Below are 72,089 nucleotides of genomic sequence, written 5' to 3' on the forward strand. Positions count from 1 at the left end.
CACTAGTGGAATATCTGGCACACCTTTGAAGCCACATTAATATCTCCACAGTTTATTTGTTCTTTATAGTAAAGCCTGGCGTAGCTATGACTCTACCCCACTAGGTCCTTATTTTTAATCTACACTTGTATATATATATTTTTTCTTTTCCTCAAGAGGGATCATTAAAGAGTTTTTTGTTTTCTGGCTACCTGCATGCAAGACTCCCCCTAGTGGGTACCTGCAGTACAAGCCTTTTGTATAATATAAGGATATAAGGTCTATTTGGAGGGCAATTCGTTTTCGAGTTGCCAACCAGTAGCCCTATTTTTCTCTATATCTCCAGGGGTTATGCCCCATTGTATCCTATAACCACCACAACACTGGCGAATGGATTTAATCCATTTCCTTCCAGGGTTGTTCTTTATCGATGTTTTAAACAGGGTTACAATATTGCAGAGCACAATGTCAGAAACAAATTGGTAATACAATAGAAGACAATCCAGTTGGACCAGAGTATTTGTAGTTAGTCATGTTGGATATAGTTTGTGTAAGCTCCATGAATTATGTCAAATGGCTTTGTAATGTTTGCAACTTAATCAGAGTCCAACCTAGAAATCTAAAAAAGCATGGATGGCGGAGACATTTGTGATTTGACAATTTGGGCCCCTTTGAAATTGCGCAATGTCAACATAGTACTGTGCATCTATACGTTTCCCTTGTGTGGATAAATGGGTAGTAGCAATCATGGTAGCAACAAACCAACTCTCTGAAGTGCACCTGCATTTTTGCCTTGTGCAAACAATTTGTGCTTCAGGTGCTGCTGTTCTGGAGAACTTTAAAACCTGCAAAATGGACTGAATGGAGATAATTTGGGAGCAAGTGAAATAGTAGGGTTGAGCTGATTCTTGTGAGCTCCTCTAGTGCAGTGTTTCCCAAACCATTCCTCAAGACCCACCAACAGTCCAGGCTATGTCAGTATCTCCATTGTAATAAAACAGGGAAATATATAAATCCTGGATTGTTGGTGGGCCATTAAGCACTAGTTTGGGAACCACTGCTCTAGTGAGTTCCTGCAAAAGTATATTTCTGTTGATGCTGTATTTTGTGCCAAATTTTATAAAAAATACTTCTTACAAATACTTTCTGTGCCAGCCATTTTAAATCTATAGGGGGTTTCTGGATTTGTGCTAGTGGAAAAGTAAGATGTAAGCTCATCACATAATGCAGAAGTTATTTGCAGGTCTAAACACAACTGTTAATTGAATCTCCAAGAATCCATCCCTTAAGAGAGGTAAATCTCAAACTGCGAGTAAACCACACATGACAGCAAAACCAGGACATGCAAAATTACAATCTGGACAGAACTGACTGAGTAAAGCAGAGTTGGGAATAAGGAATCTATCCATTCATAAATACATTTTATACACTGCAGAATATAATTATCAACTTCGGTAGGAAATAGGAAATTGTGAGCCTCAAAACATCGCACATATTAGCTAGGACAGAGAGCTGGTTGGCAGCAGTATTAGGATAATGTAAAATATACAAAATGTGTATATATTGGTACCCAGAGGTGGACTGGTACAGCTATAAATCATTCAGGTGCAATTACTGTGAAACAAGAAGAGCCCAATTCTACATCTAATAAAAAATGGTGTCATTGACATTGATTACCTTCCCAAATTTATGTTTAGTCACTAAATCAAGCAATTCAAGAAACGTAGAATGGTCCTCATGTGGCCCATAAACAAATAAGGAACATTATTGCGATAGCATTGGAGGTCCAAATAAAATTTTTGTCAAGCATTTTATATAACAGAGAAAAAAAAGATAGCCCTCTTAATATCTATGGAGATCCACTCTTTGTTTATCCCTGTAACATGCATGAAACTTAAGAGATTTAGAGAATTAAAGTGAGGATGATTTCCCCATTTAAAATGGGTTTCATGGGCATGTTGCTTTTTGCTCACTAAAAGTGTTGAACTCTGCTTGCTCAATTGTACATAAGCAATCCTTTAGATCTGTAGATTATTTAATTATCTTCAATTTTATAGGTGCAAGAGGGATTCGTATATATGATTGAGTGCCCACCATTTTGTTGGTGACAACTCAGAGATATGTATGTTCTGAGATCTTTTGGCCTCTAGATGATCCATTGACATGTCCAGTGCATGGCATTTTGCTGGTGGGTTACAAGCTGCTCATAGAAGAAAGCATCCTCCATTTTGATGAAGGCAAATAGGATGCTCATATTGGGAGCAAAAAAGTTATATACTTTTTATATATTTTTAAATATAGTTTACCTAGACTTCCTTGTGTTACCAAATGACATACAGTGTATTTACCAAACTTGTATTATTTTTATTTGTTAATTAATTGGATTCTATTGATGTTCTCTAAGGGGTGGACATGTTTGCATTAGATAACCAATTTAGTTAAAGTCTAGAATATTTATATCTAAGCAGGAAAAACTAATTTGAACACATTGCACTGAGGAAACCTGTTAGCTAGCATCAGCAGATCATTTATTCTGCATTATGCATTGTATCCACCTTGCAAACTCATAGTGTATTTTTAAATCCCAGCAGTGTTTTAGCCTGGTGAGATCTTCACCCTATCAAAGCTTGTCAGCAGTAGGAGTGCACTTTATTTGGAATTCAACTTGAAATCCGTGGAAGGAAAGGGAGACACTTACAGATGGGGACAGAAGTGGCCATAAACACATGTAGCACCTTTAGGATGGAGCAATTTTATTAGTAATTTTGCTGAAATCTTACAAAGTTGTACAACAGTGTTATACTATGATATACTATGATATGTTGTATCTCTTATTTTGCATGTAATGAATTGTTACTTCTGTACCTCTATAATTGAGGCCATAAAACTGGTTTGCCATATGTGGGGGTTTACAAATCACTTGGCTGTTTCCTTATCACTTTCTATTCCATGTGCATTTTCATTCGCCCCCTGTATGTTCTTGTATTGTAATTTAGCAGGTATTGAGTACTGACTTGGTTGTGGCTGCTAACTGCCTAATTAAAATTACATTAAAATTCAACTTACCATGTGTTTTGGGGTTTTGAATATTTCGGAAAAAAATAGATAACTTAATGGTTTCCCTATCTCAAGCAGCATAGAGGTACAACTCGCAAAATTAGACAACAGCAAGAGCAACCTCACAATTTCTCCAAGTAGAACCACTTGCAGTAGAATATGCCATATACGTAAAATAAAAGCAAAAGAATACAGAGCAAAAAGCAAAGCAATCTATATAAAGTTATCCAAACAGGAAGACAGAATATGTAAGTCTGGCTAAAGTATATATTTACCATAGCTTTTAAGAAGCCACAATGGGAAGGAGTTAGGGAGTACACAGAAAAACATTTTTCTGACATGTGATTCAAGCCGTTTGCATCACTATGAGATATAAAGTGAGGAGTGGTGTAATTAGATACTTGTGTTAACGGATATAGATAAAACATGGCAGTAGATACAAACAATAGCCAACTTGTAAAAATAGTGTCAATTCAATATACATGCAGGCTCTAATAGTCCAAGATAGACATCAATGAAATTAGTCACAGCAAAAAGTCACTTACCTGTTGCCACTTTTTGCCAATCATTGGCCACTCTTTTTGAAGAGTGTTGAGAAAGGAACCAAGTGATTCTTAGGACTTTAAAGGTATATTCCAATGGTGTAGAATCTAGTATCCCTCTTTGTTGGGAATAATGTTGTCCACACCATTCTACTTAATGATTCATTTTGCAGGGGATTTTATGTGTATCGTTCTAATGCCTTTGTGACTAGAGCAAATGGTTTCCACTTATTCATGGTGAAGATCAATAAACAAACAGACTCTTGTAATACAGCCACCTATAATATCCTAGAAATTAGAAGTTTGCATATTCTTTATATTTGTAGTATAGTAATGTTTCCTAGTGATAATATCTCTTGGTATACAGGCTGGTAGATGTTTGTGTTTCAGCAAGTGGTGGGTTTTGTCAAATCATTTTCTTGGTTTCAGAGGTCAGGGACCAAAGAGGGGAAGTATTGGCTAGCATAATCAGTCAATTGTGTGGCTTTACATATTCAGAAACTCACTGGAGAGAGATATTGCTCACAATCAGTTGCTGGAACCTGGCCTCCAAGTCAGTACAGGCATCAGTCAATGAATTATGAGTGTCAATAAGATCTATGGCCTTCTCCTCCTGGTGAGCTATGTGATATCCGATCAGATGGATGTCAGCCTTAATATTCTGTTTCAGTCTGAAAAGTCAGCCTTAAGTAAGGACTTTAACTCATTTAGCATCCGCTGAATCTAATAATCCGTTGCTGGAACTGATGAAAGCACTGAGATCAAAGTGATGCAGATATTACCAGAGACAGTTGCTTGTTGGCACCATATTGGGTCATCTTGGGCCTGCACCTGCAGAGAGGACAGAAAAAATATAAAGATGGATTTATTTGTTACTCGGTTATTTTTGGCCGACCAGTTAATCATTATGCAGGTAGGTATGACTGTGCCTTTTAGTCAACCAAATCAGGTAGCCATTGCTATAAAATCACACTTATGTACGCCACAACTCAGATGAGCTCACGAATCACACATCTGACTCCATGAACTGCTAAACCACATCCCCTTTGCTATTTTAAAGAATATATATTCTTACATTACCGTGTTTCTGAACATTTCACCCAATTCTACTAATCATATTACTTTGACTTGTTTCATCAATAATACACTTCTTCCTCCTACTTTTAGACATTTAGAGAGCTGAAATGTATCTATTTATTTTACTTGCATAAATCACTAATACATAATCTAATATTTTTAAATGTATATTGCCTCTATTTCTATAATTCTGAAATGCTAATATTTTGCAGAGATTGTATCTTGATATATTTACCTTCGCAAATGCAAATCAGTACTCTGTTTCCTTTAGAATGAAAGGAAAATGTACATGTTTAAAAAATGTTATTCTTATTTTGAAATTATACACTAGATAGATAGACAGACAAACACAGACAGAAAGACAGTTAGAAAGATAGATAGACATCAGGACTGCTATAGGAAGAGGATGTACATAATTGGTAGCAGCTGACAATGGTGGCTTCTACTAAATTGGAAAGACTGGGACATTTAGATTCAGGTAGTGCCCTATGTTTAAAGAAACTTTAACCTAAATTATTTGCATATCAGACAGATCCCACGCAAAGGGTCCTTGTGCATGAGAGAAACGATGAATGACGAATCTTAACTAGACTGAAATGATTGTCTGGGGTTGCTGTATCTCACCTGCACAGAGAACCTACTTTTTGGATGGGATCAGTCTGATATGCAAATAGTTTATTCTCTCTATGTAATGGCACACGATGAGCTAAAAGCAGATCGAGAAGCGTTATTAGAGCATTGTAGTATTAGGAATACATATATGAAATATTAAGTGTTCCTTTAATCAGAAAGCCCAAAACACAAATGCATGACACAGCCTCAGACATTAATGCACTGAATCGTGCATCAACATGAGTCATTTAGGGGTTAAATACAGTTTTTACATTTTGTAATTTCCCTAATAGATGTTATAATGTATGTTACAGTCTGATTCATTTCACGCATTCCCTCCCACATGACATAATCCTTTTACATGTGCTATAACTCCCCAAGAAATTATCTAAACAACTAACTGCTCAAATTATCTTACTATATATACATGGTTTCTTTGCAAAACAAAGTGTATCCTAATTGGTTCTGTTTCTTGAAAATAGTGACATCCAAAAATTGGACAAATTTAGACAAATGGAGGTCATTTAGTTGCTCCAATGGCTATTGGAGCGAATGCCCACCTGCCAACGTCAAGGCAGACCCCCCTAAGGGGGTTTTCATTAATTTTGAAACAAAAAATGGTTTGGAAATTGCAAAGTACTACTTAGCAACTAAATGACCTCCATTTGTCTAAATATACATAGGGATTAAGGAGAGAGCGCAGGTAACTTTTTATTTTCTTTGGTTTTTGCTATATCTTGGGGCTGATGTGTACTGTGGTCCTTGCTGCCTGCCCAGTAGTGATGGGAGTGAGCGCAGGACTTCTCTTTTTGTATTTGTAATAGATATTACTGCTCTACAACACTCCTATTTGTGTAGAGTAATGCCTCACGTGTACAACGGTACCCCTCAAGTACAGGTTTTATGGTGATTTGGAAAGTTACAGGATCAAACATAAGATTTGCCAATTTCTGTTTTTGTAAATTGTTATTTGCCAGATTGGCTTTGCCTTTGAGACGGTATGGCAGCCCATACTTTAAAAAAGTAGACAACCCAGGGTATTCAAAATGGGGTATGTCCAGTCTTTTGTAGTAGCCACTTAGTCACAAACGCTTGCCAAAATTAGCGTTCATATTTGTTTTTTGCATTTTTTTTTACACAAAAACTGCACTTTTACTGGTGATTTTATCGTAGTGATACGTTTTACTGTTTTTCATATTTGTGTTCAGCGAAGTCTCCCGAGTATAACAATACCCCCCATGTATAGGTTTTATGGCCATTTAGTCATAAACACTGGCCAAATCTAGCGTTTTTATTTGTTTTTTGCATTTTTTTAAAACAAAAACTGCACTTATACTGCTGATATCATCGTCGTGATAAGTTTTACTTTTTAAAACACTCATATTTGTGTTCAGTGAAGTCTCCTGAGTATAACAATACCCGGTTTTATGGTGTTTTGGAAAGTTACAGGGTTAAATACAGGGCTTTCCAATTACATTCTCTGGACTGTCTGCCTGGGTTGTCAGGCAGGTCCCTCAAATTATAATTAATAAAATCAAATAATTTTGTACAGTAATACTCCATTTGTGCTTCTGAATCTGCAGCTTCATGAATTTGCATATTTTTTTCCTTGGGTCCAGCAGATATAATCCTTTGGGGTTTTTTTGTGACTGCTGCGAGGAAGTAAGGCCACACACGGTGACGTCGCTTCCTCCCAGCGCTCTTTGCAGAGGAGAGGAGCTCCCAGGACCAAGTAAGTGCATGGAATGAGGCAGGGAGTGAAATCTTTATCATGGACTCCCTACTAGTGATTCTATAATAAAGATTTCACCCCCCTATTCAAGTAATTTTCTCTCCCGGACAGTAATATTATTGTCCTTCCAAAATTTGAGTATTTTCAAAATCCGTGGGGGGTTTTGAAACATATCCCCTACGAATTTCGGGGTATTACTGTAGTTAATAGTTAAATATATATGTAGAATGTGTGTGTATGTGTGTAAAGAATAAACATAAATATTGGCTGCACTCACGTTATGATAACTTGGTCCTGAGGAAAGTCCCTGAGAGGACTGAAATGTCGATTTATGGATTTACATGTTTAAATAAATGAACTCTTTCTATGGTATTGTTGGTGAGGCTGGACAGCCTGGCCAGCTGCACGTCCCATCCAATGCTTTTGCAAGGTTTTTGCTGGGCTGCACTGATAAGGAGATTTGATGGAAAAGTACAGACTTTCTATCCCATTGGTAAACTTATAAAAGACAAGAAAACTTGGCAATCATTGGAGTTCTCTCAGTCGAGTGCAGCAAGCTTCTCTTATGGTGATGTATACTTAAGCTGGAACGGAGCAACGAAGCTTGGAACGAAAACGTCACAGGAAATGACGCGACGGCCGGGCAAAGAGGACCCCCAGCTCCCTTACTTCTCTGGGACACCTACGAGCTAATCATCTCATAAGGGTTGTCTCGGATAGAAAAATAACTCTTTCGGTTCTATCTGCCTGTCTGTTTCTATCAACTTTTTATCTTTGTTTATTGTTATAGGTTGAGGATATTAATATACCATTAGATATGTCTGGACCAGATGTGTGGCCATATTGGAGGTGGCATTACACATCCGGTTCGGATAATATAAGGAAATGAGTGTAATTGTTTGCTGCATGTGTAGAGGATAATGTAATTAAGTATCCATGTTAACTCATATAAATAGGATACTAGTGTCATTGTTATGTTGAACAACCATATGTAAATGGTTGAAACACGTTGTGCATAATTTATTTTATATGTAATAAATCTTCAAACATTTTCTACTCCTGACTCCAAACTCTTATTGAAGGGCCACTACAACTACTGGACCTATTTGAAAGGAGGAGGGCTTGCTGAATGTCCTTGAAAGTGACATAAAAGGCGTTATAAGTTCCGAGCCAACTTCTAAACGGCTCAAAAAAGTGTGAGTGGTTTCAGCTCATAATCTTTTCTATTATTGAAAATTTTGTACAGATTACACTATGTTTTGTTATATATTTTTTGTATAGGTAATCTGTACCGTGTATATTTGAACATATCACTTTATACAAAAAGGGTGGAATATTTACTAAACAGTTACCGGTCACTATATTCAACTACAGGTAACCATCTTTCATTTTTTTGGTTGTGCGCTTTTACCTTTTTGAATTTATTTTGCTGTTTCTTTAAACTGTTTACTTAAGCTGAATGATTACTTATCGATTAAGTCTCTGTTAATCAATAAAGTTTGTATTGCTTATTTACAAGTACTTTGTGTCAGTGTCTTTACCCTTTCTCAAGTACTCAATTCACTCATCCCGAATAGGGTTTTGGTGCCCACCAATATCTTTAACCCCTTAAGGATGGCAGGCGTGCTATACCGTCCTTGGGGACGCCGGTGATCACGGTGTGGGGACTCACCTGGCAGCCCAGGGAGTCCCCCTCCATCCTTTTTGGCCTCCCTGGGCCATGTGATAGCCGTCCATAGCATTGCCAGCAGGGGGAGTGTCTGTAATGATTAATTGTTTAAAACAGTGTAAAAATAAATTATATATACTTAGACCATATATATTTATTATATATATGATCTAATTATATATATATATATATATATATATATATATATATATATATATATATACATACATACACATACATAAATACACATACACTGTCTACATGTATTTTAATATTAATATATAATTATATATATATTAATATAAAAAAACACGTAGAATGATATTGATTAAATATATGTAATTATCATTATATATATACATTTATACATAATATAAAATATATATGTAAATACGTTAAAAAATTAAAATTAAAATATAATTACAATATACAATTCATTCTAACTGTATTTTAAAATTAATATATATATATATATATATATATATTGATATCAAAATACATGTAGAACAAAATTATATGTATATATCACTATATACATATATATATACACATACATATATATACACATATATATACACATATATATACATATATATATACATATATACATATACACACACACACACACACACACACACACACATACATACATACATACATATATATATATATATATATATATATATGTAGTAAGGCCGTTTGGCCTGTATTTGTGGGAGGGGCTTAAGTTAACTCAACCCCCTATATAAGCTACACCCCTTACCTGACTCCTTACCGATCAAGGTCAGCGTCTGAATGCACTTCCGGTTCATCCAGTCGCCATTTTGGATTTCTTCTGTGTTCCCACGAGGTCTTCCACGCTGAAACTGTGTCCTGGAACCCAGCAACAGGTTTCCGTCCGACCAGCTTCTAAATCTCCTGTTCATCGCCGCAGATTACATCCCAGGCACTCGCATACCGTAAGTTGACCTACCCGTTCCGCCAGGCTACAGTCCCACGGCGTCGGTAACGGGCCAGGTCCACACTTTACGGCGGGATATGTTTTACAACCCCATCCCCGGTCCGGGCATACAACGGTTAATATATGCGTCCTTCAGACAAATTGAACTCCTGCAGCATACCTGCCCTCACACATATCTGTTCCATTTTGGGCTCACAGCATACACTGGGGTATTAAGCAAACTGATTGCCACATATCGGTTAAAACTACATCCTAGGTGTCCCCCGGGCAGTCACATATAACTAACCTCGTCCTGGCAAAATCTGTTGCCCGACCGGGCAGTATCAAACGCCAGATCACATCATATGTACATACACATGTCCAACTGTTACTGTTACCACACATGGCAGTCTGTTTTACAACAGACGGGGGCCGCCATTAGTATCCTCACCGGTAGTATTATCTTATCACTAACCAATTGTAAAACAGCTGTGTAATACCTAAAACCAAGCACATAGATTTTTCCCCCATACCTGGTCACCGGGATAACTCACTTCCACGCCGGTACTACATTCCCTATGAATGCTCCCACAACCCCTTCCATTTGCCCAATCACATGCCCCCTTGCATTTACATTCAAATCGCACGCCGGAACACGCAATTACAGGCACCAATTACCATAACACATGGATTTAATTCTTACACCCAAACTCACACTAAAGGTCACATAACGGTTTATAAATTTTCTCCCAGACATATATTCCACGCCGGAACTACATTTCCCATAATCCCTCCATACAGACGCCCGATCACATCCCCCCCCCTGTTATTTTCAAATTAAATTTACGCTGACAGTGCAATCATAGCGCCAATCACGTGATTCCCTTGTTCCGACCACATTTTTAAACTCAATTTTCGTGGGGATACATAACACAGCTTCATATTGGTTATCATTAAACTTCTTTTTAAATCCATTTTTCACGTTACAATTGCACCACTGATTAAATCACTACCACACTTTTACCACTCCACACATCGTTCTGTAAAATCAAATACATGCTGCACATAACCACAGCGCCACCTTCAGGTTGCTATTACAGTACAGCATTTTATTCACATAATGATGACATAATTACTCACAGACATTCATATACACATCCTGACACTAAAGTATGTTACATACGTCAGGAACAATCTCCCAACAGACCACATACGGACCATAGGGCACGATTGTTCGTCATACCATTTAAATAAATATTGATGTTTGGGTTACATTAAAAAAAAAAAAAAAAAAATGGTTTATGCGTTGTATTTATTTTCATACGGTATCCATCTATTCAGTTACAGGTATCTACTGCCACCTAAACGGATTGTCTAGAAATCTTTAACTAGACCACCAGGTACGTACACCTGCGCACAGATTATCCAAATACTACCCCCATAAATAGATAAAGTACTGGCAGATAGGGTCATAGGGGCCAATAACGTTGTATCTCCCTCTTGGCATTATGCTTCGGTTTAGCGGTCCCGCGAGGCCAACACCCCGCCTCATACTCGGAGGCATACACCCCTCGAGCCACACGTGAGCTAGCCGCCTCGCATGTTTATAGAGAGGGCCTCACCAGTCACTCCCTTTCCCCTTTTTTCTGGTATTATTTCACCGATCAGTGGCCACTTAAAAAACGCCATCGCGCCAACGCATAGATAGAGCCTCTCAAGCCACTTGGCACTAGCAGGGCCTCACCAGCCACCAACTGAGGAATAATCGTTTCACCTCACGGCATAGCTAGCAAGCCAGTACTAAAACACCCGGTTCAAATAATAATAATTTCACTTTTATTTTAGTTAAACATGTCTCATGCCAGTGGTGAAGGGCTATCGCTCCCTAGTTCCCCAGCTATGGGCGAGACTCCTTCTCACAGGGGAGATATGACCAGTCCAGCGTCAATCAGATCCTGGACTATACCACCCATCACCGCCGAGTTAAGGAGACGGCAAATTCCCTACCCGGCTACGGCAAGGAAAGCGGAATTATTTCGACTCCTTAACACAACAACGAATAACACGGAAGCAGGGGAAGGCCCCAGCACCACCAGATCGGGAGACATCCAGGCTATGCTGACCTCACTCATGAGCTCCATGGGCAAGGTCAACGACAGACTGGCTAACCTCGAGGCGGTGACCACAGCCCTTACCAAGGCAGGCCTTCCCGACACCGCTCAAACGACACTAGTCTTACCAGTGGCCACGGGAAACGGTAACTCTTCAGATACCCATGACGTCGACCCCGCACACACTATACCAGCCCACATCAAGAAAGACATCCTGGAGGGCAAAGATGTCAACTTAGCATCCTTACTAATTGCCTCCCAGGATGTGGTAGAAAACAAAACCTACATGTATGATGAGGTATCGGTGGTGGTCAGATCTAAAGACTCCAGGTTGAACCGTAAACTGACCATCCCGGAATTTGTATTAGCATTTGGGATTTTCAGAGATGTTATGTGTGAGGTGTACCCTGCTAGAAGAGAGGAATTCGACCGTTACATGCACAAGCTGGTGGACCTTGGTAACAAATACGGCGGGTCGGCCTTTTATGATTATCACAGGTCATTTTCCACCAAAGTAGCTGGCGCGTTTTCCCAGTATGGTACCCGTATCAATTGGAGCAGGCTAGACACAGAGATTTTCTGCAGACACTTTGCAGGGCTCAAGACACCGGCTTGTGTTTCATGTTCTTCTACGACACACACCACAAATTTTTGTTCCAGCACTGCAGACGACCACAGCCAAGCTCCCAACACTGGCTACGCCGGGAAAACAGGAAGGAACGCCAGGGACAAGCTGGGCCGTCCTATAATTTTCTTCGGCAAATCACAAATTTGCAATAACTTTAATGGTGGCACATGTAGTTTCAGTGCATGTAGATTGTTACACATTTGTTCTCAATGTTTCAGGGCACATGCCAAATCCATGTGCCCTAATAAAATGTATCCTAAACCCTACCTAACGTCTGTTAACATTGATGTTCTAGCAGCACTACTAGCCAACCACCCATCCAGACACCTGGTAGATTTTCTTGTTACAGGATTCAACGAAGGGTTCCACACAGGCATCCTACACATGCCCACGGGCCACCTAGAATGCCCAAATTTACAGTCGGCAAACCAGAACCCAACAGCAGTGGATACCCTAATAGCCCAAGAATTGGCAGATGGGTTCGTGTTCGGTCCATTCTTAACCCCACCATTTACATCATGGCGTACAAACCCCATCGGTATTGTCACGGGTAAAACTTCCCTCAAGCAAAGACTCATTATTGATCTTTCAGCCCCTCATACCTCCCCTACCCCAAGTCTAAACTCCCTCATTCCCTCCGAGGAATTTTCCCTTCAATACGCCACCATCGATCACGCCATTACAGCCATCACACAGACTGGGGTTGGAGCTTGGTTAAGTAAAACAGACATTACGAATGCCTTCAAACTACTACCTATCCACCCTACACTCTGGCACCTACATGGTATTAAATGGGCAGACAAGTACTATTTCTTCTCCCGCTTAACCTTTGGGTCAAAAAGCAGCCCAAAGATTTTTTACACTTTCGCTGAAACCCTTTGCTGGTTACTTCTGAACATCTCAAGATGCCCCATGGTCATCCATTACCTCGACGACTTCCTAATGATAGAAGGGAACGAACTTCCGCCCAGCAGCCTCAAAGAAGCCCTTAATCTATTTCACCACTTGGGTGTCCCGGTATCCCTCAAGAAAACCGAAGGTCCTGACACCATCATAACATTTCTGGGTATACAACTGGATTCGGCATCCATGCAAGCAAGCTTACCACCCGACAAAATCGACAACATCATCAATAGCATAAACCACTACATTTTTCTGGGTACATGCAACCGTAAGGAACTCCAGTCCCTTATAGGTTCATTAAACTTCGCCATGCGCATCATCCCTCAAGGAAGGGCCTTCATATCCAGACTACTTTGTCTTTTTCCCCACTTTCAACACGAGAACCACAGACTGTCCATGGACCCACAAGCCACAGCAGACCTACAGATGTGGAGGAGGTTCTTGACCAGCTGGAACGGTAAAAGTCTGTTCCTCCCCGCCTTATCAGAGACGTCACCAACCGTATGGTCAGACGCAGCATCTAACAAGGGTTTTTCAGCAATCTTCGGTACCAAATGGCTTTGGGGCGCATGGCCAGAAGAAGTCCGTGACGTTGAAGGGTTTTTCACAACCTCAGCCCTCTTTGAGATCTACCCTATCGTGGCAGCTGCGGTGGCATGGGGACATCAATGGTCAGGCTTGTCTGTTCGCTGTCACTCAGATAACCAAGCCACATGTCACATAATAAACAAAGGCCGTTCATCATCCCTTACAATTATGAGGTTTCTTAGAAGGCTCACGTGGTTGGCAGCATGTCACAACTTCTACTTGGTTTGCTTTCATGTACCAGGTATTAGTAATGTAGCAGCTGACAGCCTGTCTCGTTTTAAATTTCAGGACTTTCGTCAAGCACACCCGTCAGCAGCTCAAGCAGCCACAGTAGCACCCCCGTTCTCACAACTAATCATGGACTAGACATTATAATGGAGCATAGCAGGGATCTAGCCACATTAGCACTATCACACAACACTCAAGCGACATACAACAGAGCCTTCACACTGTATAATAGATTTCTGGCAGATCACAACATATCACAACCTTTTGTCATGACATCCGTCATAGCTTTCGCTTCCTTTTGCCACCTCAAATTACACTTATCATATAACACAATTAAACTATATCTTACCGGCATACAACACCACATACTAACCATAAAACCTAACACACAGAGCTTCATGTCATCATACCAGGTAAAAATTATACTCAGAGGTATACAGAAATCCGTACCTCCACGACCACCACAACGCTTACCCATTGACAAAGAACTTTTCCAGTCATTATCCTATTAGATTCCAGACCTTTCCACACTACCGCAAACACAGTCATTAAAACAGCCATGTATACAGCCTTCTACGGATTCCTCAGGCCAAGGGAGTTCACCACTGTCACAACTGACCAAAAAGAGAGGTGCCTGCTACACAAACACCTTATAAAACATGGCGATCACTACATACTCTCTTTACCCCAATCAAAGACAAGCCAACATGCGCCCCCAGTAGAAATCACATATTATCCTACCCTAAACAAATGGTGTCCAGTAGCAGCCTTAGACTCCTATCTTCTCAACACCACAGCACTACCCTCACAACCATTATTCCAACTACAACACACAGTACTCACCACCATGGCATTCATGAGATATATACGATCCCTGCTAACAATGCTGGGTCTCAAACCTTCCCACTACTCTGGTCACTCGTTTCGCGTAGGAGCAGCCTCCACCGCATCCAGCGCTAACGTACCAGTACACGTCATCAAGGCATTGGGACGTTGGAAATCATCTGCCTATACTACATATATCCCCAAGCCAACACAAGAATTAAGAAATGCTTTTAAAGCCATATCTGGATAAATTGTATATATTGTTGACTGTAATAAATCTTTTGTTATTCATTTTTGCCCTCTTTATTTACAGGCCTACCGTATCGTCGGTATCGGCACACCACAACCGACTTGCTCTTTTATACTATTCCCATTTCTTACTGAAGTCTCACTTCTTATACAAGTACTTTGCCCCTTACACAAGTAGTAAGGCCGTTTGGCCTGTATTTGTGGGAGGGGCTTAAGTTAACTCAACCCCCTATATAAGCTACACCCCTTACCGATCAAGGTCAGCGTCTGAATGCCCCTCCCACCCACTCATTTCAACACTTTCTTTCTTTTCTTTCCATTTTTCCTTTACTCTCATACTACTTGGTGGGCCCTCTTTATTTACAGGCCTATCGTATCGTCGGTATCGGCACACCACAACCGACTTGCTCTTTTATACTATTCCCATTTCTTACTGAAGTCTCACTTCTTATACAAGTACTTTGCCCCTTACACAAATATATATATATACACATATATATATACACATATACATATATATATACATACACACACGTATATATCTAATAATTCTATGTATATATTTATGTAATAATTTTACACAATTAGGTCATTTTATTAATTATGATTTGTGGGACCTGCCTGACAACCCAGGCCAAAAGTCCAGGGAATTTAATTTTCTAGTCCTATATTTAACCCTGTAACTTTCCAAGACCATAAAACCTATACATAGGGGGTACTGTTTTACTCGGAAGACTTCGCTGAACACAAATATTAGTGTTTCTAAACAGTAAATTGTATTACATTGATGATATTTTAAGTAAAAGTGACGTTTTTTGCATTTCTTTACAAACTAACAGCACTTTTATGGACTATATTATTGTTGTAATATGTTTTACTGTTTTAAAACACTAATATTTGTGTTTAGTGAAGTCTCCCGAGAATAACAGTAGCCCCCATGTACAGGTTTTATGGTGTTTCGGAAAGTTAGAGAGTCACATATAAGGCTTGCATTTCATTTTTTCTACATTGAAATTTGCCAGATTGGTTATGTTGCCTTTGAGAGCGTATGGTAGCCCAGGAATGAGAATTACCTCCATGATGGCATACCATTTGCAAAATTAGACAACCCAAGGTATTGCAAGTGGGGTATGTCCAGTCTTTCTTAGTAGCCACTTAGTCACAAACACTGGCCAAATCTTAGTTTTTTTGCTTTTTTCACACAAAAACAAATATGAACGCTAACTTTGGCCAGTGTTTGTGACTAAGTGGCTACTAAAATAAGACTAAACATAACCCACTTTAAATACCTTGGGTTGTCTACTTTTTCAAATGGTATGCCATTATGGAGGTAATTCTCATTCCTGGGCTACCACACCGTCTCAATGGTAACATTAATATTCTGGCAAATTTCAATTTGAAAATGGAACGTTCTATATTTGACCCTGTAACTTTCCAAAACACCATAAAACCTGTTAATGGGGGGTACTGTTGTACTCGTGAGACATCGCTGATTACAAATATGTGCATTTTCTTGCAGTAAAAGCTAACAGTATTATGACATTCACAGACGGAAATACAAATTTAAAAAAAAATCTTATTATCTCACATTTTTTTTTTTATTTTATTTATAATAAATTATGTTCCAAATATGAATAGTTAATGATAAATTAAAGCCCTGTTTCTCCTGAACAAAATGATATATAATAAGTGTGGGTGCACTAAATGTGACAGCAGTGAATTACGGTTGAACAGACATATCGCACAAATACCAGTTTTTGTTTACATTTTGTTTTGATCAGAACGTGCACTATTGACTCTGTCCTGAAAGGGTTAACCCAAAAATGTCTCTGTTCCCTACTCAAAACAAATGGTATCCTGGATTATATCATCACTTTCCCGTAACAACCACACCAACCATTATTAGAACTTCACGACTCCATCCTTACAACATCTATATTCATGCTTTAAGTTCACTTACTGTTACCTAAGCTCGGCCTAAATATAAACCTTTTTCAGGACACTCCTTACGTATAGGGCAGCATCTGCAGCTTCCTCCAACCACATTACAGCTCATATCATCAAGGCTATGGGACGCTGGAATCCTCCGCCATACTCTATACATTCCAAACTCAGTTATAGAGTTAAGACAAGCTTTTCATGACTTGTCCAAATAAACAATGTTTTGTTATATGAATAAATTGTGTATGGTACTTTTCTTTTTGCCCACTTTTATTATAGGCCTACTGCTTTGTCGGTTCCGGGCCACCACAACCGACTGGTGTCAATCTGTATATGTTCTTGGTTATAATATGTTATGTTACCTTCTCCATCATGGCCAGATTGCCCCGACTACAAATAAATATTTAAAATATATTTTGCAGTAAATTAATTGTCCCACTTTCTCGCCCTTTTAGTTTGTATAAACTGTTTACACTGAAATAATTGAATGTAAAAAATGGTCCGAGCTGTAACGTCACCCGAGCAAAAAGAATTTTCAGATAAATTGACTTGGCCAACCAGATTTTTTTGCCTTGCACAAGTCTGATTATTTGAAAGTGCTCGGGTTGACTCATCTTCAGAAACACCCTCACAAGCAAACACAAAACCTCAAACACCTATATTTGTGGCCATATAGCATGTAAAGCTAGTTATTTGCAACTGGATCTGCAGAGTGCATTGTCTGATATAGCTGGTGGGTTTTTCTAAGGTCCTCCATGAAGAACTGAAAAGTGAAGTAAAAATCATAAGAAAAAAAATGGGTAAATATAAGTACAATTTGACACCACAGAGCTAGATTAAGATTGCCTAGGGCCCTAGACAGGATGCCAGATGGAGTCTCATTAAGGCCTGGGCTCTTTTTCTTTGAGTGGTTGGTGTGTGTGTGTGTGTAGTGGAGATTTGTACGTGTAGTAGTTGCATTAATTTTTTTAAATGTATTGTAGTCTGCACTAATATCAGTTACAGATCCCTTTGAAAGCTCCCTCACAAACTCATCTGCTCCTGATAGAGGTGCAGGACCATAAAGCTCCATCAGGCAAGTGAGGAGTCACCAGGCTGAGAAAGAAGATATATTGATTTCATTGTAAATTCAAGGAGGCTCTCTCAAAACCAGAGCTGGACACCCAGGCAAAAACAAGACTGCCTTCTGAGCCTGGGCCCTAGGTGGCTACTACCTACCCTAATGGGTAATCTGGCTCCAACACCAACACAGGAGTAAGTAATAGGTATTTAAATATTCTCTGTCTGCTCTCATTATTCATTTCACTTCTCATGTGTTTTTCTTCTCCAAATAATTTGATCTCGTGAGCCCGAAACCCACTTATAAAATCATAATAGAGAATAATACTGTGACAAACTCCCATTTTCAAGTGAGTTTTCCACGAGTTCTTGGAGAGGAATACTTGTCAGCCTTTTACCCTGTGACTATGGCCCCTGCAATAGAACTTACTGATATACTTCAAACAGGCTTTGTTTGTGCAATTGGGACTATTGGATATGCTGTTCGCCCAGATCAGGGCTATCAGGGGATGTGGGGACATTTATGGGGATATGTAGTATTTTGGGGTACTTATTAGACTTTATAAAAATGTGTGTTTTTTTCTGTCTGGGGATAATTAAGTTATTGTATTATCTACCTTAATTGTATCACAGGCAGAGGGGAAGGATTGTGTACTGTATGTGGAAGTGTCGTTCATGGTTACACTGTTTTGATTGGCTTGCCTACATTGTGTCCTGTGCCCAACAAGGTCCACCTGGGTATCAACATTGTTGGGAAACTTGTATAAAAGGCAGTGCACCTCCATTAAAAAGCTATTCCAGCTTATTCTCCAAAACTGTATGTCATCCTGTTATTCGAGGGAAAGAAGATTTGCTCCTGTGTTTGCTGTTCCAGCTTGCAGGAGACTCAACGGGGAAAGCCCTTGTAAGGACTAGAGCTAATTCCCCATACGGCTCCAGGAAGGAGGTGGCGGTTCCAGGACCCTAGTCAAGCCACGGCGACTGATGGCAAAAGTGCTGAGGTTTTACCCACTGTTCCAGCTAGGAAGCAGTCTTTGGCGGAGGTACCCAGTCGCGGTACCAGGTGATCTGTTACACATACACAGTACAGGGTGCGCAATGATAAACACCAGACACACAGTGAGTGATACTTATGTCAAGGATGACCTGATGTTTTACCTCTGGTTTATCTGCAAGATATAAATAGCTTACATAGCATAACACTTTAAATGTAAAAACTGCTTAAAACACAAAGGTAATGGGTCACTCACACTATCCAGAGCCACGTTTAGCAGGCTCTGGCTATGTTGGCTTGTCTGCAAATAAGATAGCTGCAGTAGAATCTTGGTCCTGTAGCTTCTTTTCCTCCACAAATGTAACACATGGAGTCTCAGTAGGTGTCAGGTAAACTTTACTGTGACCAAAATGCAAAATACAGGAATAACCAAAAACAGATATCGCAGCAATACAAATGTCCATATAATGTCCAATAAGGCACAACACATTTCCACAATATAGGTCTTCCTCAGGTGCATAATCCATCCTTTCCCCGTTTATTCAAAGATTCTGATCACTTCCCGGGTTCCGTTCTCATTTGCGTCTGACTTCATTACGTCATTTTGTTCCTGGTTCATGCCCTCTGAACTTCCGTCTGACATCATTGCATGTGCGTGATGATGCACGTGCGTCCCTCTGTGGTGATTCTTCATATTATAAAGTTCAGGAGTCAGAAGCATCAGCCGCCATCTTGTTTATGGGAAAAAGGGCATTTATACATATCTAACAGTGCCATTACTTTCTAGAGTTGCTTTTAGTTATATTAACATATATATATATATATATATATATATATATATATATATATATATGATCTTTATTAAATAAAACACAAAAATCACATATTAAAAGAATATAAATCGCACATTAAAAGTAGTTATTCATTTTATATGTGTATTAAGATTTCATCTGAAAAAGGAGAGACATAAATTAATAACTGAATAGGAGAAACAGGAAAAAAATAGGGGACGTAGGGGAGAGGAAGTTCATTCCCTAGAATTTCACAATAAAAAACTAAAAATATACATTACAAACTCACTAAAAATATACATATATTATAAAAAGTAAGTTAAATTAGAACTGCCATTTCAAAGTCCACATTGAGTCCATTTGGAGACAACGTATGTAGATCAAATATCCACTTCATCTCACATTTGCTCAATGTGGACTCCAAACTGCCACCTCTCCAATGTCTCTGTATAATCTGAATTCCACAGAATTGTAGATTGGTGGGGTCACTGTTATGGCATGTTAAACAATTCTGGGACACATTATGATTAAGGTAATCCCTCTTTATGTTGTAGATATGCTCACGTACCCTTTTTTTTGAGGCATCTGGAGGTCTTGCCTACATATTGCAAGCCACAAGGACACGTGAGCATATATACCACATTCTTGGAATGACAGGTAATAAAAGATCTAATCTGGAACTCCTTCTGTCCTGAGGAGGATTTAAAATGATCAATCTTTTTTATTTTTTATTTTCCATTTTTGCATCCCATACAGCTTCCACAATAGTGGAATCCTGACATTTGGTCTCTATGGGTACTGATACAATCTGTATTTTTAACGTCAATTAAACTGGTTAGTTAAGATTTGTTTCAAATTACGTGCCCCTCTAAAAATAACCTTAGGTTTATCTTTCAGAAAGGGTATTAATTAAGTCTAGTTTTAAAATATGCCAATTTTTCTTAATAAAGTGTCTAAGTTTCTTATGATTGTTGTTGTAATTAAAAATCAAAGGAACCTCCTCTGTCTCCATAATGTTGTTTCTAGGTTTGTATTCCAATAGATTTTCTCTAATTCTCCAACTTCTCGGATATTGGCATTAAGACTATTAAGTGCATAACCTCGTTCAAGGAATTGGTCCTTCAAGAGGTAAGCCTGAGTGCTGTTAAACTGAGTATTGTCTGAACAGTTTCTCCTCAACCTGAGGAATTGCCCTTTAGGAATATTATCCAGCCATGGGCAGAAGTGACAGCTATCTGTATGAATATAGCTATTCACATCCACCTTTTTAAAAACAAATGTACACGTTTTTATTTTTTCTTCTTCAATGTAGATTTCTAAATCTAAGAAATGTATTTTGTGTTCATTAACCTCATGCATTAGTAGGATATTCCATGTATTACTATTTAAAAAAGATAAAAAATCTAAAATCGCGGGGGCAGAGCCAGCACCCGAGCAGGATAGTCACACAGTACTGCTGCTCCGTGCTTCGAGCCAAAAAACGCTGCCCAGAGACAATAAATACCGGCTCACCAAAGATGGAGCACGGATTCCCTGCATCATGGGGAAGAAAACCAAAAAACAGCGGGCGGATCCTAGCACAGGATCTGGAGATATCAGGCCGGCAAATCCCAAGATGGCGCCGGAGGCTTTCACCTCCCAATCCTCGAACGAGGATAGCCACTATACTGAACCCTCCATACTGAACTGAGGGTGCCAGACACCTCAGGGACTACAGGATCAGGGAGATTCAGCACCCGCCACCAAAGCTGATATCAAAGCCCTGGTGAAAGAAGTCAAGACCATGTTTCAGGCGGATATGGCACTAGTGAGGGAGGATATTGCTATGCTCACCAACAGGGTGGCAGCAGTGGAGGAGGGTACGAAAGGTACAATGCTGGTGCAAAATGCCACAGATGCTGCACTGAACACCCTGCGCAAGCAGTGTGCCGACCAGTAAGCACAACTGGCGGACATGGAAGACAGGCACAAGGAACAGAACCTGAGGGTCCGGTGAGTACCGGAGACAATCTCTGGCACTGAACTGCCACATTTCTGCCGACGGCTCATAGCCATGCTGCTGACACCACAGCAAGTGAAGCAGGTAATGATTGATTCCTGCTTCAGGCTCTCCAGGGCGACCTCTATGCCACGACAAGGAGCTAGTGACGTCCTGATAAAATTCATGAGAGCCTCTGACCGAGGAATACTTATGGGGGCTACAAGAGACTCTCCCACAGTGCCGTTTGAAGTGGCACAACTAGCATTTTACAGAGACCATTCAAGACACACTATGCAGGGAGTGCAGAATTATTAGGCAAATGAGTATTTTGACCACATCATCCTCTTTATGCATGTTGTCTTACTCCAAGCTGTATAGGCTCGAAAGCCTACTACCAATTAAGCATATTAGGTGATGTGCATCTCTGTAATGAGAAGGGGTGTGGTCTAATGACATCAACACCCTATATCAGGTGTGCATAATTATTAGGCAACTTCCTTTCCTTTGGCAAAATGGGTCAAAAGAAGGACTTGACAGGCTCAGAAAAGTCAAAAATAGTGAGATATCTTGCAGAGGGATGCAGCACTCTTAAAATTGCAAAGTTTCTGAAGCATGATCATCGAACAATCAAGCGTTTCATTCAAAATAGTCAACAGGGTCGCAAGAAGCGTGTGCAAAAACCAAGGCGCAAAATAACTGCCCATGAACTGAGAAAAGTCAAGCGTGCAGCTGCCAAGATGCCACTTGCCACCAGTTTGGTCATATTTCAGAGCTGCAACATCACTGGAGTGCCCAAAAGCACAAGGTGTGCAATACTCAGAGACATGGCCAAGGTAAGAAAGGCTGAAAGACGACCACCACTGAACAAGACACACAAGCTGAAACGTCAAGACTGGGCCAAGAAATATCTCAAGACTAATTTTTCTAAGGTTTTATGGACTGATGAAATGAGAGTGAGTCTTGATGGGCCAGATGGATGGGCCCGTGGCTGGATTGGTAAAGGGCAGAGAGCTCTAGTCCGACTCAGACGCCGCAAGGTGGAGGTGGAGTACTGGTTTGGGCGGGTATCATCAAAGATGAGTGTGACGGAACCATCCGTCTGTCTAGTGCTTTAGTGGATTCGACTATTTTGGGCCATCCGTCTAAATGACTGATTCGTTATGTTATGAAGCATGTTTTACCGTTCCAGCCTGTTTTCCAGCCGTTCACCTCATTTCGCATGAACTCCATGTCTAACATATGGGTGGCCGCCATTTTGGGACTTTTTGCACGTGTTCGCGGCCATCTTGCGTGCGAACAGCGGTGTTTGCCTCTGAACGCGTGGAACTAAAAACGGATACCCAAACAGGCGAACACCGCTGAGACCTCCATACACCCAGAAATTCGTGTTGGAACTACCGAACGACGAGCCATTCGGTAGTTACTTGTAATCGGCTATGGGGAATCCAGCGAACTCGGAGATAGTTGTGGATGATGAGGATTTCGTATGATTCTAACCGGCGAACGGAGACCGACTGCAGGGCCAAAACTTGTGGAACTCTTTTCGGCTAGAAGATCCGTGCAGTCGGTCAAAACTTCAATCATCCATAACTCCCGAACCCCTTAACGGTGTACCCCCTGGTTTTGGGGTACATCCAGAACTGGGGTAAATTATTGTACAGTATAATTGTGTTATGTGGTTATCTGAGGGGAGGAGAGGTGGGGGTGTTACCCTGTGTATAATTGGTTATTTTCATCCTCCCCCTGGGAGTGCCCTGTGTGTGCGCCTTTTCCTAATTAAAAGCAGGCTGGATGTTCCAGTCCTGAGATCTTGTTTTGACCCTCAACACGGAGCTTCAGTCTCGTTATTGGGGGGATTCTTATTTACGCTTAAGGACTATTATTGGGAAACTTATGCCGTTTGGTGGATATCGTTATTCGAGAGATTACTGCTTCCCCTGGTTATGGTTCGTGGATTATACAGTATACGAACAAGGACTTGATACGGTGAGAGGGGAAGGTGGACTAAACGGTGATTTACTTATTAAGACAAAAGGTGTCTTAACAATGAGCTTGTGGGGCCTTTTCGGGTTGAGGATGGAGTCAAGCTCAACTCCCAGTCCTACTGCCAGTTTCTGGAAGACACCTTCTTCAAGCAGTGGTACAGGAAGATGTCTGCATCCTTCAAGAAAAACATGATTTTCATGCAGGACAATGCTCCATCACACGCGTCCAAGTACTCCACAGCGTGGCTGGCAAGAAAGGGTATAAAAGAAGAAAATCTAATGACATGGCCTCCTTGTTCACCTGATCTGAACCCCATTGAGAACCTGTGGTCCATCATCAAATGTGAGATTTACAAGGAGGGAAAACAGTACACCTCTCTGAGCAGTGTCTGGGAGGCTGTGGTTGCTTCTGCACGCAATGTTGATGGTGAACAGATCAAAACACTGACAGAATCCATGGATGGCAGGCTTTTGAGTGTCCTTGCAAAGAAAGGTGGCTATATTGGTCACTGATTTGTTTTTGTTTTGTTTTTGAATGTCAGAAATGTATATTTGTGAATGTTGAGATGTTATATTGGTTTCACTGGTAAAAATAAATAATTGAAATGGGTATATATTTGTTTTTTGTTAAGTTGCCTAATAATTATGCACAGTAATAGTCACCTGCACACACAGATATCCCCCTAAAATAGCTAAAACTAAAAACAAACTAAAAACTACTTCCAAAGATATTCAGCTTTGATATTAATGAGTTTTTTGGGTTCATTGAGAACATGGTTGTTGTTCAATAATAAAATTAATCCTCAAAAATACAACTTGCCTAATAATTCTGCACTCCCTGTACAGTGGAGGAAATCTTTTTGTCAGGTTACACAACTACTATGGGATCAAGCCATCCACTACAAGTGGGGCCCACGCAGACTACAGGCGGACAAGGCTGGCGTGACACACAAGCTATCACACATTTCTGAAATACCGGCATTCCTAAGATCATTGGGCATACCGGCGCAAACAGCACAAGAAACAGCTCTACCACCTTGGACTGTGGCAGATATCACCCCCTATATGCCCAGAGGAGAGGGCCCGCAAGTTGCTGCCCTGCCTACCTGATACAGTTGCAGCCACGCAAGTTCCATGTATTTCTACCTGTTGTAGACAGCAGGAGCACCAACGGTTCCCTGGACTGTTATCCCCCTTCCTAGATAACCTCCTCCCACTGGCTCTGTAAGCTACAGCTCAGATTATATGACCAAGTTAATCCCCCCCCTTTATTTTGAGTGCACAAAGCAGAGTTAATATTGCCCGTAACCCACACACTCGGCAAACGAATACAGCCTTTTCATACAATTATAGCACTAAGCCCTATGCCCAGGTCTTTCAGGACCCATGCCAGATACCCACACATTTAGACGTGCCTTATGCCTAAGTCACATATACCATGCCACTACTAACCCTATGGGAACTCACAGCACTAAACGAGCGCCACCAGCAGATCACCCTCCCAGATGTGCCATTCGTTAATGCCATACGTAACATCACACTAAGGAGCCTAAGGGCACCCACCGCCATAGGAAAGGAGCCCCCCAGAACATCACCAATACCTCGAATGAGAACAGGCGAGAGAGGGCTGTAAAAGCTATTAAAACTATAAAAATGGATAGTCCCCACAACATGTTGAAATTACTGTGTTATTTGCTCATTATATTGCCAAACATGTGATAGTGTAAACATCATGCTTTATCCACAAAAATAAAGAATTAAAAAAACAACAAACAAATCTAAAACCGAAGCCCTATTGCCCTTCCAAATGAAGAAGATACCATCAATGTATCGTCTAGAGAAGACCAGGTTCGCAGACCAGCCATGTTGGGAATATATATAAGATCTTTCCCAATGTGCCATAAAAAGATTTGCATAGCTGGATGCGAACCTGGTCCCCATAGCCGTACCTCTGCATTGAAGATAATAATCACCTTGAAACCCAAAAAAGTTGTTATTAAGAATAAGTGAAATACCCTCCAATATAAAATCTATCTGATCCTTGGGAGGGTAGTAGTTTCTAGAAAAAAAATGGGTGGCTTTACAACCCAAAGAATGTTCAATGCACGTATAGAGGCTAGCTACATCACATGTAACCAATAGAAAATCATTTTTCCATTTAAAAGCTTTAAAATCTTTAAAAGACTCATGGAATCCTTTAGATATGATGGGCAAGATTTAACGATCTACATATTTTGATAAGTTCCATAATAATGATCCACTCCCGGAGACGATGGGTCTCCCGGGTGGATTTTGGACATTCTTGTGCAATTTCGGCAAGATATATATAACTGGTACTCCAGGACAATCTATAGTTAAAACTTTATGTTCATTTGATGTTAAAATACCTTTAAGAAGTCCTTTATCTAGAAATACAATATATGTTTTCTTTATCTCGTCTGATGGACTGCGAGTTAACTTTGTATAGGTATCTTGGTCCGCTAGTTGTTTATATATCTCCTGTAAGTAATTAATTTTGTTTATAACAACTACCCTTCCACCCTTATCTGCTGGTTTAATCACTAAATCAGAATCTTTCTTTAAAGTCTTAATTGCTTGTTTCTCTTTAAATGACAAGTTTTGTTTTTTAAACTTGCTTTCTAAATTTGTTTTAATATCTGTAATACATGCTTTCTCAAACACTTTCATGTTGTTGGATTTAAAATGAATTGCATAAAAGGTAGACAGGTTTTTAGATCTATATGTTTACAAATAAACTGTACCCTTATAAACTGTACTCTATGTAATATTACTATTTTTTTTTAGTCTTAAAGAACTTTTTGAGACATATTTTCATGAAAATCTGTTAAGATCTGTGAAAACTTCAAACTTATTTCTATAGCAGCTAGGGGCAAATTTAAAACCTTTATTTAAATCATTAATCTTTGCTTGGTCTATACATTTTTTCTGTTAAGTTAAAAATCTTTATCTCCTCAAACTTTTTTTTCCTTGTCCTCTCCAATTTCTTTCCTCCCCTATCTCTACCTTATAAAATCATACTGATGCTAAGTAGATGGTTATAGAATACTCAGAACCACTTTCTGGAGTGATGAACACACATTATAGCAAATGCAAATCCTGAGAGTGCTTAACATTGTATTTCTTATGCATTCTTTCTCCATTATCTTTCTAACGTGTTCAAAGAAATACCTTCAGTATTTCTGGAGTGTCAGCCTATCGTACACATAAACCCAGATATGTGGATTAATTGATAAACAATTGTCATTTAAATGCAATAACGTGTTGCTTAATAGCTAGGTAGACAGGCAGACATGATATATAGAAAGACAGCTATAGGTATTTTCATAAAGTAATCTTCACAATAATGATGTGTTTTTATCAGAGTCAAATGGAATCAAATGATAAAAAGGAATCATTATTGACACAGTGGCAATAACCTGAGTAATTGTTATTCATAAACATCCACATGTCAACCCGTATCTTGATTTTAATATTTCCCAATATGAAGAACTCAGTTGTTCATGTGATCCTTCCTTGCGATGGAAGTAATTTGTATATCAAGAATAGTCACTTCTCATGATTCATCCTCCGTATGTGGGGGCATACAATGCTGAGACATTTACATATCTACAGAGACAATGACACATCATATTACAGTCAGACAGTATGTATATATTGTTTTTTTTCATTTCAAAAGTTTACTAGAGAAATAGACATGGGCATTGTATATTTCAAACAAAGCAAAAACAAAAGCCTATTGTGTAAAGTGCAATTTGCAGCAAGTACTAACGTAAGTTGAGAGAATATTGTACATTTGACACTTTGTGTATGTAAAGATGTGAATCCAGAATGGTGGTTGATTAACTAAACAGCTAGTCTGACAAGTGTTATAAAATACCAAAATGTAAAGATTGTGCCAAGCTAGTACATTTTGCAACCACGTTGAATAAAACTGCTGTAATTCCTAAAAATGCCACATTTCCCATTGTCATATTTTCTTGCCTCCACAGAAAACATATTTTTGCACATTGCCTCCTTGCCTCCCTTATGTCTCATTCCAACTAGGGTCTCCTGCAGTGACTAGAAACTTAAGCTGTGAATAGGATTTTCAGCAACAGCCATCCTATGTGTATGCTCAAAGCATTACGGCTGTAGGCCTGAAAGCTACCCAAGTTTAATAAGTTTAATTGTTTGCAATTATCTGCAACATCAACAAGGCAATTGAAATAGATACACTTGTTGGGAAATACAACAGCATGAACTGCATAATATGTATATACTTAGCACTTGAGCTGTAGATGGCACTGTGCAGTTCCAAGTACTGTTTATATATACTTGTTGGTACTCACAGGAAGGACGTTCTTTGTTTTTTCACTTGCTCTTTGTTTCTCTACCTTTTACCTTTCACCCTGCTGGCTGCTGTTTTAAGTATCTAATATGTTCTAAATGTTTTATGTTTATCCACATAGGTAAAGCCTAATATGCTTCTTCACAATCTACCAGTGTCTCCTTTTGCTGCATAACCAACAGCAATGACCATTGTGAACCATGATACACCTAAAAACCTTCACAAAATGAAGGATATTTAGATCCCTGTCCAAGTGTTCCTCAGCCAATTTCTTAAATTTCCTACTTTTTTTTCTCTTCCTTTTTCTGTGCATTATTTAATCACTCTCTTTCACCTCATTTTTTGATACTGTATGTGTAACTTGTACTTTTTGTATCCTCTAACTTTTTGTGAATGAGGATTTCATTATGTTCACATTTAATGCGATTTATGCTTCTTTCTTTATATATTGAAATGTTTAATTAACCCCTTAAGGACGGAGCCAAATGTACAAGTTGTGATCAAAACAAAACGTAAACAAACCACAGAATTTGGCTCTATGTCTGTTCAACTATAATTTACCTCTTTCATACTAAGTGCACCCACACTTATTATATATCGGTTTGTTCAGGGGAAACAGGGCTTTCATTCCATATCAAACATTCATATATAGAACTCCATTTTCTATGAATAAAATCTAAAAAAGTTTGTAAAATGAAGAAATTTTGATATTTTTCAATTTCTGCATGTCAATTTAACTGTTAATGTCACAATACTGTTTGGTTTTACTGCAATAAAATATACATATTTGTATTCAGAAATGTCTCATGAGTAAAACAGTAACCCCCATGTATAGGTTTTATGGTGTTTTGGAAAGTTACAGGGTCAAATATACGTCTTGTCTATTTATTTATTTTTTACATAGAAATGTCACAGATTGGTTTGCTGGGCCTAGGTTGTCTTTGAGACCGTATGGCAGCCAGGAAATGTAAGTTACCCCATCATGGCATACCATTCGAAAAAGTAGACATCCCAGGGTATTAAAAATGGGGTATGCCCAGTCTTTTGTAGTAGCCACTTGGGCAAAAACGCTAGCCAAAGTTAGTGTTCGGTTTTTTTTTTTCGTTTTTTCAAATAAAAACTGTACTTTTACTGATAAGATTATTGTCAGTGTATAGTTAACTGCCCTGACTCACTCCTAGTTCTATTCAGTGATGTCTCACAAGCGCCACGGTACCCCCCATGTATAGGTTTTATGGGGTTTTTCAAAGTTAAAGGGTCATATTTACGGCTTATCCATAAATGGTTTTTCACAATGAAATTTGTCATATTGGTTTGCTGTGTCTAGGCTGCCTTTGAGACCGTATGGAAGCCAAGAAATGAAAATGACCCCTTAATGGCATACCATTTGAAAAAGTAGACATCCTAAGGTATTCAAAATGGGGTATGGACAGTCTTTTGTAGTAGCCACTTGGGCACAAATGCTAGCCAAAGTTAGTGTTCCGTGTTTTTTTTTGCGTTTTTCACATAAAAACTGTACTTTTACTGATAATATTAACATCAGTATATAGTTTACTGCCCTGAAACACTCCCAGTTCTGTTCAGTGATGTCTCACGAGCGCCACGGTACCCCCCATGTATAGGTTTTATGGGGGTTTCAAAAGTTACAGGGTCATATATAAGGCTTATCCATTTATGCTTTTTCACAATGGAATTTGTCAGATTAGTTTGCTGTGTCTAGGCTGCCTTTGAGACCGTATGGCAGCCAAGAAATCAAAATTACCCCTTAATGGCATACCATTTGAAAAAGTAGACATCCCAGGGTATTCAAAATTGGGTATGGCCAGTCTTTTGTAGTAGCCATTTGGGCACAAATGCTAGCCAATTTTTTTTTTGCGTTTTTCACATAAAAACTGTACTTTTACTGAGAATATTATTGTCAGTATATAGTTTACTGCCCTGAAACACTCCTAGTTCTGTTCAGTGATGTCTCACGAGCGCTATGGTACCCCCCATGTATAGGTTTTATGGGGTTTTGGAAAGTTACAGGGACACATATATTAGATGTCCATTTCAAAGTTGGAAATTTTACAAGGTTAATTCCTGGGCCTATTTCGCCTTTGAGAGAGCATGGCAGCCTGGGTAATAACATTTCCACTATTATGGCATACCATTTTCAAAAGTAGGCAACCCAGAGTATTTCAAATGGTGCATTTTAAGATGTTTGATCTAACCACTTTATCAGAAATGAAGGCCCCACATAGCGGTAATAGTTTTATTTGTGCTTTTTTCCACACATGAACTCACTTTTCACAGGACATTTCTTATTCCTGGTATGAGTTATTGCAACAAAGCCTCACAATTTTTTTTTAACATTGTCTCCTGAATATAACGGTACCCCCATGTACCGGATTTTCTGTTTTTTTGGGGAAGTCACCGGGACACATATATTAGATGTCCATTTCAAAGTTGTAAATTTGACAAGGTTAATTCCTGGGCCTATTTCGCCTTTGAGAGAGCATGGCAGCCTGGGTAATAACATTTCCACTATTATGGCATACCATTTTCAAAAGTAGGCAACCCAGAGTACAACAAATGGCAGACCTTGAGATGTTTGGTTTAGCCATTTTAACAGAAATGATGGGCCCATGTAGCAATTTCTACTTTTATTTTTGTCTTTTTAATCACATAAATTGCATTTTCACTAGAAATGTCATAATCCTGGTATTAGTTAGTGCACTAAAACCTCAGTATTTTGATTTAACACTGTCTTCTGAATATAACGGTACCCCCACGTATCATTATTTCAGATTCTTTCCGATAAGTACAGAGCGAAATATATTAGATGTCCTTTTAGCTTGTAAGTTTGACAAAGTTATTTGCTGGGCCTATGTGGCTATTTAGAGAGCATGGCAGCCTGGGTAATAACATTTTCACCGTTATGGCATACCATTTTCAAAAGTAGGCAACCCACAGTACAACAAATGGCAGACCTTGAGATGTTTGGTTTAGCCATTTTAACAGAAATGATGGGCCCATGTAGCAATTTCTACTTTTATTTTTGTCTTTTTAATCACATAAATTGCATTTTCACTAGAAATGTCATAATCCTGGTATTAGTTAGTGCACTAAAACCTCAGTATTTTGATTTAACACTGTCTTCTGAATATAACGGTACCTACATGTACAATGTTTCCAGGTTTTTAGTATATCACAGGAATAGTACAGTACACATACACTTTGATCTGAAGGCAGAGAGAGGCAGATAGATCTTTGACTCAGATACTGTAGCATTAACCCTGTGATTAGTTTTTTGCTTTTTTTTTTTTTTTGAGAAGGCACATTTCAAGTACTACAAATGTAGTATTTTGAGTTGTTTGGTGTAGCCACTTTAGAATGGCTAGCATAAACAGGGACAGGCCAAGGTCAGGGGAATCCAGAAATCAGAGTAGTCGGTAAAACAAGCCAATGGGTCGGTACAGGCAGCTAACGAAGCATAGTCAGGACAAGCCGAGGTCAGGGAATCCAGGGAAATCAAGCAAACAAACTGCCAAAGTACCATACAGAGTGATTTAGTAGTTCAGCTCTGTATGGTAGACTTTGAAACAGTCTGTTATGCAGAGGGCGGGTAGGGATGGACAGGAGGGGCAATAATAACTGGAGTCCTTTCGGACTCCTCTTTTCCAGCAAACACGGCATCTTCGTTGGGGTGACCTTTTACAGGATGTCGGGGGGATTCGGGAAGGGAAATGTTTGCTGGTAAGTCGTTGGACATCTTCTGATTCCAAAGGAGGGTTAGGATTTGGGGTCTGGGCAAATATAATTTGGGACAAAATTTGGACCATAAACTCTAGAAATGGGCATGGTCTACCTATGGCTTCCTTTTTATAAAGCACATAGGCATTGAAAATTGCAATCTGGGTTATGTAGACTGCAATTTTCTTGTACCAGGTCCTACTCTTCCGGTTCACCAGATAGGGCTGTATGCACTGATCAGCCAAGTCTACTCCCCCCCATAAACTTGCTGTAATCCACAATGCACTTCGGCTTCTCCAGCTGCTCAGTTCCACCTCTCACAGACACTGGCACTGAAGTTTCGTCGTGCATTGTAGACAACAAGTACACATCTTTCCTATCGGTGAACCGAAGGGCAAGCAACTCATCCTGGCGGAGCGCTGAAAGGGAGCCTCTACTGCGTCTACCTCTTGCCAGGGCTTGGGGGAAACCTCTACGATTCTTGCGCACTGTGCCACAGGCTACGGTCTCAAAGCAAAATAGAGTTTTAAATAACTCTATGCTTGTGTAATAGTTGTCGACCCATAGCCTGTATCCCTTATTTAACAAGGGAAGGATTAGGTCCCATACTATCTTGCCACATGTACCCACAGAATCAGGACATCCTGGTGGGTCAAGATGGCTATCCTTCCCCTGATAAATACGAAATGCCCATGTATAGCCAGATTTTGATTCACACAATTTATAAAATTTTACACCGTATCGGGACCGTTTAGAAGGGATATACTGTTTAAAAAGTAATCTGCCCTTAAATTTCATTAAGGACTCATCTATACAAATATTTTCTTCGGGGACATAATTTTGGGAGAATTTGTCTGACAGGAGTTCAATTAGGGGCCGAATTTTGTACAGCCTGTCAAACGATGGGTCGTTTCTTGGGGGGCACAGTGTGTTGTCGTTAAAGTGGAGGAAACGCAGCAGCTGCTCATAGCGATCCCTCTTCATAACCACAGGGAAAAGAGGGGTCGCCAGGATGGGGTGCTTGTACCAGTAGGACCTGATACTCGGTTTTTTGACAATGCCCATAACTAGAGTTAGGGCCCAAAATTTGCGCATTTCTGCGAGATCCGTGGGGTGCCACATATTACGCCGATTGTAATGTGACCCCAGATTCGCAGTCAGATATTGGTTGGCAAATAAATTGGTTTGCTCAACCAATAACTGAAATACGTCCTCTGACATAAACAAATCGAAATATTTGAGGGGCTCCCAAGCATCCACTATAACCGTGATGCCAGGGGTCGCCGTAAATGGGGGAATATCTGGGGCCGTCAGGTTTGGGGGCACCCAGTCTCCATCTGGCATTGGGGTTGCTGAGCGTCCTCTTGGTGGTGGTGGTGGGGCACCATCACTAGAGGAGTCACTCATAGCCTCAATGTCAGAGGCAGTGATAGTGTCACTATCTTGCAGAGTGTCACTATCACTGCCTGCCAGAATGGCGTACGCCTCCTCGGCCGAGTAATTAATTAAAAAAAAAAAAGGGGGGAAATTACTAAATTCCTACCTGCCTAACACCCTACTACCCACCCTCAAAAACCCACAAAAAATAAAATAAATGTACTGATCGCAGTTTAGGCTGCTGCGACCAGTACAGAAAGGGTTAATTTTTATTTTATTTTCTGTTTTTTTAATAAAAATAACCCCCCAAAAAAGTCAGCCTGATCAGAGAGCCCTCTGATCACAGTGATCACTGGTACAATGCTGTACAGTAGCGATACTGTACAGTACAGTGATCACGGCAGCGGGGAAAGGGTTAAGGGTGATTTGGGTTGCTGCGGCTGACAAAGGGTAAAAAAAAAAAATGTAAAAAAATTTTTTGACCCTAAAAAAAAAAAATGAATAATAGTACAAATGTACTAAAATCCCTAAACAGGCTGATCACAGTGTAAAATGCTGTGACCAGCACTGGAAGGGTTAATTTTTTATTTTTTTTTAACTTTTACTTTCTTTTTAACAATTTTCAGGACACAGGACTCTCCAGCAACGATCTCTCTGCCTCTCTCTCTCAGATCGAAGTGAGGTGAGGAGAGGGGCAGAGACAATGTGTCAGCCAGTGATTTAAAATCATTGGCTGACACATTGTAACAGTGATCGCAGTGACTGGCTGTCACTGCGATCACAAACTGCAGATCACTGCGGATTGGCCACAGGGGACCTGCCTGGGTTGCCAGGCAGGTCCCCCAACCGCGATCTGCAGTTTGGGAGGGATCGGGAACATGTGGGTGGGCTTAAATGCCGCAACGCGCTATGCCGTCGTGAAGGCGTTTAAGCCCATAAACGCCGTGACGGCATAGCACGTCGTAACGGCGCGAACGGGTTAAATAAAGAAAGCAAAATATGAAGGAACATTTTGAATTAAGTTCGGGCACATCATGAATGTAATTAATCTACAGATATTTAACTTATGTAAACATTATGTTAGTGCATTAGAAATACTTCTATAAATTATTTATTTGGGACATGGAAAGCAAAGGAAGTAAAGCCTCAATTTCATATTGTTGGATACGTTTTCCAATTGACTTAATATATTTGGATAAACATTTTAAAATAATTTCATCCAACATATTAAAATATTTTAAAAATGTTTAATACAAATATATAGGAAAAATATTGAAGTGGCCATGGGTAATGTATGCACAGTGTTTTGCTATTCTGAGTTTAACCCTTCTGCTGTCGGAGGTGTAACTCCACCTCAGGGAACATCATTGAGGAATTATTAATCTGACTGAAACAAGATTTCTGGGCTGGCTAATATCAAATCTGTACATATTGGATCTCTGTCACCAGCACACACAACATGAGTGTGTGACATCAGTGGTGGAGGATTTGGCTGGGGGAGAACTTGGTGCTGGGAAAAAAGATAAGCATGCTTTATTTTGTTTGTTTTTCTGTAAGTGGGACACTATAGGCATCCAGACCACTTCATCTCATTGATGGTGACTGGGTGCACTTTCCCTGTTCCATTCACCCTGTACCTGCAAACTTTGCAGTTTCAGAGAAATGGTCATGTTTACATTGCAGGGTTCGGACTGCCTCTAGTGGATGTCTACCAGACTTCCTGCCTTTAAACAGAGTTTAACTCTGTAAAATGATGCCAGATGTCCTCACACTTTGCATTAGGACATCCACAGTCTTCAAATCCCCAAGGGAAAGCATTGATTCCAATGAGGAAGACTTAATGTGTGAGTGGTGTTAGCTGTGTATACGCATTAGGTTTCTGCTCACGCTGATGTCGGAGGTGGAAAGAGATACATGTTAAAAGTGTTTTTTAACCCTTTCATTGAGGCAGACGGTGTGCAGAAGCAGATGGATACAATAAGTGTTAAGAATTCATCCTTTAAAACACTGGCTTTTGGTTGGAATATGCCTTTAATTAAGCCACTTTCAGCTTTTAGAGAGAGTAATTGTTGGTAGCTGCATTGCAAATATCAAGTTACATAGTTGTCTGGTAGAATAAAAGACTAAAGTCCATCAAGATCAAACTTAAAACCCATTATGTTCTGCTGTTGATACAAAAGAAATCAATAAAATTCCTTCTTGACTCCATAACGGCAATCAAATTTCTACTTCCTTATGCGGGAGACTATGCTGGTGACTGGTATAGGTTGAGATGTGCTCCCGAGCGCATGGCCATCATATTTGATTATTCCAGGCTATCAATGTTAGGGAGTTATACCCTTCTTATTACTTATGCATCCTGAAGCGTTATCTTACGTCTCTCGCTGTTACCTTTGTTTTATTACTTTAACCTACATGTCTTTTATTGACTCCTACAATGTACTCTGACTAGTTTAGACATGTTAGAACAGCCTGGAGATAGCTTGTTATATACCTTTAAAAGTCAGCATACTACTCCTGTTACGATACCTGCATCTCATATCTGTTACTCTACTAGTGTCAGTTAACATAGCATACATTCATGTTTCCTCTTGTCAACTAGATAACAGACCCAACTGAAATTAGCCTGTTTCATTATATTAAAAAGTGTAATGTTCTTCTATGACATTTTATGCTACTCCTATGTTGAATAACCCTGCATACAAATACGCTACAATGTCATTCTATTCATGTATTGATGTATGAATAAAAATGCACACTAAAATAAAGAATACCATTATATATATATATTGCCGTGATATGGTTTGCTGCTTTGAAAAATTCATATTTGTGTTCAGCTTAGTTTACCGGGTATAACAGTACCCCTCATGTACAGGTATTATGGTGTTTTGTGAAGTTACAGGATCAATATAGGGCTTGCCCATTTCAGTTGCCAGATTGGTTTGCTGAGCATATGTTTCCTATGTAGCCCCATTACTTCCTTAAATATAGTAAAATTGTACTTATATTCAAGTCTGCAGCTGCCGCCTCTGCCCCTGATCTGGCTGCTGACATCATCAGAAGTGATCGTCTAACCAATCACAATGTTTTCTTATATGATTGGCTGAGACTGTCAAGGTGGCAGTTTAGGAACAGAGCCAGCACAAATCAGACACAGCCCTGGCCAATCAGCATCTCCTCATAGAGATGCATTGAATCAATGCATCTTGATGAGGAAAGTTCAGTGTCTGTATGCAGAGGGTGGGGACACTGAATTGAAGTATTGCACAGTGTGCAGCACTGCCCTAAGAAGCTCCTCTAGTAGCCATCTGAGGAGTGGCCAGTGGAGTTATTACTAAGCTGTATTGTAAACACTGCATTTTCTCTGAAAGACAGTGTTTACTGCAAAAAAAAAAAAAAAAAAGGGAATGATTCTACACACCAGAGCAAATACAACAAGCTGTTCTGGTGACTATAGGGTCCCTTTAATTTTAAAATAACATTCACCTGGGGCTAATCGCCTCCATTACACCAAATAGAAACCTTGCAGAATTTAGGGAGATATATAAATGTCATTCAACACAATTACTAGCTTTTGGTCAATAAATATATATATATATATATATATATATATATATATATATATATATATATATATATATATATATATATATATATATATATATATATATAAAAATAGATATATCCCCTGCACTCACGCTTGAAAGACAGTCCAATGGCGGGCGCACCACCAGAGCTCCGAGATATGTAGAAACAAACAAAAGGGAAGGCTGCTCTCCGGACTGGTCTTGCTGTCCTAATTTTGACCCTGAGGAAGGTCCCGAACGGGGACCGAAACGTTGGTCGCTTTTAATGTTATTTGAATAAACTTTTTTGTTTTACAAGTCCGGAGAGCAGCCTTCCCTTTTGTTTGTATCTATCTATCTATCTATATATACACACACACACACACACACACACACACACACACACAAGATCCAGCGCACTCTCCTATCTACTAAACAGCAACTTCAATGTTGACAGATTTTATTAGTTTTTAAAGGTTTTGTTAAAAACACCTAATCTAGGCAAAAAAATAATGGGGATTTAGTTACATTATATGATCATACATTGCATAAGCCTGCCACAACGTCAATGTACCCCATCTTTGGCAGGTCCTACTCTCACAGTCTAATGTCTGCTCTTATGAGATTAACCCACTTACTTGGGGAAAAAAATCCATCTGAGGCTCTCTGCAGTACAAGGCTAAATAGGGACCTGAGATGAGGCACCTGTAACAGGGAGGGGTGCAAAACCAATGAGTTGGCTAGACTCCCAAATATATATAGGAAACATGGGGGGATGGTTGCACTCACCTAAACATGCTTAAATGGGGTGCTGCTGGGGGCCATATTATACAATAAACAATACACAAGATCCAGCGCACTCTCCTATCTACTAAGCAGCAACTTCAATGTTGACAGATATATATGTTGACAATTATATATATATATATAATTAGTTATGACATTGTATTGTTCATAGTTTTTTTTAATTTTACATGAAATATAGTCACAAAAATCTTACAACAGATTATATATGTGTGATAGTGAGTGGAGCAATTTCACCATATATGAGACAAAAAATAGAAGTATATATATACAAACTGTTGGTGTGTGATATATCTTCCAGTAATATTGATGTATATAAAAGGAAAAAAAGAAAACAATAGAAGTGCAGATTGTCTACATGAAAGATATAAACATATGCATGTTGAAAAGTATCCTTTTAGGGAATACTAAGATGGAGTTCCAATGGGAAAAAAGGACATAAATTTATTGTCTGCCACATGCAGAAAAATAGTACATATATACATAAAATAGAATAAAAGGAAATAAAAGAGGGTGACAAGCCCCTTACTGGATTCGTTGGTGAGTATGACACATATGTGACAACTCACTATGAGAGCTTAATATGTTAGGGTAGCATTATATATAGATTAGGGTAGATTATATATACTTCAGGTCATTTAGCACTAGCACTACTAAATTTGTCTCCCATATTAATATTGGTGTATGACCCACCACTGTTGTGTACTTAACACAATGTGACCATATGGTGGAATTGAATCCCCATATTTGTTTGCTGAGATTTTAAGTAGTCTTCTAAAATGTAAAACTGCATTTTTGTGTGTGCTCGCTTCCTAAACATATATTTTGGTCTGTATAGTAGCACCACTGCTGAGAAATGCATGATCCAGGTGTGCCCCCAATTTGTCAGCCAGGTCCTGGTCATTACCCACTACTGGTTCCTGAATACCATTCCTTCACAACACCATAATAAATGACAAAATGATTTATTCCACCCATGGAGCCAGCAATGTTTCAGCCTAAACTCAGGGTCTTTATCAAGCCTAAGTGACCAAAATACAATGTGCAACTTAAATACCTCTTCAATTACAAGAAACACCCAAAGGGTGGAGCATATATTAAATAGAAAGATTGATCTTTAACCTCCCTGGCGGTATTCCCGAGCGTGACTCGGGGTTAATTTTCGCTGCCAGAAGCGGTAACCCCGAGTCACGCTCGGGGTAGATAATAGAGCCCCCGGAGGTAAGATGTACTTACCTCCGCTGCGATCCGCTTCGGGAGGACTGCCTCACAGCCCAGGCAGCCCTCCCACGGCAAATCAGGCCCCCGGGGGCCATGTGATTGCTCTCAAAGAGCGATCACATGGCCCTCTATAGCTGGCTGTGGATCTGCCAGCAGGGGGACTGTTTGAAATATCAGACAGTCCCCCTGCTGGTGGGAAGTGTAAAAAAATAAAAAGACAAGTGTAAAAATAAATTAAATATATTTTTATATATATATATATATATATATATAAATATATATATACATATATAATATATATACATATTATATAAATGTAACGTCATACAAAGTGTATTTTAATATTAATATAAGTATATATATATATATATATATATATATATATTAGTATTAAAATACACTTAGAATGACGTTACATATATCATATGTATATATATATATATATATATATATATATATATATATATATATTATATATAAATACGTATAATTAAAATAATAAATAAATAAATAAATAAAATAATAAAATAAATAAATAAAATTTAATATAAATTATATATGCATAAGTAATTTCATTCTAACTGTATTTTGTTATTAATATATATATATATATATATATATAGGTAACAAAATACACTTAGAATGACATTCTATATGTATGTATATATATATATATATATATATATATATATATATATATATATAAAAAATACAAATAACCGCAAATAAATATATATATATATATATATATATATATATATATATACATATATACATATAATTACATAAAAGATTACATTAGTATACAATGCATATATATTAAAATTCTACATGTATATTTAAATAATCTTTTAACATAATTATGTGATTTGATTAATTAAAATTTGATTGACATGCCTGACAACACAGGGAGAAAGTGCAGAGAATTTAATTCGCAAGCACTATAGTTGACCCTGTAACTCTCCAAGACACCATAAAACCTGTACATAGGGGGTACTGTTTTACTCGGGAGACTTCGCTGAACTCAAATATTTGTGTTTCAAACTGGTAAATTGTATTACAACGATGATATTTTAAGTAAAAGTGACGTTTTTTGCATTTTTTACAAGCGAACTGCACATTTTATGGTCTATATTATTGTTGTAATATGTTTTACTGTTTTAAAACACTAATATTTGTGTTTAGTGAAGTCTCCCGAGAATAACAGTACCCCCCATGTACAGGTTTTATGGTGTTTTGGAAAGTTAGAGAGCTTGCATTTCATTTTTTTCACATTGAAATTTGCCAGATTGGTTATGTTGCCTTTGAGAGCGTATGGTAGCCCAGGAATGAGAATTACCCCCATGATGGCATACCATTTGCAAAAGTAGACAACCCGAGGTATTGCAAGTGGGGTATGTCCAGTCTTTCTTAGTAGCCACTTAGTCACAAACACTGGCCAAATATTCGTTTTTTGCTTTTTTCACACAAAAACAAATATGAACGCTAACTTTGGCCAGTGTTTGTGACTAAGTGGCTACTAAAAAAGACTAAACATACCCCACTTTCAATACCTTGGCTTGTCTACTTTTTCAAATGGTATGCCATTATGGGGGTAATTCTCATTCTTGGGCTACCACACCGTCTCAAAGGTAACATTACCAATCTGGCAAATTTCAATTTGAAAATGGAATGTTCTATATTTGACCCTGTAACTTTCCAAAACACCATAAAACCTGTTAATGGGGGGTACTGTTGTACTCGTGAGACATCGCTGATTACAAATATGTGCATTTTTTTGCAGTAAAACCTAACAGTATTATGACATTCACAGTTAAAATGTCAGCCGGAAATGCAAATTTTTAAAAAAAATCTTATTTTCTCACATTTTTTTTACTTTTATTCATAATAAATGATGTTCCATATATGAATAGTTAATGATAGATTAAAGCCCTGTTTCTCCTGAACAAAATGATATATAATAAGTGTGGGTGCATATAATTTGAAAGAGGGGAACTACGGGTGAACAGACATATAGCGCAAATTCCAGTTTTTGTTTACGTTTTGTTTTGATCAGAACATGCACTATTGACTCCGTCCTGAAGGGGTTAACTTCTCCTTGCGATCCAGCGATGTCCCCGCACTGTGATTGCCGGTGAGAGCCCCGGCGGATGCCTCCATCTGACTTCCTGGTTCCGTCTCTGTGAGCCGCAGAGGCTCATGGGGGCGGAACTGGGTGGGTAATTCAAATGCAAAAAAATGGTACCGCTTTTGGTACAAAATTCCTGACATAATCATACCACCAGGGAGGTTAACATGCCAGATCAAAAGGTAGAAAAACACACATAATAAACATATAAAAAAATACAAATAGGGGGGCGGGGCCGGGCCGCCAAGCCCGCTGCAACAGGCGGGACCTATGCTGGCGGTGAGTGAAGCGGACGGCCGCCGCAACACTATCCTGCCCGACGGAACCCGACAAGCAAGGAATACCTGCGGGCCGAGCCCTGTTCCCCCCCCCTCTGGACCAGGGGGGGTGATCCTGGTCCAAGCCACGCTAAGCTAAGCAGAATGCTGTGGAAGCACTGACATGCAGTCCTGAGACCCGCGTAAAAGATGGCGGAGACCATGTGCGCAGGGCCTGCAATCCAGAGCACAGGACGATCAGCAGCCACCACCTGAGCTTGCACACGGGTAATGAAAGACAGAACCCGTCCGTACATCCGACCTGCCTACCACCCAGCGGTTCCTGCGAACCTTGACCAACAAGAAGCCTCCCCGCACTTGAGACCCCACAAAGCCTACTGCACCGCAACAAGCCTGCTCACCGACGGGCAGAACAGGTCAAAGAGTCCAACCATGGTCCACCGAATGGCTCCCAAGGGTATACCGACCTTGCCACGCGGATGGCTCCAACACCCAAGAGACTCACACACAGCGCCAGCAGCTCAGCAGAGCAGGCATCGGGTGAGCACTGATTAAACTACACACAGACTTAGACTCCACTTCCAAGCACCGGAGGGGGCTCTTGAGCAGCGGAACAGTGCAGACTCTCGAGGCACCGGGCTGTATTACCCTACTGACTCTCTCTACCTAATACCTTCTGCAGCTATCAAAGCAAAGACGGGCGATCTCCACAGAACTCTCGCTATACATATGGCTCTAATGTTTTTGCTAATTGCATATACTCCTAATCTATGCCTGATAGTAATATGTTTTCACATACCCACTAGCTGGCCCCTAGACAGCATGCAACTGGCGGGGACTTTTACACATAATGTAGCCTGCTCATGTGCTTTTCACATACTACCACTGAACCATAGCCTGCTACTCTGCTGACTACATATCACAATAGGATGTTCTTCAGGTTTAGTATATGACCAGACCTAGTAGCATAATCTTAACCTATTAACACTGACGCACTACCTCTATATATGGATAAGCAATCTCTATGTCATAGCTTGCCGTCATTGTAATATAACTACAACCCGATGTGTGACTAGTTGAGTTAAACGCAATTTTAGCCTAGCAGGTTATACAATAATGCGATACTTATCAGCTTGTTATCTATGTAATATAAAAAAAAAAGTGCATTGTCTATCTACTACCCACTGTAACTGATGTTTAGAATTCAAAGTATGGAATGCCGTTGGGGTACCATATGTATGCCTGTAACCATTATAAGCACTGCAAAAATAAAGAATACAAGTATTCATAAAACATAATAGCAACAATAATAGCAATTGTGTTTCCTGCATTGTATCACATTGCGTAAGAAGGACACTAAGCCTTTAAAAGTATGCATTGCAATAGGTTCACCTTTAGAATGCCAGACCTAAAGGGTGAAAAGACACACAATAAACATATATAACCATACATAATACAATCAGCTGTTTCTCAATATGAAAAGCAGAACATATTATATTCTATATAAGGCAAAATAATAATAGCAAATGTGTTTCCTGTATTGTATCATGTTGCATGAGAAGAACATTAACCCCTTAACCCCTTAAGGACACATGTGACATGTCATGATTCCCTTTTATTCCAGAAGTTTGTCCCTTTTATTCCAGAAGTTTGGTCCTTAAGGGGTTAAAGGTATTCAGTGCAAACAAGCACTTATCTGGATACCTTGTAGCAATCCAATCTTTAATTCAAATATCTCCAGTATACTACAAGGCAGGGGACCACAGCCAAAAAGGCACACTTAGTATCATAGAGGAAAATAAACAGCAGTATTAGTACATGCAGAAATAACAAAATTATGTGGAAGATATACTGAGTTTATCATAAGAAAAGAGAAACATGAAAATCCCTGTTCAAACCTTTGGGTTGCAATGAAACCCTCACATTTAGTTTAGAAGGTTTGTGTCTGTCTTGTCTAGTTTATATGGAGACAGATTCAATAATTTGACATTTAAATGAGAAATTGGGTGTTTGTGTTCCAAATGTACAGGGACTATTTTGTCAATTTTTTCAATTCAAATGTTGATGTTTAGATAATCATTACCTAATTTTGTTAGTGGTCTCCCCAGCATAGAAAGAAAAAAAAACAACAACAACACTTTAATAGCTACACAAACAAAATATGAATTGCATGTGTAAAAGTTCCTAATGCAGACTTTTTTGACTGTATATGAATGTGTAAGGAATTGGCCATTTATGACTTGCAATGAATGTGTGAGGAATTGGCCTATTATGGGTTGCAAGAGCTGCAGTGTAAGCATGGGAAAGTTCCAAATATGGGTTTAACCCCTTAACGCCGTTACGGCGTTTTATGCTGTCCCGCATTTAAAGGGCTTTAGAGCCGTTGCGGTGGCATAGAACGCCGTAACGGCTTGCAGCCCCAGGAGGGGAGATTTACTTACCTCCGCCACGATCCTCTTCTGGAGGGCTGCCGCACAGCCCAGGCAGCCCTCCCCGGCAAATCAGGCCCCCGGGGGCCATGTGATCGCTCTCAAAGAGCGATCACATGGCCCCCCTCTAGATGGCTGTGGATCTGCTAGCAGGGGAACTGTCTGAAATGTCAGACAGTCCCCCTGCTGCTTGGAAGTGTAAAAAAAAAAAAAATTAGACATGTTTAAAATTAAATTAAAAGTATTTATATATATATATATATATATATATATATATATATATATTTAATATGTATGATATATATATATATATATAATAGATATACATATTATATATGTAAAGTCATACAAAGTGCATTTTAATATTAATATTAGTATATATATTATTAAAATACACTTAGAATGACGTTATATATATATATATATATATATATATATATATATATATATATATATATGTGTGTGTGTGTGTAATTAATATAATTACAATAATAAATAAATACAATAATAAAATAAATAAAGTAATAAAATAAAATATTTAAACAAAATTTAATATAAATGTTATATTCATATTTAATTTCATTCTAACTGTATTATGTTATTAATATATATATATATATATATATATATATATATATATATATATATATATATTGGTAACAAAATACACTTAGAATGACAATCTATATAAAATACAAATAACCGCAGAGATATATATATATATATATATATATATATATATATATATATATATATATATAGATAAATACATATAATTACACTAGTATACACGTAGAATTTAAATACATATATTAAAATTTTACATGTATATTTAAATAATCTTTTAACATAATTATGTGATTTGATTAATTAAAATTTGATTGACATGCCTGACAACACAGGGAGAAAGTGCAGAGAATTTAATACGCAAGCACTATATTTGACCCTGTAACTCTCCAAGACACCATAAAACCTGTGACTAAGTGGCTACTAAAAAAGACTAAACATACCCCACTTTCAATATCTTGGCTTGTCTACCTTTTCAAATGGTATGCCATTATTGGGGTATTTCTCATTCCTGGGCTACCACACCATCTCAAAAGGTAACATTACTAATCTGGCAAATTTCAATTTAAAAATGGAACGTTCTATATTTGACCCTGTAACTTTCAAAAACACCATAACACCTGGTAATGGGGGTACTGTTGTACTCGTGAGACATCGCTGATTACAAATATATGCATTTTTTTGCAGTAAAAAAAAAAAACAGTATTATGACATTCACAGCTAAAATGTCAGACGGAAATACTAATTTAAAAAAAAAAATCGTATTTTCTCACATTTTTTAAATTTTATTCATAATAAATTATGTTCCATATATGAACAGTAGTGATGTACCGAACTGTCCGCCGGCGAACAGTTCCCGGCGAACTTAGCGTGTTCGCGTTCGCCGCGGCGGGCGGACACATGCGCAGTTCGATCTGCCCCCTATTCGTCATCATTGGGCAAATTTTGACCCTGTGCCTCTCGGTCAGCAGACACATTCCAGCCAATCAGCAGCACTCCCTCCCTTCCACACCCTCCAACCTCCCTCCCAGCATCCATTTTCGATTCATTCTGAAGCTGCATGCTTAGTGAGAGGAGGGAAAGTTTAGCTGCTGCTGATTAGATAGGGAAATTGATAGCTAGGCTAGGGTATTCAGTGTCCACTACAATCCTGAAGGACTCATCTGATCTCTGCTGTAAGGACAGCACCCCAAAAAGCCCTTTTTAGGGCTATAACATCAGGCTGCTTTTTTTTTTTTTTTTCCTGTGTAATGTAATTGCAGGTGCCTGCCTGCCAGCTTCTGTGTGAGGTTCACATTGGATACTGTGCCTACTTGCCCAGTGCCACCACTCATATCTGTTTTAACAATAGGTTAAGCTTTACATTTAAAAGAAATAATTTTTTTCTCACTGTAATAGAAGAGCAGTTGCCTGCCTGCCAGCTTCTGTGTCAGGTTGGATGCCTTGCCCATTTGCACAGTCAGTGCCACCACTCATATCTGTTTTAACAATAGGTTAAGCTTTACATTTAAAATAAATATTTTTTTTTCACTGTAATAGAAGAGCAGTTAGTTGTCTGCAAGCGTCTGGGTGCCAGGCCTACTTCAGCGTGTGCTCTGCAGACCTGTGCCAGCGTGCTTTGACAGTTGCCAATCATATCTGGTGTCTCTATAGCGTGCTTTTACAAAGAAAAAAGGTTTCTAGTGTAAGCTAATAGCAGCCAGTCAGTGTCCTTCAAGCGGCTCTGTCAGTCCTTCCTTCAGCGTGTGCTCTGCAGAACTGTTCCAGTGCACATTGCCAATCATATCTGGAGTCTCTATAGCGTGCTTTTAAAACCAAAATTTATTTTTCACTGTTATAGATTGAATAGCAGTTACTTGTCTTCAAGCGGGTGTGTCAGGCCTACAGTGTGTGCTCTGCAGAACTGTTCAAGTGCACATTGACAATCATATCTGGTGTCTCTATAGCGTGCTTTTACAAAGAAAAAAGGTTTCTAGTGTAAGCTAACAGCAGCCAGTCAGTGTCCTTCAAGCGGCTCTGTCAGTCCTTCCTTCAGCGTGTGCTCTGCATACCTGTGCCAGAGTGCTTTGACAGTTGCCAATCATATCTGGTGTCTCTATAGCGTGCTTTCACAAAGAAAAAAGGTTTCTAGTGTAAGCTAATAGCAGCCAGTCAGTGTCCTTCAAGCGGCTCTGTCAGTCCTTCCTTCAGCGTGTGCTCTGCAGAACTGTTCCAGTGCACATTGCCAATCATATCTGGTGTCTCTATAGCATGCTTTTAAAACCAAAATTTATTTTTCACTGTTATAGATTGACTAGCAGTTACTTGTCTTCAAGCGGGTGTGTCAGGCCTACAGTGTGTGCTCTGCAGAACTGTTACAGTTCACATTGCCAATCATATCTGGTCTCACAGTGTCAGGGTGGTAGTCTGGTGCCCGGAACCCAGACACAGTGTCCAGGTGGCGGCGCATGGACCGGGACCCAATATGCCTGATGTTAAGTGGGAGTCTTCAGCGTGGAGGTGGATTAGCAGGGTCTGGTGCAGGGTAACCGCACGCCCCCTGGTGTTGAGCACCAGCGTTTGTGCAGCCACAACCAGAACCCTGATTCAGCTTCTGCGGATCCAAGGAACTAGGAAATAAGCAGACCTCCCAGGAGCTGAATAGGAAGGCTCTGCAGCAAGGGTGTATCCAGTACTAGAAACAAGACAAAGCTAGAACAGGCACCAAACATGAACAAGACATAACTAGTAGAACCCAGAACCAGAGAAGGAAAGGAAACTAAACCCAGAACATGACACAATACATAAGGGAACATTAACTAAACATGGGCATGACTGGACAGGACTGAACATGGACAGGTATATACAAACTAAGACGCGACAAGAAAACATAGGCAAAACAAGAGGAGAAATAACTAAGTACTACATATGGAAATCATGGGGGTTTAGTCACACTATATGATCATACATTGCATAAGCCTGCCAACAACGCCAATGTACCCCATATCTGGCAGGTCCTACACTGCCTAATGTATGCTAAAACAACCACAGATTAAGAACACATATATAGCACTTACCTGCAAGAAAGGACAGAAGCTTTAAGCCGCTGCCTGCAGGAACTCTAACACATAATGAAATCTGGAAACATAAGGGTGTGGCAAATAAAACAAACAATTAAAGGAAACCTGGAGACTGGGAAATCCAGGGACGAACTATAGGAATGAACCCAGAAATCCCAGCATAAAGAAAACCAGACACAGAATAGAAAACCAAAAACCAAGAAATATTAAACAAGAATAGCAAAAGGAGTACTGGATACCAGAAGCCATTACCAGAATGATCCGCAGCCAGGAACGGAACGTGACACACAGTAGCTTGCACGCATAGTACCACTAATCCCCAAATAAATGACAGGCAGAGGCAGGCCACCCCGCAGGGGCCGTCGTGTCCGTGGTGCTGTGATTCCCTTTTGCCCTAGAATAATGCCCAGTTTTCAGAAGCCACGTACCCTGAACTTGAAAAGTTCTGAGGACATAGTTGACTGGCTAACACAGGACACCCAATCTTGTACAGCCTCCGCTCGGAACCTTGACGCACCATCCTCCTCCAGCTTAGCTTCAGGCACCTCTCAAGATAGCACTCACCCGCCTGCCGCCACCACCAAAACTAGCACCACAGCCGCTTTACTTGGTATGTCAGAGGAGTTATTCACACACCCGTTTGAAGAAATGAGTGATGCGCAACCATTATTGCTAGAGGATGTAGATAACAGGGATATGTCTCAGGCAGGCAGCATTAAACACATGGAGGTACGGTGTGATGATGATGATGTTGTACCCGCTGCTGCTTCCTTTTCTGAGTTGTCAGATACAAGCGAAGCGGTTGATGATGACGATGCGTCCATGGATGTCACGTGGGTGCCCGCTCGGCAAGAAGAAGAACAGGGCGAAAGTTCAGATGGGGAGACAGAGAGGAGGAGGAGACGAGTTGGAAGCAGGGGGGGGTCGTCGCAAGGAGCTAGTGGCACAGTCAGACAGCATGCCAATCAACGCATGCTGTGTCCACCACCAGAATGCCGTCATTGCAGAGCTCAGCAGTGTGGCATTTTTTTTGTGTGTCTGCCTCGGACAACAGCGATGCCATTTGCAACCTGTGCCAAAGGAAACTGAGTCGTGGGAGGTCCAACACCCACCTAGGTACAACTGCTTTGCGTAGGCACATGATCTCACATCACAAACGCCTATGGGATCAACACATGAGTACAAGCAGCACGCCTACTCTAAGTCGCCATCCTCCTCCTGGTCTAGCATCTTCAGCCACGTCAACCACTGCTGTCCTTCTTGCCCCCTCTCAACCATCCGCCACTCCGTCTCCCGCCTTGAGCAGTTCCCGCTCATCTGCCCACAGTCATGTGTCTGTCAAGGACATGTTTGAGCGTAAGAAGCCAATGTCACCAAGTCACCCCCTTGCCCAGCGTCTGACAGCTGGCTTGTCCGAACTATTAGCCCGCCAGCTTTTACCATACAATCTGGTTGAGTCTGAGGCGTTCAAAAAATTTGTAGCTGGGACACCGCAGTGGAAGGTACCCGGCCGGAATTTCTTTTCACAAAAGGCAATCCCCAACTTGTACTCGATTGTGCAAAAGGAAGTCATGGCATGTCTGGCACACAGTGTTGGGGCAAGGGTCCATCTGACTACTGATACCTGGTCTGCAAAGCATGGTCAGGGCAGGTATATCACCTACACTGCGCATTGGGTAAACCTGCTGACGGCTGACAAGCAAGGAATGCGTGGCATTGCAGAGGAGTTGGTGACACCGCCACGAATTGCAGGCAGTCCTGCTGCCACCTCCTCTACTCCTCCTACTCCATCCTCTTCCATAACCTCCTCGGCTGAGTCCTCTTGTGCCGCTGCTTCTTGCTCCACATCAACGGCACCCCCCCAGCTCCCCAGGTACTATTCCACATCCCGGATACGGCAGTGTCACGCCGCTTTGGGTTTGACTTGCTTGAAAGCAGAGAGTCACACCGGACAAGCACTCCTGTCCGCCCTGAACGCACAGGTGGAAAAGTGGCTGACTCCGCAGCAACTGGATATCGGCAAAGTGGTGTGTGACAACGGAAAAAATTTGATAGCGGCATTGAAGTTGGGCAAGTTGACACATGTGCCGTGCATGGCACATGTGTGTAATCTGATCGTACAACCCTTTGTGCATAAGTACACAGGCTTACAGGACGTCCTGAAGCAGGCCAGGAAGGTGTGTGGCCATTTCAGGCGTTCCTACACGGCCATGGCTCACTTTGCCGATATCCAGCGGCGAAACAACATGCCAGTGAGGCGCATGATTTGCGACAGCCCTACACGTTGGAATTCAACACTCCTAATGTTCGACCGCCTGCTCCAACAAGAAAAAGCTGTTAATGAATATTTGTATGACCGGGGTGCTAGGACAGACTCTGGGGAGCTGGGAATTTTTTTGCCACGTTACTGGACGCTCATGCGCAATGCCTGTAGGCTCATGCGTCCTTTTGAGGAGGTGACAAACCTAGTCAGTCGCAACGAAGGCACCATCAATGACATCATACCATTTTTTTTTCTTCCTGGAGCGTGCCCTGCGAAGAGTGCTGGATCAGGCTGTAGATGAGCGTGAAGAGGAAGAGGAAGAGTTGTGGTCACCATCACCACCAGAAACAGCCTTATCAGCATCGCTTGCTGGACCTGCGGCAACGCTGGAAGAGGATTGTGAGGAAGAGGAGTCAGAGGAGGATTGTAGCTTTGAGGAGGAGGAGGAGGAGCAAGACCAAACACAACAGGCATCCCAGGGTGCTCGTTGTCACCTATCTGGTACCCGTGGTGTTGTACGTGGCTGGGGGGAAGAACATACCTTCAATGATATCAGTGAGGAGGAGGAACGGGAAATGAGTAGCTCGGCATCCAACCTTGTGCATGCTGTCCTGCCTGTTGAGGGACCCTCGTATAAAAAGGCTGAAGGAGAACGACCTGTACTGGGTGTCCACGCTACTAGACCCCCGGTATAAGCAGAAAGTGGCGGAAATGTTACCGAATTACAACAAGTCGGAAAGGATGCAGCATTTGCAAAATAAATTAAAAAGTATGCTTTACACAGCGTATAAGGGTGATGTCACAGCACAACGGGAATCTAACAGGGGGAGAGGTGGAAGTCATCCTCCTCCTCCCACGACCACGCCGGCAAGGACAGGATGCTTTAAAGACGTGTTGTTGATGGAGGACATGCGGACCTTTTTAAGTCCTATGCATCGCCACAGCCCTTCGGGATCCACCCTCAGAGAGCGACTCAACCGACAGGTAGCAGACTACCTCGCCTTAACTGCAGATATCGACACTCTGAGGAGCGATGAACCCCTTGACTACTGGGTGTGCAGGCTTGACCTGTGGCCTGAGCTATCCCAATTTGCGATAGAACTTCTGGCCTGCCCCGCTTCAAGTGTCCTGTCAGAAAGGACCTTCAGTGCAGCAGGAGGTATTGTCACTGAGAAGAGAAGTCGCCTAGGTCAAAAAAGTCTAGATTACCTCACCTTTATTAAGATGAATGAGGGATGGATCCCGAAGGGACTGACACTGGGCGATACATTCGATTAAAAAAGGCCTGATGAGATGAGCTGCCTTGGGCTAAAAATGGTCCACACGCTGCTGTATTTTAGCTCTGAATGACGTTTGACTTGCGTGACTTATCCGCCACCAACTAGGGTTCAAGCCGCCATGTTTTAGGGCACTTTCTGCCTGTGAAACAAACATCAATTTTTCTGGCCGCTGCTACAGCAGCGGCTGCAACAATACCAAATTTTTCAGGCATGTGTACATGCCTAATTTTTAGGCCCACTGGTGCAGCACTGTGGCTTCAAAAACCAAACCAAAAAAAAATCCTCCAAGATGGCACCAATATACCAGTGGTCTAAGCATCTTCCCACCTTGGCCTAAAAAGGGGAGGTGATTCAACAATTAAAAATCTCTGCCATTTACACGTCCACTGATAGGAGACGCGGAAGGTATTAAACTGATATGAACAATACTAAACTCACCACTCCTATCTGGTGGCACATTAGCTTGCCCGCGCAGTGCCCCAAATTTCAAGTAAGAGGACCGACTAAGCATCTTCTTCCATCTCCCTGTTACATAAATCAATGCCATATCCATAGAAATTGTAGAGAATATCCAGGATAGTTTTACAGGGCCCAATCATGTCGCCTGTTGAAAGAGGTGACCTTGCTCGGGTCCCAGGTGTGCGGTTCCTAAAATGGCTGCCATATACATGTCCTCTGATAGGAGACGCGGAAGGTATTAAACTGATATGAACAATACTAAACTCACCACTCCGAAAATTTCGGGTTCGCGACAACACTAATGAACAGTTAATGATAAATTAAAACCCTGTTTCTCCTGAACAAAATTATATATAATAAGTGTGGGTGCACTTAATGTGACAGCGATGAATTACGGTTGAACAGACATATAGCGCAAATTCCAGTTTTTGTTTACGTTTTGTCTTGATCAGAACGTGTACTATTGACTCCGTCCTGAAGGGGTTAACTACATTTTTTTGTTTATATTGAATGTTTTGCTTTAACTCTACATTAACCAATTCATCATGGAGATACTTCCCTCTCCATCATAGGTTGCTTTTGGAAATCTGTGATGTCTGGGTGTGCCCGTTGGAGAATATGCCAATGTGAATATGCATGGTAAAGGTTAACCTATTGCAATGAATACCTTTAATGGCTAGGTGTACTTCTCATGCAATGTTATGCAATGCAGGAAACACATTTACTATTTGTGTTGCTATTAGTTTGCCATACGTAGAATACAACATGCTTGCTTTTCATACTGAGAAACAGTTACTTGTATTATGTATATCCATATTTTCTATATGTTTATTTGTATTTTCTACCTTGATCTGGCATGGTAAAAGTTAATATTTATATTTAATAAGTCCTCCACTCTTTGTATGTTTCTTGTAATTGAATAGTTATGTAAAGCGGCACTGTCATGCCAAACTTACTTTTCCCCAATTTCTTCCTCTTCCTCCCTCTCTCAGGATCTGTTCTTCTTTTCTTTCTAACTGATCTAGTTTTCTTTAAATCATAAGACAAACTAGGGACTACTTTGTCTTATGTATTTTTCCTACTCTTGACCAGCTTTGACCCAGAAATTTTCCCACAATACTCACCCCTTCCTCCGTGATCTTGCAATGCCTCCTTTCACTATTCCCGAACGTCCTGTCATATAGACAGGAAGACAGGCGAAACCTTCATCCTAACACAATGAGAACTTTCTGTTCAGATTGGAATTTTAATTGGAATGAATGATACTCCAATCCTATTTATGCCGTGGCTGAATCGTGCAGCCACTTGGTAAATAGCTTACTAATTCCCACGGTATTAGAGACCTATCTACCAAAAGGCTGAAATACCAAAATTAAGGGGGACAATAGGCCGTCCTGCCTTTTTGTAACTAAGTTCCCCCATATTTTTTAATTCACCTATGACAAGGAGGGAGCCGCGAGCTGGTAGCTCCCTCCTTGTAATAAACTGAACGAACAAAGAGGTCTTCGTTCATTCGTTTGAAATTTCTATTCATCCATTAGTCTTTCTGACAAATGAATGAATTGCAGAAATTCCCGTCCGAATGTCCAAGTGTTCAACTGGGCATGCATGGGAATTTCATAGCGCTATCTAGTGTGGGCAGATGACGTATCTCACAGGGTCTTCATCTGCCCTAGGAAAGATTGAGGTGCCCAGGACCTAGGTTCGGGCATAAAATAAGGTTATTAAAAAAGTAAAATGGGGGGCAGGGGGCATTTGGGGGTGACTAGGGGGACAATTAAATGTATTGGGAGCAGGGTTAAAAAAAAAAAAAAACAACTGATGTGGCCATGACAGTGCCGCTTTAAGTTGCACATTGTATTTTGGAACCTAGGGTAGATAAAAATGTTGCCTGTTCCACACAGGAATAAATATTTGTCATTCATTTTGGTGTTGCAGCTCCTTATTGTTTTTATGCTGTTGATGATGTAATTGGAAGAAGACCTTGGAGATATGCACCCAAATTTTGAGTGTTGTGCTGGCCCTATTTTATTTGTACCATTCCTTCACAGAGATGCTCCACAATGAAACCAGCATTCTAGGGGAGATATAGTTGATGACTTGACCCTTGTCTCAGCAAACAATCCATTCTGGATGATACACCATCATTATTTAGGTTATGGTGGTACCAATCACTTATTTAAAGGAACACTATCTCATTGAAAACGTGATTATACTCAACTCTTCTCCCATTATCGCAGCCAATCAGAGGCTATTGAGCATGTGCAGCTATATGCCATGCTGTGCCAAACAGCATCTCCTCATAGAAATGCATATGAGGAGATGCTGATAGAAACACAGGTGCTTACTATCGTTAAATTTCCATACAACTGTGACGTCTATAAAAACAAATTCTACTAGTGTCCTCTTATATATCACATTTATTAATTTTCTTAGTTTATTCTCTGCATTAGCATTTCTTCATATATAAATGAAAAATGTAGTGTAAAATAAACTCAGGTCGGCGGACTTTTAAAAACAAACACCTGATGCAGTAAAGGCTTATAGTGAATAAACTCGGCTGAAATGTTACATCTTAAATGCCATAAAATACTGTGACGTTAAATTTACATTAATTACCACAAAGATCCTAAGGGATAATAGTGTTGGTTATGAATCCTAGACCATCCAATGACGTGCGGTTCCTTTCTGTCCTCTGGGGCATATGATTTTGACTTGTAGGGATCTTATCCGAAGTGATGAATAATAGCTGTTATCCTCTTCTTTTGTATTTTACTTATGTTTATAAAAAACAAACAAAAACAATTTAACAATAATAAATATCATAATTGCAAAGTATGTTAGAGAAAATCATTTGGAATGAAAAGATCACAAAAAGGCAAAAGCCAAGGTTTTTTTTGTACATATTTAAGATTGTTAGTGTGTACAAAACCTTTGAAGAGTTTGGTCTCTCCTTTTAGGAAAAGTACTAAACTGACATCTATTTTTAAATGCATTTAGGCCTAGAGGAAAGATTCGTTAAAGCACAAAAATAAAGCCAAATGTGCATTTGTGAATTACTAAAATGTTCAAAAATGTGATGTTGCCATAAATCAGTATTTTGTGTTAAAGGGAATGTTATGGGCAGATCTCTAATTTGGTCCTAAAATCCGGCAATGGTATATGGTAGGTAATTCACCTCATATGTTTTCAGAAAAAAATACAGGTAAGTTGCAATTTGCATGTTAAAATGGGAAGAAATAAATACCACAAACTTAGTAAGAAATGTCTCTATTCGGGAGACATGAATTATATACAAATTAGCCAAAAATATTAGCCTTGCGCATTCATATTTGGAGAAATTTATTTTCAGATGAAAAACTGCATTTTCCTCCATTCGTCCGAATAACAAATGGGGAGCCGAACAAACAAACAAGTGAATGGGCACTGAACAAAATTCTTTAATTCTTTTGTTCATTCACAATTCAAGTTTGGCCTTTTGTACAACACTGTTTGTAGTTCAAAAGACTGAACACTTAAGTCGAATGCACAAATGTCTCATTCTTTTGGTACCCATTCATAGTTTTTTCTTAAACATCACACATCAAAACAATCTTTTGTATCTTTATGTAAGAAAGGCCACCAATATACGGAAGGTATAAGCGAGTAGGTTTTATTAATATCTGGATGACCAACGATTTTAACATCATGGTAAAATTTTGGGTGTTCAGAAGGAACACATTTCATCAGTAGGAGTTTGTTTAGGTGCTTGATTTTGTTTGGCTTCAATATCATTACTAAGATCAGAATTTATCTTAACAGAAGTATTGGCTACAATATTTTGTCTGGGCACAATGGCAATTATTTCTGTCTCAAGACAGGCTTGGGATTCATACTGATGAGACAAAGCATCTGCTTTGGTAGTTTTTGATCCAGGTCAGTAATTTAATGCGTAATTAAATCTTTGCTAGGAAAAGGGACCAACGTGCTTGCCTAGCAGATAATTTCTTAGCTTCTGCAAGGTAAAATGCAAGGTAAAAATTCTTATAAAGCAATTTCTCTTCAATATAATCATACTTAGCCTGTGTTTCTGCCATAGACAGCTGGTATGCCCTACCTCGAGGAGGATGTAATCCTACTTAGCCTGTGTAGGTATTTTATTTTAAAAAAAGACAATCCACAAAATTACCACCTGCTCCATAGTCAATAAGACGTGTAATATGGACTGCAACAGAAGGTCACACCAAGGTTTTGGAATGAATTTGTGCACAGAGCACTCACACCTAGAGTAGGTTCACTAACAGACTCTATGTTTGAGAGGTTTCCAGCCTAAATGGGCAATACCTCACGAAATTTCACTTCTTACCACAATGCATATACAAGCCATCGTGCATCCTTTGTTTTTCAGTATCTTTAAGTTGTGGAATCTGTAAATGTATAGGCTCATCTGCCCTATGAATGTCATAGTTAGAAGAACAAGATGAAAAACTTTTAGGAATAATACAATTCTTTTACTTCAAAATGTGTCTGTCTCTAATTCAAACATTACTTATATGGCAAAACCACTGCCTATTCGTGTGTTTTCCCTTAGTTTTATGTGTTTTCCCCATGTATTTTGTGTCCTATACCCAATTTTCCAGTTTGGGAGCGTTCATATGAATGGAACCCATTCGTCTCCCGAACGGGGACCACCCCAGTGTGTCACGATACCTTACCTGACCTCCTCGGACCCACGCAGCACAGCATCCTCCTTCACTGAGCGGCAAGGCACTTCTGACGCCGGCCGCTCACTCAGCTCGGAATTTCTAGGTTCGGCACATGCACGCCACTGCCGTCGGCTTGAAGCCGACAAGGTCCTGACGCGGCCACGCCCCCGGACCTTTTGGGGGCGTGGTTTTAAGGCTACACACACCACACTATAAAAGGGCTGCCCTGACAGCAGTAAGACGCCCTAGTGTGGTTCTTGCTGGTTCCCCTAGTGCTACTTTCTGTGATATTTGTATTCTACCCTGGTATTTGACTTTTGGCTTCTCTATTCGACTACTCTACTCTCTGGTTCCCTGTACTTTGGCTTGCTTATCGTTATCCCGTCTTCTGTTATCCCTTGACCTCTGGCTATCCCATTTGACTACTCTAACGTGAGTCCGGCCATTCTAAGGTCCGGTATACGTTCTATAGTTAGGTTACACTCTGCGAGAAGGGGTCACTGTCGTGACATTACAGTAGGGCCATGGACCCTGCAGGTGTTAACCCTCTTGGGCTTGGTACTGACAATAGGTTTGAGGAACTGGACCATCGTATGGACCAGATCGCTCTCGCCGTACAGACGTTAATTAACCGTACTGCTTATCTCCAGCCGGAGGAGCAGACTCCTAGTCAGAGACCCCAGGAACATCCCATGGAAGTGCTACCTACAGGCACTTCCAATCAGGCTACAGCGCCTCTCCGGTATGGGGGTGATCCTAAGGGATGCAGGGGGTTCTTGAACCAGATAAGCATCTATTTTGAACTCCATCCTAGAGCGTACCCTACCGATAGGGCTAAGATTGGGTATGTTATCACCCTGTTAGTAGATAGGGCCTTAACCTGGGCTAATCCCTTGTGGGAAAATGACAACCCAATTGTCTTTAATTATATAAACTTTGTTGCAGCTTTCAGGAGAACTTTTGATCCCCCAGGCAGAAAGACTAACACTGCCAAATCCTTGTTACATTTAAGACAAGGTACCCTTTCTCTAGTAGACTATGCTTTGGAGTTCCATACTTTAGCTGCAGAAGTAAGATGGAACGAACAAGCTTTCGTGGATGTGTTCCTGAATGGAGTGTCTGACAGAATCTTAGATGAAGTGGCCACAAGAGATTTACCAGACACTCTAGAGGAATTGATAACATATTTGGCTCATATTGACGAACGCCTTAGGTATAGACAGAATACCAGAGAGAGACCTAGGAGGGTGCCGGAACGTCTTGCTCTGACGTATCCCTCGTCAGAAACCCCAACAGTTACCCCTCCAGAACCCATGCAATTAGGGGCTACAAGATTGTCTGAGACAGAGAGACAATACCGTAGGAGGGAAGGTTTATGTTTATATTGTGGCAGGAAGGGACATACACGAGTGAATTGTCCTAGCCGGACGGAAAACTCTCGCACCTAAGTCCGCAGGGGGGGACAGGCCTTGGGTGTTATGTGTATGTCCTCCTTCAATGATAAAAAAGATCTCCAGCTTCTTCTACCTATTACTCTAGAATGGGAGGGAAAGAAAGTATCCACCCTTGCTTTAATTGATTCTGGGGCTGCAGAGAATTTTGTGGATCACTTGTTCGGGCAGAAAAATAATCTCCCATTTCAAAGAAAATCTGCACCCTTGGCCGTTGAGGCCATAGATGGTAGACCACTGTCGATACCTCTTAGTAACCATTCCCCTAGTATTATCTACAGGTCTCCTTCATAGGGAGGTTATCACCCTGCAACAGATAACATCCCCTATTTTTCCTGTAATATTTGGGTTTCCTTGGTTAGCCCAGCATAATCCTTCGATTGACTGGGAGAAGAGGGAGATTCTTAAATGGGGAGAATCTTGTCACAGTAAATGCATTACTCCGATCAAACCAGTGGGTTTGATCAATATACCTACTATGGAACCATTGACCACCCAAATACCCAACCAATATATTGATCTTAAAGATGTCTTTGAACCTAAAGAGGCAGAAAGATTACCTCCTCATCGTCCTTATGATTGTTCTATTGAATTGTTGCCTGGCACTATGCCTCCACGAGGTACAGTTTATCCCCTGTCGATAGCCGAGAATAAAGTATTGGAGGAATACATTGCTGAGAACTTAAAGAAGGGGTTTATCACTAAATCTTCATCGCCTGTGGGCGCTGGGTTTTTCTTTGTATCTAAGAAAGAGGGGGATTTAAGACCCTGTATTGATTACAGAGGGTTAAATAAGATTACTATACGTAATGCTTATCCTATCCCCTTAATGACTGAACTATTTGACAGGTTGAAAGGAGCTACTGTCTTTTCTAAACTGGATTTGTGGGGAGCATATAATTTATTCAGAATAAAAGAGGGGCATGAATGGAAGACTGCTTTTAATACTCGTTATGGTCATTATGAGTATCGAGTTATGCCCTTCGGGTTATGCAACGCCCCAGCAGTCTTCCAGGACTTCATTAACGATGTGTTACGAGACTTTTTACAAATGTTTGTAATAGTATACTTAGATGATATCCTGATTTACTCTAAAAACATGAACGAACACTATGAACATGTCAGATTGGTTCTTTCAAAGTTATTAGAGAATGGTCTCTATTGTAAATTGGAGAAATGTTTGTTCCACAAGGAAGAAGTGCATTTCCTGGGATACATCATTTCTAGTACGGGTTTCCAAATGGAGCCGAAAAAGTTAGAGGCCATTCAGCAATGGCCCTTACCAGTTGGACTTAAAGCAATCCAACGCTTCTTGGGGTTTGCCAATTACTATAGGAAATTCATTAGAGGATTTTCTTCTATAACAGCCCCTATTACTGCTATGACTAAGAAGGGAAGGAATCACAGGGAATGGTGCCCAGAAGCTAAGAGAGCTTTTGATTCATTAAAAGAAGCCTTTTCTTCAGCGCCAGTATTACGGCATCCTGATCCTTCCCGTCCTTTTATACTGGAGGTAGATGCATCTGAGTCAGGGATAGGAGCGATACTATCTCAAAGACCTTCGGAAGATCAACCATTGTACCCATGTGGATTTTTCTCTAAGAAATTAACAGAAACTGAGAAAAGATACGATATAGGGGAGAGAGAGTTGTTGGCAATTATTTCTGCTCTTAAAGAATGGCGATATTTGCTTGAAGGGTCACCCATCCCTGTTACCATTTTTACAGACCATACAAACCTCTCTTACTTCAGTGAAGCCAAGAAAATGTCTGACAGACAAGTACGTTGGTCTCTATATCTCAATCGTTTCAATTTTATTGTTACATATAGGCCGGGGTCAAAAAATATTAAGGCTGATGCCCTATCCCGCCAATATGAACCTTTTACATCCTCCAACGAAGTTATGTCCTCTTTAATCCCTAAGAATCGTATTGTCGCCACTGTCTATGCTAGAGTCTCATCGGGATTAATAGAGGAACTATCTACGTTCCAAGATCGCACTACCTTGACTGTTCCACAAGGAAAACTATATGTGCCATTGGCCTATCGGGACAAAGCACTATCCCTCATGCATGATTCCAAAATGGCAGGGCATCAAGGGATACATAAAACCACATCATTGCTGGTGGAACGGTTCTGGTGGCCTTCCTACAAGAAGGATGTTCGTGAGTTTGTCCTTGCTTTTGGTATTTGTTCCGCTACTAAATCCCCTAAGGGTCGTCCTTTAGGTCTCCTCATGCCCTTGCCTATTCCGGAGACTCCGTGGTCGAGTATTGCCATGGATTTTGTAGTAGACCTACCTCCTTCTAAGAACCACACTGTCATATTAACGATAATTGACAGATTCTCCAAGATGTCTCATTTGGTCCCTCTTTATAAATTACCTACCTCTTCTGAACTGGCTTCTATATTTATAAGGGAGGTTGTCCGCTTACATGGGGTACCCCATGATATTGTCTATGATAGGGGCCCTCAATTTATTTCTCGTTTCTGGAAAGCGTTTTGTGGACAGTTGGGTATCAACCTTAACCTTTCCTCTTCTTATCATCCCCAATCAAATGGTGTTACGGAAAGGATGAACCAATGCCTGGAACAATACATCCGCTGTTTCACTTCGGTTCATCAAGATGACTGGGCGGAGTTGTTACCATGGGCAGGATTTGCTCACAACCATCATGTCCATGAATCCACTTTACACAGACCCTTTTTTATCAATTATGGGTTTAACCCTACTACTCTACCAAGTTCCGTCCCTTCTACGGGAGTGCCAAGTGTGGATGACACTGTCCGGAATATGAGGGAGACTTGGCTAGGGGTTAAACAAATCTTGACTCAAAGGGCTAGTGTGTACAAAGCTAATGCGGACAGGCATCGGAGACCTGCCCCCACGTTCATGGTCGGGGATAAAGTGTGGTTAAGTACCCGAAACATTAAACTTAAGGTCCCGTCTATGAAATTTGCTCCCAGATTCATTGGCCCGTTTCAGGTTCTCAAACGTGTCAACCCTGTTTGTTACAGTCTTCGTTTACCCTCTAATATGAAAATACCGAATTCGTTTCATGTCTCACTTCTCAAGCCATTAATTTGTAATCGGTTTACTCGTAGTACCTCTCCTCCTCTTCCTGAAGTTGTGGAGGGACAAAAAGAATATGAAGTGAGGTCTATTTTGGGTTCTCGTTTTTCTAGGGGTAAACTTCAATACCTTTTAGACTGGAAGGGTTATGGTCCTGAGGATCGTTCGTGGGTGGATGCTTCTGATGTTCACGCCCCTCGCCTGGTTCGTTTGTTTGAAAGGAGGCGTTCTAACCACCCTGAGGGCGGTCCTTGTGGGGGGGGTACTGTCACGATACCTTACCTGACCTCCTCGGACCCACGCAGCACAGCATCCTCCTTCACTGAGCGGCAAGGCACTTCTGACGCCGGCCGCTCACTCAGCTCGGAATTTCTAGGTTCGGCGCATGCGCGCCACTGCCGTCGGCTTGAAGCCGACAAGGTCCTGACGCGGCCACGCCCCCGGACCTTTTGGGGGCGTGGTTTTAAGGCTACACACACCACACTATAAAAGGGCTGCCCTGACAGCAGTAAGACGCCCTAGTGTGGTTCTTGCTGGTTCCCCTAGTGCTACTTTCTGTGATATTTGTATTCTACCCTGGTATTTGACTTTTGGCTTCTCTATTCGACTACTCTACTCTCTGGTTCCCTGTACTTTGGCTTGCTTATCGTTATCCCGTCTTCTGTTATCCCTTGACCTCTGGCTATCCCATTTGACTACTCTAACGTGAGTCCGGCCATTCTAAGGTCCGGTATACGTTCTATAGTTAGGTTACACTCTGCGAGAAGGGGTCACTGTCGTGACACAGTGCCCCATTAGAATATTCCCACCAATTAATTATAAAGTTCGCACTTGCAACATAAGTGTGAAACTGCAACATTCGCACAGGCAACATAAGTGTGAAACCGCAAGGGAAGTAATTAATGAGTGCTCCCCTGGGTGTCCGCCATATTGTATAGATAAACGCCAACCCAGTGGGAGCATTTGTACCCCAAAAGGAGATGCTTCCCTTGCAGGTTTCAGCACGGGAACCTCGCAAATGCAGATTGATCGGAAAATGTGCCATTGTGAGTTCTCCTGAGGTCGATGGGGACACTTTTGGGGCTATGCATAAAATCCGTGTGTGGCTCAATAAAAGTGTGTTGTACTCCCAGAGCTGTGTCTTGTCCAGTTACTGGTGGGGGGGGGGGGGGGAGGATGGGACTCTTATTATTCTAAGTGGTTCCTGAGCGGCTGAAGGAAGATATTAGTGGAGGTAACTGGTCAGGCTACCCGTGGTCTGCTACAACTTAGCAGGACATAATTGTCAAATCTTAAGCTGCTAATTCATCTTGCAATTTTCAGACATATCATTGAGGAAAGCACCAATTAAACCCTCCTCAGTCTGATTCACCCCCGAACCTAAGTTTCTAAATTCTAGAACATATTCACTCAATATACTAGAGAGTAGGCAACATTTGGCACTTCAGATGCTGTGTACTACATCTCCCATAATTCTCTTAGACCCATAATACTGCAAAGTATCACCGGAGGCATAGTTCACAACATCTGGAGTGCTGAAGGTTACCTCCCGCTGTACTAAAACCTTGCCTCATGTTCATGAAAGACTTGGTAGCAGGCGTATGTCTGCCTCATATATCAAAGGTTTTTTTTTTTTGTTTTTTTTAAAGCAGTCATGAAACCATCATAGTAGTAGATCATAGGCTCCCACAAAGTCGTAGCCCATTCAAGGGCTTTCAGAAAGGTGGTTCATAACAAAACACACTTTACTGTGCTCAATAGGAAAGGCAGATGCCTGCAATTCAAAGAAAATCTCACATTGAACCAGGACTCCTCAAAGTAGAGGAGTAATTTTAAGAGAGAAGTCTGCAACTTAAGTGGGTATAACTCCAGAGCTAGTAATAGATGAAGTTAAGGTCTGGGGAGCCTGATTAACAGGATCAGTATTAAAGGGACACTGTAGGCACCCAGACCACTTCAGTCCAGTGGTCTGGGTGCCAACTCCCATCACCCTTAACCCTGCAAGAGTAATTATTGCAGTTTTTATAAACTGCAATAATTACCTTGCAGGGTTAAGTACTCCTCTTGTGGCTGTTTACCAGACAGCCACTAGAGAGACTTCTGGCTTCTTAGGTGACTTTTGGTCTTCTAAACAACGCTAGACGTCCTCAAGCTATGCATGAGGACCTCCAGCGTCGCCAGAATCCCCATAGTAAAGCATTGAATAATGCTTTCCTATGGGGAGGTCTAATGTGCGCTCACAGCCATTGCCGGCAGATGTTGGTGGGGGAGGAGCATGGGCAAAGTCTGATGCAGCACCGAGGGACATCGGCACTGAAGGAGTAAGTGTCTGAAGGCAGGAGGGCACTCCAGGATTCTACAGTGCCAGGAAAACGGGTTTGTTTTCCTGGCACTAGAGAATCCCTTTAATTATTTTGCAAATTATTTAGCTTTAGTTAACTGATCCATATGAGGGTCAAGGTCAGAGATACTGCTTTCACAATTAGGAACATTGTTCCTAAGGTCTGAAGTTTTGTTTGTTTGTGCCAAATCCTTACAAGTTTGGCTACATTGTTATGAATGTTTGAAGAGTGACTTGTATGTTTTTCAGAGTGGGATTAGGGGTATACACAGACGCTCAATGCGCTTATGCTAAAAATAATGTCCTTAAATGTCCAAGGGCTAAACACGGTGAAGAAAAGAAATAGGTTGTATTATTCTCTAATTCAAGAGAAAATTCAAATTGCCCTTATACCAGAAACCCACTGGCTTCAAGACTCCCAACAGAAGTGGGGAGGTAATAGATATTCTAGGACCTATCATGCTTCCATAGCTGACAATAAGAAAAGAGGAGTTCCTATCATTCTTAGCAGTGATTTAAATGTAGACATTATTCATTGTGAATTGGATAAGGAGGCTAGATATATTATTCTAGTATGCAGCATAGACTATAAAATATATACCTCGGTTAATTTATATCTACCTAATGTAGATCCAATTTCTACTTTTACCATCATTATGTCTAAAATCTCCAAAATTTCTAAGGGCACCTTAATTATCGCTGGAGATTTCAATTGCGTATCAAACCCGCAATTGGATAAGTTCTCCCCTATAAAATTTACTACTGATAAAAGAGCTCTTAAATAAATGAAAAAAACTAATGAATATTTGCAAACTATATAATCTCTTTGATGTATGGCGCACATTGCATCCCTCTGAAAGAGATTACACCCATTTCTCGAATTGTCATGGTTCCTATTCAAGGATTGATATGTGTTTAGCCCCAGCAAATGCGATACCACTTTTCCATACAATTAAAATCAGGGAAATTCCCTGGTCAGTTCCTTTCCTGGAATAACTACTTGGAAATTAAACGACCTTCTTATAAAACATGAGAATAATAGAGAGGTTCTAACTAATTTATTAACACGCTTTCTAGCAGAAAATCGACCGGAGGACACCTCCTGTGCGATAAATTGGTGTGCACAAAAAGTGGTCACAAGAGACTATTTAATTAAAATGGGACATATAGCAAAGAGAAACAATGGACAGTCGTTGGCTGATTTATATATAGAACTTTATAGGCTCTCAAATTTAAACAAGAAACATCCCTCAAGGGAATTAAGTTCGTCCCTAAAAAATATTCAAAATAAAATTAACCTTAAAGAAGAAGATAGAATTAAAATCAATATAAATAAATTAAGACTAAATCACTATCATACGGGTAATAGAGCCTCTAAAAACTTGCCAAAAATACTCCAATTTCAACAAGCCAAAAATAGGGTCGAAAAATTGATTGATGGTCAAAATATCTACTCTACCCCATCTTAACTTTGGGAAAAATGTAACCAGTATTATGAACGATTGTATAATTTAATGCTAAATCCGAAAGAAACTGAAATTTATAATTATCTTGACAATATTGAGATCCCAAAAATTTCGGCCCAAGATTTATCTACGTTGAATGAGAAGTTTTCCCTTGTGGATGTACAACAGCAAATAGACAAATTACCCTGGAATAAAACACCTGTCCCTGATGGCTTTACGAACGTGTATTATAAACTCATGAAACATTTATTGGTAAAGCCTTTAATGGCCATGTTCAACGAAATAGTGGACAATAAATTATTTCCTAAAGAACTCCTCCAGTCCAATATTATACCAATTTTAAAAGAAAACAAGGACAGTACAGACCCGGCTAATTATAGACCTATAGCCTTGATAAATGTGGACATGAAATTATATGCCGCAATTATAGCAAATAGACTCAAAAAAGTAATACCGAAAATAATCCATTTAGATCAAATTGGGCTTGCCCCAGGTCGGTCCGCTTCAAATAATACAAGATATACTTGATATACTGGACAAGGCGCATAGACATGAAATGCCCCTCCTAGCCCTGTCGTTGGATGCAGAAAAAGCGTTCAACAGGATTGGGCGGGGCTACTTAGAAGTAGAGTTCTTCAGGCATTTGGAATAAGGGGCTGGATTTATAGAGCCATTGTCACTCTCTATTCCACCCCTACAGCAAGAACAGTGGGTCCCAATATATCAGCGGGGTGGTTCGCTCTTGGAAATGGTACGAGACAGGGTTGTCCCCTGTCCCCATTATTGTACATCATGTCGATTGAACCTCTGGCCATTAGTATAAGAAGTAATCCATTTATTAAGGGTTTTCCCACTAATCAGCGAGATATAAAAATCTTGCTATATGCGGATTACGCATTAATTACGATCACTTCGCCCCAGGACTCTCTGCCTCCACTTATGAAAGTAATTGAGAAATACAGTAGGGTTTCTAACTTTAGGTTGAATATCGTGAACTCTAGGGCAATGTATGTCAATTTAGATACAACGGTGGTAAATAGACTGTCAAATAATTACAAATTTATCTGGACCAATAAGGAAATACATTATTTAGGAATAGTCATACCAACCAAGGTCAATGATATAATAGAGAGAAATGTTCTAAATCTCTTGAAAGAAATTAATTATAAATTGCAAAAATGGAAAAACCTGGAGACAACGTGGATGGGGAAAATTAATATTATAAATTCTTATATTTTGCCACAATGGTCCTATTTTTTCTCCATGTTTCCTCTTAAGATGCCTAAACCCTGGTTGGATATGATCCAATCAAGTTTCTCTAGATTTATCTGGAAAAACAAAACACCACGAATAAGTTTTAAAATCCTTTCTAAAACTTAAAAGGACACTATAGTCACCTGAACAACTTTAGCTTAATGAAGCAGTTTTGGTGTATAGAACATGCCCTTGCAGCCTCACTGCTCAATCCTCTGCCATTTAGGAGTTAAATCCCTTTGTTTATGAACCCTAGTCACACCTCCCTGCATGTGACTTGCACAGCCTTCCATAAACACTTCCTGTAAAGAGAGCCCTATTTAGGCTTTCTTTATTGCAAGTTCTGTTTAATTAAGATTTTCTTATCCCCTGCTATGTTAGTAGCTTGCTAGACCCTGCAAGAGCCTCATGTATGTGATTAAAGTTCAATTTAGAGATTGAGATACAATTATTTCTAAGGGCACCTTAATTATTGCTGGAGATTTCAATTGCGTATCAAACCAGCAATTAAATAAGTTCACCCCTATAAAATTTACTACGGATAAAAGAGCTCTTAAACAAGCAAAAAAACGAATGAATATTTGCAAACTATATAATCTCTTTGATGTATGGCGCACGTTGCATCCCTCTGAGAGAGATTACACCCATTTCTCGAATTGTCATAAATTACATCTGTTCGAAAGTGAAACCAGTTTTTTATTCATACAGGCTCTGTCAATCATAGCCAGGGGAGGTGTGGCTAGGGCTGCATAAACAGAAACAAAGTGATTTAACTCCTAAATGACAGTGAATTGAGCAGTGAAATTGCAGGGGAATGATCTATACACTAAAACTGCTTTATTTAGCTAAAGTAATTTAGGTGACTATAGTGTTCATTCCCCAATATTATTTCCAATTACCACGCTAAGATGATCAGACATATCTATAAGTTACAAGACCCTCAACATGCGGAGGAACCGTGGTATGCACTAGAGGCACAAGCAGCCTTGCCGATGAAACTACAATATGTTATGTGGAAAGATGTTAAGGGTAAAAGTAAGATCTCCACACAAGTAAACTCTACAATACTAATCCAACTTCTAGACGTATGGCAAGATATTATAAAACAATTAGGTTGTCGAAATTGTATACCAAGGACTTGCAGCCTTAGAGTTTTAGAACAAAATGTAGAAGATTTATGCCTTAGACGGTGTGTGAATAAAGGTATAAGTATTATCTCAGACATTATGACAGGTAATAATATAATGTCATTTCAACAGATTGCAGACATCTATCAGCTTTCTTCTAAAGACATTTTTACTTATTTAAGAATCAAAAATTATTTGGATACTTCTATTATTGATTCTGTCTCTCCTACTTCTAGAAGTATAGAAACTATTTTTTGTTACAAATCCATTAATAGAATTACCTCACATGCCAATTTATTGTTGGACGTGGTAAATGAAGGCCCCAGTAAAATAATTCGATTTTGGGAAAAAGAATTAGCAATGGCAATTTCAGATAAAGATTGGTGTACCTCACTTGCCCATATTACCAAGAATATATATAGCTTAAATTTGGTTGAATGTCACTTTAAGCTGGTATATAATTGGTACTATACTCCGTCTAAAATAGCCAAAATGTTTCCGCATTTAGGTGACTCATGCTGGAGATGTGGTTTCCGGGTGGGAACCTATATGCATATTTGGTGGACCTGCCCTGAAGTGAGGCCGCTGTGGGCATGGAGTATCAATATTTTTTTTATACTATCCAATAATAAATTAGAAGACCCTGCCACCGCCCTTTTGCATATAAACTTGCATTCCAAATCACTGAAACTAAGTTGTATAGCGGCGCACTGTTTAGTGGCCGTTAGAATTATAATTGCTAGAAGCTGGAAATCATCCATTCCCTTTCAAAAGATTCACTTGATTAAACAAATTAAATATCAACTGACTATGGAAACCAATCTGATTAATAATGTGTCTAATGCAATTTATAATAAAAAGGGATATATAAGATGTGGTGGGACAAAATCTTATTAATATATGGCTGACCTTATATTGCTTATAGTTGGATTCGTCATTATTCACAATATATATATATATATATATATATATATATATATATATATATATTTTTTTTTTTTTTTTTCCTATAAGAATAAGTTGGATTAGATCTTGTCCTTAAGTAATAAAGTGATAGAGAAGGAAGGCAGTAGTGGGAAATTGATTCACTTATAAGTCTTTTGGACATAAGATGGTATATTTATCTGTTAAAATTATTTTAGGACTAATTTTCTCCCACTCTGATGGTGTGAAATATTGTTTGTATGTTTGGGGTTTTGCATTGTGTGATTGTTATTTATTTTATTGTTTTTTTCCTATAAGAATAAGTTGGATTAGATCTTGTCCTTAAGTAATAAAGTGATAGAGAAGGAAGGCAGTAGTGGGAAATGGATTCGCTTATAAGTCTTTTGGACATAAGATGGTATATTTATCTGTTAAAATTATTTCAGGACTAATTTTCTCCCACTCTGATGGTGTGAAATATTGTTTGTATGTTTGGGGTTTTGCATTGTGTGATTGTTATTTTTTATACCTGTCCTGTTGATATATGTATTTAGATCAGTATTTATTGTTATTGGATAGGTTTTGTATATATATGTCGTTATGATATTTGTGAGATATGTAATTTTGATGACATTTTCAATAAAGAAATATATAAAAAAAAAAAGAACAGGTGTCCAAAATTGCACAGCATATTCAATATGTGGTCTTACCAGTGATTTATAAAGGGGCAAAATGATATTCTCATCCCGAGAATGAATGCTCTTTTTCATGCATGACAATACCTTGCTGGCCTTGGCCACTACTGATTGACATTGTATATTGTTGCATAGTTTGTTGTCTATAACAATTCCCAAGTCATTTTCTTGTGTTATTATCCCTAATTCACTTCCATTAAGGGTATACGTTGCTTGTGTATTCTTTACGCCGAAGTGCATAACTTTGCATTTTTCAACATTAAATTTCATCTGCCATTTGAGTGCCCAGGCCCCCAGTCTATCTAAATCCCTCTGCAGCAAAGTAATATCTTGCTCACATTGTATTATTTTACAGAGTTTTGTGTCATCTGCAAACACTGAAACATGACTTTCAATGCTGTCTCCAAGATCATTTATAAACATGTTAAATAGAAGGGGTCCCAGAACAGACCCCTGAGGGACACCACTTGCCACCTCTGTCCAGCTTGAAAATGTACCATTAATGAAAACTCTTTGTACTCTGTTTTTAAACCAATGTTCTACCCAAGAACAAGCATTTTCATCTAGACCGATCTCCTTGAGTTTGAACACGAATCTATTGTGTGGAACTGTATCAAATGCCTTGGCAAAATCCAAATAGATCACATCCACTGCAACACCCTGATCTATACTTCTACTTACTTCTTTGTAGAACGCAATCAAGTTAGTTTGACATGACCTGTGCTTCATAAAACCGTGCTGATTTTTGCTGATAACCATGTTCTTCTCAAGGAATTCTTGAATATTATCCCTTAATAACCTTTCAAATATTTTCCCAGCCACAGAAGTTAAGCTCAAAGGTTTATAATTTCCGAGTAAGGATTTTGAACCCTTTTTGAATATAGGAACCACATCTGCCTTCCTCCAATCCTCCGGAACACTTCCTGAAAGAAAAGAATCTTGAAAGGTTCACTTATTTCTACACTTAGTTTCTTAAGTACTCGTGGATGGATACCGTCAGGCCCTGGAGCTTTGTTTATATTAACTTTCTTTAGTTGCTGCAGCACCTTGTCTTGAGTTAACCAATTACAATTATTCTGCAAGTTTTTAGTAGCAATCATTTGCACATCTATTGCCATGGGTTGTTCCTTCATATATACGGAGGAGAAATACTTATTTAAAATTCCTGCCTTTTCCTGGTCTTCATTAACTGACACACCCGTTTCAGTTTTTAGTGTACCTACACTTTCATATTTTTTTTTTTTTTAGAATTTATGTACTTAAAAATGCTTTGGGGTTGGTTTTGCTCTCTTTAGCTATCATTTTTTCATTTTGAAGTTTAGCAAATCTAATTTCCTTTTTGCACGCATTATTTGCTTCCTTATATCTTTTATAAGATGCATCTGATTTGTCCGATTTAAATGCTTTAAATGCCCCTTTCTTATTTTTAATCTCTTGTTTTACTTCTCTACTAAGCCACATTGATTTTAATTTGTTTCTTTTATATTTATTTCCCAATGGTACATAGTGAGAAATGTACCTTTCTGATATTTGTTGGAAGATGATCCATTTATCCTCGGTGTTCTTTTCACTAAAGGGTTTATGCCAGTCAATATATTGTAAAGCTGCCCTTAACTTATTGAAATTGGCCTTTTTAAAATTATATGTTTTAGTATACCCCATGTGCTTTAGTCTTTTTGAGTTCATTTCAAAGGACACTATATTGTGATCACTATTTCCCAAGTGCTCACCTCCTTGATCGTTGGTCAAAAGATCAACGTTGTTTGTTAAAACTATGTTTTAATGTGTGTAACTGCATCCTGTTGGTATCTCCCAGAGCAGGATGTGGTTATCTGTAACCCATCCCCCTTCTCCTGCCTAGGACAAAGGAAAGTGTATTGAAAGAGTGGAGACCCCCTGTGGGGGTCTGTGCATAAAAGCTGTGTGTACCAATAAAGGATTGTCTGTGTTTTTACCTCCAGAACTGTGTGGCATCTTGTTACTGGGGGGGGGGGGGGGGGGGGGGGGAAATGGATGCCTGCTTCTTGTAAGGGTTCCTGAATGGCTAAAGGAAGGTAATTACACTTTTCTTAAAGGCATTTGAAAGGATCCTGAAGGCATTGCACACAGTACAGTTTATGAAAATGCCCACAGAATATAAAAAGAATGTCTGCATTTGAGCATAATGCCTGCATACAGTAAATACACTTGGTGGAGTCCATTTAATCTTACTTCTTGACTGTAGTAATTATATCACAAAAGGTTAAGTAGAACCAAACACATTCAAGTACTTAGAGAGTACACAAATATTCAGCCAAAATTGCTCAATAAGTATATTTAATCTTTGAATATTTGAATATTTGAAAGAAAAGATACAAAGATACCCCAAAAGAAAGGAAAATTCACATACTCCTAGCGGGAAGCATAGTCAGCTTAACCTCATATAGTGAAATATCTGAAGTGTTGTCAAATTCAATATAGAAACACTTACATTTTAAAACTCAGTTGCTATACAATATGCTAATATGACAATTTCCCATTAAAATGTAATGTACAGCTGTATTTCTTTTATGAAATCCTGTTAATTGATGCACCGTTAACGCTTTACATTAGTTGGAATATTCAGTATTAAAGTGCATTCATATTAGTGCAATGTCCATAAAAGTCAGATAAACAAGTAATGCACATTCACAAAAATGCCAAAATTGGAGAGAAATACTATACAAATGATATAGCAATAATCAATAATAGTGGCAAAAAGGTAATTTAAACATAGTCCTTATAGTTGCCCAAAATTGCAGGTAGATATGCATCCAAAATTTAAACTAGCCACTTCATAAGAAGGGACTTGAACATTTTTAAAGTGACAGGCTGTAGATAGATCTTACTGGGACACCACTACCAGCCTTACAATACAGATTTTGCAGACCTATCTATGTGCCTTTGTGACAACTCTCAGTGGTACAGCGTTGAGAGTGCAATATTTTAGCTTTTAAAAGATTGGTGTTTATGTTTTTACACTATGTTATATCTATTATGTGTTTTTTAAGTGATTAAAGATTGAAAGAACTGCATATCCATGTTTATGAAATTCATGTGGGTTTAAAGACACCACACCAAAGAAAAAAATTGTATTTGCATTGTTTTTCCACGCTTTCCACTGAGTGTTAATCACTAAAACACCATACCATTCTTTCTGTTTGAGAATGCAAAATCAAAGGAAACAGCGCTAAGATAAACCAATATTATAAGTGAAGAGTAAATGGGGCAGCAAACCTAAAAATAGGGCTCCCTACAAGCCCTACTAACAAGGATAGTACAAAAGACAAGAAAAAAAAGGGTTGCACCAAAAAAAACCTATAGTAAATATGATAGTAAACAAAAAAAAAAGTAAAAGTACAATGGTAAATCCGAAGATAAACCTTAAAAAAGAGAGATACCAAAACATAGTTACATAGTTACATAGCTGAAAAGAACCTTGCGTCCATCAAGTTCAGCCTTCCTCACATATGTTTTTGCTGTTGATCCAAAAGAAGGCAACAAACCTAGTCTGAAGTGCTTCCAATTTTATAACATGACAGGAGGCTTCGTATTTGCTTAAGTCTCTCTTTACTAGAACTCCACAGCAGCTCAGAAAACAACCAATCGGAAAAAAGTTAGGTACTATAAAACTCCCCTCCCCATGCATC

Source organism: Pelobates fuscus, chromosome 13 (assembly GCF_036172605.1).
Source record: "Pelobates fuscus isolate aPelFus1 chromosome 13, aPelFus1.pri, whole genome shotgun sequence".
Taxonomy (NCBI): domain Eukaryota; kingdom Metazoa; phylum Chordata; class Amphibia; order Anura; family Pelobatidae; genus Pelobates; species Pelobates fuscus.